A 72,089-nucleotide genomic window follows, 5' to 3' on the forward strand; every position below is an offset into this window, starting at 1 on the left:
TCTGTATTGCGTGTGTGGATCCATTCCAGGTAGATTGTACTCCAGTGCAGACTTTTGTGTTCTACACCTACAGCTAGCAAACTGTTTCTGCAGGATATCTGTAGATCAGTTGGCAATATGGGGTCAAACTGGGCAAGGGATAGTGGGTACTGTAGGTAATTGTGTCTTTGCTGCTTCTGCTACATGGTAGTGGTATTAGCAGAGATATGCAGACGTGTAGTGTTATACACTGTGATGTTTTATGTTCATAGGTTCTTAGGTAGGTACTAGGCTATCGGCCCTAGGGCCCATACAAGCCTAGACAAAAAATGTACCCTGGCTTTTGCCACCCAAGAAAATGATTTTCCTATGCCCCTGTTGAGCAGAGCCACAGAAGTGATCCCTGGGGTGAATTTCCCATTTCCCATCCAATCATCAAGATTTTTCTTGAAGAGTGCTAATGAGGAGCTCTGTTTGACATAGATAGGTAGTCTGTTCCAGAGTATGGGAAGTCTCTGGGACAGGAATCTATCCCTCCAGCATGTTCTGTTTATTGTGGTGACAAGGTTAAGGTCCCTAGAGTGTGTAGCTCAGAGGGATTGGGATTTATTTAAGTGGAGCATGTCCAACAGCTCTGGGTTTGACATAGCTTTGTATGTTAGGCAGAGATCGCCCCTGAGTAGGCGATATGCGATGGAGTAAAGCTGTAGGTTTTTGAGATGGTCTGCATAGGGCATCTGTTTGAGGCCTCATGTCCTCAAGTATTGTCAGGTAGACATTGTTGCTCACAGTGATGACCTGGGAACACAGGGTGACTGCAGCTGTGTCCAGTATTGTGGTCAAACGCCTACATATTCCTGCAAACTAATGCCATTCTGGAGGGGGAGCTGTAGACACTTGCTTCTGGGTCTGTGTAACCGGCTCAGCACCTTGGTACAGTGGTGGCAGAGGATCCCATACTTGTACATCCATCGATGTGTGTGTTACACTGAAGAAGAGTTTTGACTCAAAAGCTTTGTTTTGCTATTCATGCTGTCTGTATTCTGAGTCATTAAACTTTTGTCGAACTGTGGACTTGGATTATGTTGTTTTGTTTGTTAAAATTTCCCCACTTGTATACACCGGTGGTGTAGAGTATGTGGGAAAAAAAACAGAGGGAAAGGTGTTTGCATAGTTTATAGAAGTGTTCCGGGCTGGGCTGGGCTGGTCTGCTGCCTGTGTAATTGGCTGTTTGTGATACATTTCACCTGCCAGCTATGCTAGTTCTCTTTGATTACCTTCCTACTACTGTTTTCCCCTCCCATTGCCTTCCTGTTTAAGCCCGGGAGCACGCCACACAAACACAGTGCTCAAATGTGCACAGAGCTGCTATTTCCTGGTTTACTTTTTTTTTCCTTTAAACACACCTGCTTAGGCAATGTAGAGAGTGCTAAAGAGCTTCTGCTTAGCTCTGCTAGGCTAAGAGCAAACCCAAGCCACAGGCCTCCAATCCACTTACAGTATGCCTGACACACCCCCTATGATGTTGGCTAACCCCTAGGTTTGCACCAAGCTATTCCTGCACTTACACTGTTGGGTGCCTGCTAGCATTGAGGGGAAATCTGGGATTCAGTATCATTCCCCTCATTTGCATAGGATTGCCTGCTGATGCATAGTTACAGGTCCCACACTGAGCCTCCCCCCTTAGCAACTACTATTCACTGGCCATGTAGTCTTCTGTCTGCTATTGAGTATAATGGCAAAATAGTGATTTTGGTTAAAATACTTATTTCAGGTTATTTTCTTTTTATTTTTTGCCCGATCCCATTTGCGCACCACTGCCCTACGCTTAAGCAGCCGAAATAGGCAAAAAAAAAAAAATTTTTTTTAACTGTTTTCCATGCCAATGGCCATATAGTTGGTGATTGGCATGCTTTACACATTATATACACCTTTTATTTGGAGCTGTCATGGCTCCATTTTGTAGTTTGCAGAAATGTACAATTTCTGCAGATTACAGTAGTCCTGCGCAGCCGGTTTCCAGATTCCTGGATCGCAAATTCACCTAATTTGCATGTATTTCACCTGCAAATGGGGTAATTTTCATACTGGAGCTGCATCTGTGCAGGAATAGTGCAGGAGTGCTCGTGCACATCCCTGCAGCTTATTCCTGGATTGCACAGCGGACATATTGCCAGCTGGAGCTCCTGCACTGTTCCTGCACATCGTGCAGGGCTACAAGTAGGCAGGTTTCTTACAGATCAGAAAAAATGCACTTGTTTAGCACACACTGTAAACAGGTAAGTCGTTATTCGAGGTCACATTGTTTTATATTTGCTATTAAGTGTGTGTGAAGTAATATGATTCAGTATAATTTATTAACTTTTTGTGAATTAGTATGATTCAGTATTGTCTGCCATGGAAGTCTGTTAAAAAAACAAATTTGTACCAAACCCATTCATTGTGGAGCATCAAATTTTTAAGACTCAAATTGAGGAATACTACTCATACCCCCAGATTCACTAATCTTCCATGTAGGACTAGTCTAGTCCTGCTTGGAAGCGGACATTTAGGAGGAGGACAGCAGCACGCCATGCATATTAATAAAGATACACTGCCTGAACTCCTAATCCTACATGGAGCGTGTACAAGTACAGGGGGCATGTCTGAAAGCAGAGCTCTCAGAATAAACACACCTCTGCAAAGTAGAACAGCAGAAAGTGTAAATAAATGAGTGAGACCACTCATAGGTGCCCGCATATTCCCACCAACAGTCCCTCATGTGTACAACAGCAACAGGACATAAAAATAAAAAGAAGAAACCACTTTATTTTTTTTTAAAACTCCGAGTACAGCTAACCGTAGGTGCGTGGGTGTGTCCATCACTTAGCTACGGTTTAAGCAGCTTAAAAGGCTGAAGAGGATAACAAGGAAGATATATGTAAATGAAGTAACACAGCAATAGTGTAGTGGTCAGAGCATCCACCTAACAAGCAGGCACTCCCAGTTTGAGTCCCACTGCAGCACATACCATTTTCCATGTAAAATCTGTATATGAACATTTCTTTACATTTTTTTGCTGTATAACCTACTAAATAACATTTAAATGTGAACTGGAGTACTGCATTAAATGCACATGTGAAGTGTCAGTGTCATAATGAATAAGGCACTATTAAGCAGGTTTAAGCACAAATAAGCAGTAGTAAGCATATATAAGCACTAGTAAGCATGTTTAATTGTGTTCATGCAGCAGTAAGCATTGCCCACACAGATTAAGCAAAGTAGAAGCTAACTGAGTGTAAGAAACTGTAACCGGAGGTTAGCATTGCTTAGCTCCACTCAAACTCGTGCATACCCGCTTACAACTTCTTTAAAGTGCCTTAATCACTCTGTACCCAATGGCCCATGTTCTGCCCAACAACAAAATAAACAGCTTCTGCAAGTCTTGAACTCATGACCCTGTACACCAAAGTCACAGTAGTTAACCACTAAACCATCATAACAATACATATAAATGAGGTATCAGCAAACTAATCCTCACCACAGGAAAATCAAACCAAACATGTGAACTGAATCTATGTACAGTGTGATGTTGTATAATCTGCCACAGAACATAAATATGTGAACTGGATTACTGCAGTAAGCGTAGATCTGATGTTTTATTGTAATAAAGTCTAGAAGTCCCCAGGTCCCCATACAGTGCATGTACACATGAATCACGGATACCAGACACATATATAACATGTAATGAAGAATAAATCACTGCCAAATGGCAAATGTAGTGCTAATTAACTTTTAAGCAATGCTAACTGTAGCACAGCTCAACTTAGTAAGTGTAAGCAATGTGTAGGGGAGCCAATTCAATCTGCCTAGTGGTATACCTATTTAAGCAGTGCCAACCTTAGGTAAGCAGGTGTGCCCATAGCTTAGCCTTTTCCAAACCGGCCAGTCACAGGAAATTGTGGGAAATTGGCTGTATTTAAACCCCACAGGTGGGAATACTTCCCATAACTGGTTGTAGCTTCCTACTGCAGGCAGAATAGCTGATGTGGGTGAAGACACTCAATTTAGAGTGCAGCACTGGGGCATTCAGGAGTCAAAATTCATGGTATGACTCCTGGCAAAACACCATGAGCAGAGAATACTGCAGGGCCAGTACCAGGGCGCGCAGTGTAAAATGGATGCCTGGGACAGTCTTGCCTATGACCTCACCAGTGCCACAGGTATCCTCTGAACTGGTGAACAGGTCAGGCACCACCATGCTGACCTGAAGCGGCAGAGGGAAGATGTACTGGAACAGTGGATCCAGGAGTCTTGGCAGATGCCTAATGCCCCAGTACTGAGTAAGTATCCATTTTACTAAGTAGTTAATAATTGCCTAGCTTGTGTATACTATGGATAGGTATGGCTAAATATCACTGTATTTCTCTGACAGCTGCAGATGAGTGGGCTGCGAACCAGCAAACCCATGATGTTAGGTTGCAAAGGCTGTGTCGCAAGGCAGGTTAGTAATTATTCAGCATGTACTGTCATAACAAATAAATATAAGAGCCTTAGAAAGTGTCGTACCAGTACAAATAAATGTGTAATATTCTGTGAATAAAGGTATAACCCCTGGAGTGCTTCTGTTTACTCTTCTTTCATATGTTGTTGAACTGTTGCATACTATAAATAGTACTGTTGTATTAAGCAGTGTTACCCACACTGTGGTATGCAGATAAATTATGTATGAAGTTCTGTATAACAATGTTGGAAGTGCCAAGAAGTCAGTCATATTGTACAAGTGAGGGAGACTTACACAGAAAAACAGTAGAAAGCTTCACATCAATTCCCTGATAGCACAGTGTACTGTGATGTTAACTGCAACTTTTTTGTCACACACAGCAGAGGTTTGAATCCCGGGAGTGCTAATAAGTTGTATGCATAATCATACCCCACAGCTGTACAGATTTTGTTACAATGTTCAGATAGAAAGCTGTGTGCATAATTACACCCAACAACTATACAGAATGTGCTAGAAAGTTCAAATAGAAAGTTGTATGCATATTCATACCCCACAACTGTTCCAATCTGTCCAGCATGTCCAGATAAATAGCCCACATCACCAGCCTGATACCCTGTTCCCCTGAAAAATCAGTGTGATGATCCAAGAAATGTAGGCAGCTGTTAATAACATATAACTGATAGTCAGACGTGTACATACTCAGAGAATGTATATGAAAACAAACCTGTCATTCTAGCACCTCACCCAAAGTGTATGAGAGCAATTCTCAACATATGTTGCATTAACACCTACATCTTGTCTCGCCTGAATGTAAGACACAGGTCACGTATATAATAATCTATAAACGTACCAGTGTACAATATAAGGCCATTGGGTAGTGTAATAATACATGTAAGGGACAGATCACTACAGTGACTAAGAATGTTGTGAAAACTACAAGGATATATTAGTTGTTAATTGAACTCGCTCTCTCACCCCTACCATATGTGCAAAAATAACCCAATGACACACCTCAATCGGTATGTGTACACTCCAAAATTATGTTGGGACATATGTCCTAATGGTTTAGAAATATTCACATTTGTTTCTATGCATGTGCCAAGTTAAAATACCCCCATATTGTTGGCCTGTTACCATCAATGAAACATGCATGTTGTTGTAATGGCCACTGCTGTTCCATATATGCATGTGTTCTGCTTGCTCTGCAACTGTTTTAAATCTGGTGTTTTGGGTTAATGGGAATACCTATGCATGCTGTTATAACTAATCCCGAATGCTGTTGACTATTACTATATCTGTCATAAACCTGCTACACCATAGCTTGTATGGGAAGGCCGGTCCCAGTGGACCCACCTGTCCCACCTCAGCTGGCCATGGCACCAGGCACCAGCACATCTGGGGCCCAGCCTGGGACCTCCTCCTCCATTGGCCCTGCGCCACCTTTGGGTGGAACTGCCGCAGGGATGGGGATTGCCCCCCCGGGAGCGGATGCAGACACGAACATGTCACCCGTCGTCAGGTCCGGGCCGTGGTGCGTAGGTAGCTCCATATGGAGTTTCGAGACCGGCTACGCCAGCTTGAGGGACGAGTGGCGCAATAAGAGGGTGAGCCTGCCTCTCCTACACAGCCCCCAGCACAGCCACCTTTGGGGCCATGAAGGTGCAGTGGTGACTGCATATGGGTGGGGACTTCAGTCCCAACTGTTTCCATTTGGGGGCTCATGGGCTTGTGACTTCCCATCCAAGGTGCCCCCCCCCACATGTGTCATATACCACCTCTGTATGCTGTCTTGTCGGTCTTGTCTGTCATCCTACCCAACTTATCCTCCCTGAGCATACCTACTCTCCTTCCCCAACATCCCACTCTCACCTTAAAAAAAAAAAGGCAATCTGTTCCCCCAAAAAATCACGCCCCATACATAGCTGTCCATTTTGCACACATGTCCACTGGACACATGTAATCTGGTCTAATTGGCATCACAACATATTATTGTTGTCCTCACCCCTCTCCCATGGATTGGAGTGTTCAAATGTACCTCCAAATTCATTGCACATGCACAGCTGTTGCTGTAGAAGAAATGGGCAGCTATGGACCTTCCCTATACCCTTCCTGCACATCCCTAGCTGTCTTGCCTACTCTTTCTCTCTTTGTGCCCCTTTTTCACCACTTTCCTATCACCCCTTTTCCTTTTTTTTAAATAAATTAGCACAGTGGTAAGCGGGAGTAGGCACTTTAAGCAGCAGTAAGCGGGTTTCAGCCTGTTTGCGCAGAGGTAAAATATGCCTACACAGGTTAAGCAATTCAGAAGCTAACTGAGTGTAAGAAACTGTAACTGGCAGTTGGCAGTGCTTACCTCCGCACAACTCCACTTACAACTGCTTTACAGTGCCTTAATCATTCTGTATCCAATGAGCCGTGTTCTGCTTAGCAACAAAATAAACTGCCTCTGAAAGTCTCAAACCCAGGACCCAGCACACCATACACAAACTGATTTACCACTAAACTATGGCAGAGATACATAACCTTAATGTTTTCACAAACATATCATCCAACCGAGTCATTCAGCAGATCAGAGAATGCATTCCAACATGTAGATGTATGTGTGTGAGTAAATATATTAATGTCTAAACATGTCCAACATATTGATATATGTAGATGTATATATATAAATATATACATATATAAATATATATGAACATATAAACAGGCAAATGCCTACATCTACAGATATATTTGTCTACATCTACATGTCTAAATATATACGGCAGCTTATATATATATATATATATATATATATATATATATATATAGATATATATATATATGTCAGTATATATATATATATATATATATATATATATATATATATATATATATATATAGGTTCACTTTATAACATCGAAATACTGAAATGTCGAATTTCAGTATCTCGATGCTATAAAGTCGAATGTTAAAAATAGCGAACGTTTATAATCGCGAATTTGACGTATGTCTAAAATATGTCGAATTCGTGGTTATGAAGTTGCGCTATGTAATGTCCGGGTTTGTGTTTTGTTGGTGCACGGTGCCTTGTTTGGATGTAGGTGTTATGTCAGGTAAGTGAGTGTTTTGTAAGGGTTTTGAGTGGGAGTTAGAGTGTGTGAGGGATTGGAGAATGTGCGTGTGTGAGCTTTTGTGTTGTGTTTGTGCGATCTCGGAGTTAGTATATATAAGTAGGGAGAGTGTGGGGGGCGCAGCCCCCCCACATGGGGGGTGCAGGGGGGCTTGCCCCCCTGCTTATGTGTGTGTGAGTTGTGTATGTGTGTTGCTTTTTTGTTTATGTTGTGATGTGGGTGTTGTGTTGTATGTTTAGTGTAGTGTGTGCGGTGTTTTCGGTTATGTGGTTTTGCGATTTTTGTTTGTCGGTGTTTTGTGGATTCGGTTTTATAGTCTCGAGATACTGAAATTCGATATTTCAGCATTTTGAGGTTATAAAGTGAAGCCATATATATATATATATATATATATATATATATATATATATATATATATATATATATAGACATATATAGGTATATACAGACATACATCTGTAGATAACAATGGGGAAATAACAAAAACATATATGTCCTCATGCAACGTTAATGGGGTTGAGAGACCCCACACAATATACGTCTGGTACAAATAGGTATACCCCTCCCCCAGCCAAGCACGTCCCCCCTGTAATACACTACCAAGTGTTGCAGATCCCATAACCAGGCCCAGACATGACATGGCCACCCCTAGGATACATATACACAGGCACATATATGCAGATATAGGTATATATATACATATATATATATATATATATATATATATATATATATATATAGCTATACATATATATAGATATATATGTAAGTACACATACACACAACACACCACAGAGATATCTACAGTAAGATACATATGTAGTACGTGCACACAATATGGAGCAGCCAGTATTCCTACAGTCACCACCTTACCAACTGGAGACTGTATGAGCCACCCATACGGATGACATTCATAGCCTGCAACATATACCCACAGAGATAGCAAAGGGTATAACACCACACACAGGTGTGCATAAATTAATGTGAAAGCTTTAGTTGTGTACTATGACAGTTGCATATGCCATGTCATACAGCTGTTTAGACACTGACATCCATATGAACAGTGTAATGCAACTGTGAAACAGTTATACTAAGCCAGTAATCTGGAAAGGTTGACATATGTTGCTGTCCAGGCCTTGGCCTTCAAGTAGTACAATAGTAATGACAGACTGGGCCACAGCATACCAGACAATCAACAGTACACAATGCAGATGCATAGGTCAGCAGCCTCTATCTACACTCTGTACACAATCCCTAGGAGTACAGACCCCAGTTGACACAATGGGATGTATCTGTTACATAACAAGGCATAAATGATATCATCACAATCACACTGACAAAGAACATTCCATATGGCAGGAGGCAGTAAGCCTGCATTTACTCAGGGTGGATTGTATGGTAATGTACATCCAGATACCTTAAGGCAGCTTACCTCAGATACCCACACATGTTGTAACAGCATAGGTTAGTCATGGTGCACCCCCCTACACTCACTAATATGGGCCATATACCACTGTTACATACACTGGCCTCTGAAATGCATTAGGGCACACATGTATTGTGTAGGCGAAGCCCACACATATATGGCCCCGACCCCCCAGTATGTGTGGGGGACACAACAGCAGTGGAGTGATGGCAGTAATGACAGCATGACATACACACAGCCCACTACATAACAACCCCTGACAGCATGTCATATCTGCAAAGTCTGGTATGTAGGTGGAGGACAGAGGCTGGAACACAGGCACATATGTGTAGGACTGTTGTCATACAGTAAGCAAGATATGTATATCCGTATATATCTATATGGATATAATTATATATACATATATGTTCATCATATGTCCTGCACATGAAGTGGGGCCCTACCACAGCCCCAATAGTCCCAACCTCTCAGTGCAAGAGGATGTCACGTATGTATTGTCTTCACACAAATGGTGTGTGTGGGAGGCCACATCTGCTGTTAACATGTCCGCCATTGGCTACTGACAAACATCCTAAGGTCATCATAGTACAGTACCACTGCTAGCACAGTAATGCCCCTGTGGACAACAGCTGGAATATGGCCAATATATGTGGACAGTCTTACCCACTCTGGTCAGTCCAGGGGTATACACAGAACCCCTTCATGCAAGACATGCGGACCAGGCCTGTCAATGTGGATGTTAACAGCCATGCAGATGGGTATAACATGTAAATACTGGTATACATTTGCCCCCATAGATTATGCATTCATATACCCCTGTCTGTCCTGGCACATAACTGTTGGTACAGAGGTGCCACGGCCACATACAACCCACTAGTTAGTGACATACATCTGAACAGCATTCCACTGCTTTGTCTGACATACATGACTGTTATGGTGGCCCAGCAGCAGTACATCTGGCAAGTATCTGGACATGATATCTCACTGGATAAGTACAGTAAGCTGCTAGGCATGTAACAAAGCACAGTGCAGGCTACAGGCAAACTGACTCAAAACTGGGCTACATCTCCTATGTGGGAACACATATGTACCTGCATAGATAGCAGGCTCTACAGGCATGTCACATCACAGAGTAACAGACACCTGTGTGAAAGTGCATAACCACAACCAATGTGAACACAGCCACAGCCACATATGGTAAGCTAGCATACTATTACAGTATATGGACTATCTGAGCTACACCATCCTCATATGAGGCACTCACACAACAACTCTACATATACTGGGCCTCTAGACAGTGTGGTCAGATGCCTGTCTGTGGTATGGGATATGTGTGTGTTCACCCCTGCAAACATGTAAGCTGATAGGGTGACATACAGTAGAACAGCATGTAACATCAGATAGAACAGGACTAAGAACAATGACATCTACCACAGTCTCTACACAGGCCAATGTACATATTCACTATACACACTCTGTCAACAACTACCAGACTTACACATATCTCAGTACTGTACACACAACCACAGAATGCCCAGGTTATGTCCTCAAATATAACCCCTACTATACATAACATGTGTATCAGTCTGATATCGCACTGCCTTGTTATCAGATATGCTGTCAATGAATATGGTGTACAGAACATATGCACACCCTACTGCATGACATATGTACAAAGGTTGACAGGGTTGTGGCTGGAGGCACAAACACAGGGCCAATATTGACATGTCACTGTGATAACCTCATACATTTACTGTAATAACAGGGTTTGTTTCAACATATGTCCTATATGGATATGACGTCAGTAACTCTCCCGGCTGTCACCATCTATTGACTGCAATCCTTACATTACCTTCTGCAGTTGAGAGATTGGTGCTTTGTGGGTAACACAAGGAACACAAGGCACGACACACTGCCCAGTCTGCAGATGACCCTACAGATGGGGATTCCTCATAAACATAGCACTTACATTACATGTATTAAAACATGTAGGACAGCCATATCCATACACACCCTGTTAAACTAATAATACCCCAACTGCAGTATAGCAGCACTTTCAGTTTGTGGTCAAGACAGGCACATCCCCCTCCTGTGTGTTTGCCTGTTTCTACAGTGTTTGTTGTCAGAGGTAAGTCCCCAATCCATCTGTGATGCTGTTTACCAAACAACAGATCTAGTTCCTGCTCACAGTGAATGAAAAGGCCCAACAACAACATGATGTTCCTAGATATTGGAGTGTGTTTCCATGCAATCGGCTATGGGAATGTTACCACAGCTGTTCCACATGCAATCAGCTAGAGAAGGGCTGTAATTTGTTCAGAGGCCATCAGCTGATCATGAGCATCACTGACCATACACATGCCATTGCCTAAGCAAAGCAGGTGTAGGTCTCCACATCCACCAAAGAGGGAGTGAGAGAGGCAGACAGAGGCAAAGATAAGTCAGGGTGAGTTGGGAGAGTAAAAGGTAAGCATGCTTGTGTCACATACCTACCAGTCAAGGGTATCGAACCCCCTGACTGACTATGTACTGATACCACATCTGTTATCCCTGCATGGTGGATATTGTTATATATACTAGGGGCACCATATAAGAAATTTGCAAAACCTGCTCAACATTGAGTCCAGTTGTTACACACTCACAACCACTTCCACACAGGACACGGACAACAAACATTGACACATTAAGACACACACCTGTCATATTCAGGATTAGAACTCCTACCTTACTAGTTATTATACTACAGCACTATGCAATTATAGAACACACCACAGAGATTACTGGAATACTCTTTCCCCAAAGTTTTATTTCACAGTGAGTGACATCAGCAGGATTGCCAATGTAGGGCATTTGAATTGTATTGAGTGTGACTAACCTAAATTGCCCTAATTAGTCTGTATGCATTAACCGCTGTTCTGGCCAGAACAAAAATAACCCACCTTTGTAGGTCATGAACCCATGACCCTGTACACTACAGTTACAGTAGCTAACCACTAAGCCATCACAGCAGTACATGAGACTGAGGTTTCACCAATGTAATCCCACCATAGGCTAATCAAACTGAACATGTGAAAGGAATGTATATACAGTTGTCTGTAAAAGACCTCTCAAAAGCCAACTTCATGCTACTCAAGGCAGAAGTGACAATGTTTGTGACACCCATGGAGACAGGAGCTGACAGTTCAAATGATGAATCCTACACTAAGGCACTGTATGAGCACATCCACTTGTGCATGATTCCTGACATCCCACATAGAACCACGATGCTCTCCTCCCAAATAAGCAAGCCAGGCTGGTGGTCTCCTGCCATTAACAGAGTATACAACAGAAGATAGACAGTGCTGAAGAGAAAAGGATAATCCAATGATGCAAACAACTCCCTTACCAGCCCCAGTAGGAAGTTGAGATCCCTCATGAAATCCTCCAAAGCTGGTTATGTAACTAAAATTGCCACAGATTCCACAGACAACCACACAGCATTCTATAGTTATGTCCAGAATCTAACTGGCAATGTTCGGAAGTACTCTGAGCTACAACAGAATTGCATTACATACACTGCTCCCACTGATTTTGCCAGTATCCTGGCAGATTGATTTAGTGCCACATTCATCCCCCTCTTACCCCCAAAAGGGCCCATGTCAATACAAAAAGAGTTCCAATGCCCAATAATCATGGCCACACAGGTAGAAACTGCACTATCCACAGCTAAGAATACAGCATACATGGGACCAGATGACATCCTGGGCTGTGTGCTACATGAACTACAAAATGAAATGGCAACTGACCTAACTGTCATGTGTAATCATAACCTCACATTAGGCCTGGTGCCCATTGAGTGGTGCACAGCTGCAGTTATCCCACTCCACAAGGGGGATCCAACTTGGATCCAGGGAACTACCGCCACATCAGCCTGATGAGCCTGACCTGCATGGCCATGGAATGCATTATTATGGAAGTTTTGAATGCAGACATTGGCAACCCTCAAACACTGGACCCCAAACAGATCGGGCTCATTAAGGGACAGTCTTATCTCCTGAAACTGACTGACTGCTTTGACTCAGTCTGCATAGCTGTTGAGGAGGGTAAGGTGGTCTACAAAGCCTATGTGGACCCCGCCAAGCCCTTCAACGCCGTCCCCCAGTCTGGAAACATAGAATAACATACTAATCTAGTCATACATCCCTATGCCACTCGATGGTTTGCTACATGGCTTACTGACAGAACCCAAACTGTAGATGTAACTGACTCCAAATCCAGCTACAGACAAGTGACAAGTGGAGTACCTCAGGGTTCAGTCCTGGGACCACTGTTGTTTGGCATCTACATCTCTGAAGTATAGGCCAACAGTACAGGACTCTGGCTAACAAAGGTAACAGATGACTGCAAAATGGGAGTCATTGTGAGCCTGACTGTACTGCATGATATGTTACTGATACCAGCCTGACATCATACAGGTGAGATGGAGTACTGTGAACATCTTGTGCCCTTGCCGTGTAAGATCCTGGTTATGGGATCTACAACAGTTGGTAGTGTATTGCGGGGCAGACGTGTTTGGCTGTAGGGGGGAATACCTATTCGTGCATGATATATGTTGTTTGTGCCTGTCAACCCCATTAATGGTGCATGTGGACATATATGTTTCTGCTATGTTCCCACTTTATATACAGATGTATGTCTGTATATACCAATATAGATATATATATCTGCTTACATATATGTATATATATATCTGTATCTATATATAGGCTGTTGGTCCAGATGATGTACCGGTGGAAGCATGGAGGTGTTTAGGTGAAATGGCAGTTGAGTTTTTAACTAGATTGTTTAATGAAATCTTGGAAAGTGAGAGGATGCCTAATGAATGGAGAAAAAGTGTTTTGGTACCGATTTTTAAGAATAAGGGTGATGTGCAGAGCTGTAGCAACTACAGAGGGATTAAATTGATCAGTCACAGCATGAAGTTATGGGAAAGAGTAGTGGAAGCTAGGTTAAGAAGGGAGGTGATGATTAGTGATCAGTAGTATGGTTTTATGCCAGGAAAAAGCACTACAGATGCAATGTATGCTCTGAGAGTGTTGATGGAGAAGTACAGAGAAGGTCAGAAGGAGTTGCATTGTGTCTTTGTGGACTTAGAGAAAGCATATGACAGGATACCTAGAGAGGAGTTGTGGTATTGAATGAGAAAGTCGAGAGTGTCAGAGAAGTATGTAAGAGTGGTACAGGATATAACGAGGGTAGTGTGACAGTGGTGAGGTCTGCGGTGAAAGTGACGGATGCGTTTAAGGTGGAGGTGGGATTACATCAAGGATCAGCTCTGAGCCCTTTCTTATTTGCAATGGTGATGGACAAGTTGACATACGAGTCCCCGTGGACTATGATGTTTGCAGATGCCATTGTGATCTGTAGTGAGAGTAGGGAACAGGTGGAGGAGACCCTAGAGAGGTGGATATATGCTCTAGAGAGAAGAGGAATGAAGGTCAGCAGGACTAACACAGAATATATGTGTGTGAATGAGAAGGAGGATAGAAGAATGGTGAAGATGCAGGGAGTAGAGGTGGCAAAGGTGGATGAGTTTAAATACTTGGGATCAACAGTTCAGAGTAATGGGGAGTGTGGAAGAGAGGTGAAGAAGAGAGTACAGGCAGGATGGAGTGGGTGGAGAAGAGTGTCAGGAGAAATTTGTGACAGACGAGTACCAGTAAGGGTGAAAGGGAAGGTCTACAAGAGGGTAGTGAGACCAGCTATGTTATATGGGTTGGAGACAGTGGCGTTCACAAAAAGGCAGGAGTCAGAGCTTGACATGGCAGAGTTGAAGATGTTAAGATTTGCAATGGGTGTAACTAGGATGGCCAGGATTACGAATAATTATATTAGAGGGTCAGCCCAGGTTGGAAGGTTTGGAGACAAAGCCAGAGAGGCAAGATTACGTTGGTTTGGAAATGTGCTGAGGAGGGATGCAGAGTATATTGGGAAAAAGATGTTAAGGATGAAGCTGCCAGGTAACAGGAAAAGAGGAAGGCCTTAGATAGGGTTTATGGATGTGGTGAGAGAGGACATACAGGTGATTGGTGTGACAGACCAAGATGCAGAGGACAGGAAGAAATGGAAACAGTTGATCCATTGTGGTGACCCCTAACGGGAGCAGCCAAAAGAAGAAGATATAAATACATATCTATATATATATATATATATATATATTGCTGTATATATGTACACATATGGATGTTGGCATATATATCTGTAGATGTAGGCATATGCATGCATACATGTTCATATATATGTATATATGTGTATCTATATACATATATATCTATATATATCAATATGTTGTATCTGTTTAGACATTAATATATTTTCACACACACATACATTTACATGTTGCACTACATTCGCTGTACTGTTGAATGACTGGGCTGGATGATATGTTTGTGATTACAGCAGGGTTATGTATATCTGAGATGGCTTAGAAGTAAATCACTTTGGCTATAGTGTGCATGGTCCTGGGTTCGAGGCTAGCAGAGGTTGTTTATTTTGTTGCAAGCAGAACAAGGGCCGATGGATACAGAGTGATTAAGGCACTTTAAAGCAGTTGTAAGCAGGTTTGTGTGATTTTGTGCAGAGGTAAGCACTGTTAACCTCTGGTTGCAGTTTCTTATACTCATTTAGCTTCTAAATTGCTTAACCTGTGTAGGCATTGCTTAGCTCCGTGCAAACCCGCACAAACCTGCTTACAACTGCTTTAAAGTGCCTTAATCACTCAATATCCAACGGGCCATGTTCTGCCCAGCAACAAAATAAACAGCTCTTGCAAGATTCAAATCTAGGACCCTGCACACCATAGACAAAGTGATTTACCACTATGCCATGACAGATACAAAGAAATGTGATGTTCTCAGAAACATATCATCCAGTCCAGTCATGCAACAGTACAGAGAATGTATACCAACATCTAGATGTATGTGTGTTTAAATATATTAATATCTAAACAGATACAACATATCTAGATATGTATATGTGTATATATATATATATATATATATATATATATATATATATATATATTTATAAAACTATATACAGATATATCAATATATATGCACATATATACATGCATATGCCTAAATCGACACATATATGTGTCTACACCTATATGTCTACATATACACAGCGTGTTGCATATGTGTACACAGATATATATCTATGTAGGTAGATACAGACATAGGTATATATAGGTATATATGGCCATACATCTGTAGATAGCAATGGGAGATTAACAGATACACGTATGTCGACATGCACCATTAATGGGGTTGGAAGGACCCACATCCTATATGTCCCGTACGAATAGGCATCCCCTCCAAAGTCAAACACATCTGCCCTGCAATACACTACCAAGTACAGTCTGTCTCCCATAGGAAATGTAATATGTGGAAGCCATCAACATCTCCAGGATGCAGATACACAGACACAGATATGCAGACACATATAAATATATATATATATATATATATATAGATCCCTATCACAACACCGACACCAAAAGACGGAAAACGCACAAAACCGACAACTCACAAAACCGAACACCATAACACCGACACCCAAAACACCGACACACAAAACGTGAACTACACATTACACACAACTATACATGCACTAACCGTAACCCAAACCCTAACCCTAAAGTCCGACACTACCGCACACTTACCCTACCCGCACCCTAACACTAACTCACTTAACCCGCCACTAAACCTAAAGTCCGTCACTATTGTACACTTACCCTACCCGCACCCTAACCCTAACTCACTTAACCCGCCACTAAACCTAAAGCCCGTCACTATCACACACTTACCTTACCCGCACCCTATGTCCGACACTACCGCACACTCACCTTTCCCACACCCTAACCCTAAATCCCTCACTATCTCACACTTACCTGTCCGCTCCCTAATGCTAAATCCCTCACTATCGCACACTTAACGAGTCACGCTCACACGTTGCCCATGTCGGTGTTTCGGCTGTCGGGATTTCACCTTGTCGATCATCTGTCTCGTCAGTCTTCTGGAGTTGGTCTTCTGAGCATCGGTGTTTTGGCGTGTCGAACAAGTCAAGGGGAACAATATATATATATATATATATATATATATATATATATATATATATATATATATATATATATATATTATATATATATATATATATATATATGTATATATTATATCTATACATATATATATATATATATATATATATATATATATATATATATATTATATATATAGATATACATGTGACTACACATACACACTGTTGTTGTCCAGGCCAAGCCCTTCAAATTGTACTTTAAAATCTAGATGTGTGTGTGTGTGTGTGTGTGTGTGTGTGTGTGTGTGTGTGTGTGTGTGTGTGTGTGTGTGTGGTCCATTCCCGTCATGGTATTAGAAAGCTAAAAGACTTGGAGAAATTATAAATGGAGATATATGTTCAGTAAAATACATATGTAGAAGGTGCACACAATATGGAACAGCCACTTTGCTTACAGTTAACACCTGAACAACTGGACACTGTATGGGCCACCCATACAAATGTCAGTAGTTGCCTGCAACATATACCCAAAGAGAGGTCATAGGAATGACACCACACACAGGTTTGCAGAAATGGAAAACCTTTAATTGTGTACTATTACAGTTCTATACGCAATGTCATATAGCTGTTCAGACACTGACAACCATATCAACAGAGTACTGCAACTGCGAAAGAGTTACAGTAATACCATAGTCTGGAAAGGTTCACAACTGTTGCTGTACAGGCCAAGCCTTTCAAATTGTACAATAGTGAGGACAGGCTGGGCCACAGGATACCAAACAATCAACAGTATGTACTGCAGGTGTATAGTTCAGCAGCCTCTATCTACACTCTGTACAAACTCAGTAGGTGGTAAAGACGTTATGTGATCAAATGGGTTGTAACTGTTACATAACAAGGCATAACTGACACCATCACGAGCACACCAACAAACAAAACAGTCTATACAGCAGGAGGCAGTAGGCTTGCATTACCCCAATTCATGTAAGTAATGTAAATATAAGTGAAGTATATGGTACTGTACATCCAGATACCTTATGGTGGCACACCCCTGATACTCCCACATTTTGTAACAGGCTAGGTCATTTATGGTGCTCCCCACCAGACTCAATAATACAGGGCCATATACCACTGTTGCATACACTGGCCTCTGGAGTGCATAAGGGCACACATGCATTGTGTAGGTGAAGCCCATACATATATGGCCCCAGCCCCACTGTATGTGTGGGGGATACAACAGCAGTGGACTGATGGCAGCAATAGCAGTGTGGTATACTTACAGCCCACTACAGAACAGCCCCCGACAGCATGACATGTGCAAAGCTTGGTATGTAGGTGGAGGACAGTGGCTGGAACACGGGCACATATGTGGAAAACTGTTGCCATACACTAAGCAAGTTGCTGGTGTTACAGGATAGTCTGCAACATACCCTTAGTCATGAAATTAAGGTTAGAAACAGAAATGAATGTAGACATGTACTTATAGCACTCACCACACACTGCCAGTGTAATATCTAACAAAGGACCTGTGTGGTGGACGGACAACACATGATAGACATACCTCTGTCCAACAAGAGGATAGACCCACAGTAGTGAGCTCTGTAGACAGACTGCATTCCAAAGTAAACTAGTATGCACACATACACACCCTGTAACACCAGTACTATACAAAGCATAACACAACTCTACTCACAGTCTGTCTGTAGTTCCTAAACCTCCTACAAATATGTGGCTGCCCTAAGTGTGCAGGTTCTCCTGTAAGAGGTATTGCTACCTGCTGTCTGTAACACTGATGCCCACACACAGGAAGGATGTCCATCACACAGGAAATGTAAAGAGACCACGCCCACAAGATGTAGGGATTTATAGTGGGTGGTTGCCATGACAGTGGTAATTGGAAGTAGTACACGTGTAATCATACATATATGGCTATCTGGATAAGTATATGTACATATATTTCCACCATATGTCCTGGACATGGAGTGTAGCCCTACCCCAGCCCCTATAGGCCCAAAGTCATAGTGCAAGGGGATGCCAGTTATGTATAGCAGGTATATTAGTACACTATTGTTATTGTCATTGGGATTGTCTTCACAGACATGTTATGTGTGGAAGGTCACATCTGCTTATAATGTGTGTGCCATTGGCTACTGACAGACATCCTAAGAAAAGCATTGTAAAGTACCGCTGCTAGCATGTAATGCCCATGTGGACTCCAGCAGAGATATTGGCCAATATATGTGGAAATTCAGACGCATACTGTACAGTCCAGATGTATACACATATGCCCTTACTGCAAAACATGTGTACCATGCCTGACAATATGGATGTAGACAGCCATGTAGATGGGTATAACACATAATGACTGTTATACATTTGCCACCAGAGGTTATGCATTCACACACTCCTGTCTGGCCTAACACATAATGACTGCTGGTACAGGGGTGCCATGGCTACATACTACCCACTAGATATTAACATACATCTGCACAGCATCCCACTGCTCTGTCTGACATACATGACTTTTAAGGGAGGCACACTACAGCAGTACGCAGTTATGGGACATGCCACAGAGATTACCATGCTACTGCTTTCCCAAGGGTGTATTTCACATTAGATAACCTCAGCAGGCTTGTCATAGTAGGGCTATAGGGAGGGCAGTGTGTGCATGGGCCAGAACCCATTCATCTAGGGGTAGACACACCACATGTGGGCATGCACGGGGTCATATGTCACAGGTACGTGTATACAGCTACTACATGACCACTTCTTTGTATAGTCATGTTGCACAGCTGGCACGTGCACCACATAGTCTGTAATGCTGACAGATACTGGTGGCTATTATTTGCAGTGGGTAACATCTGCACCTCATGTGTTTGGGGCCCTTTGGCTGTGTGCTGGGTGGGACAGGGCTGGATGGCTCCTTGTCACAGTCAACCTCTTCCACACATCTATGTCCATCTGCATTTGGCTTATTATAGTGTGTTGTCCTTACATATATGTCTGTATTCATATCGACTATGTGTGCAAGGCAGGAGTGGTGCATACTGACATGTGTCTGCACTAAGAACTGTGACTGCCAGATATGTCTGGTCCACTGGTGTTTGCAGACATGGCCTTCATTTGTTTAAGTGTGTGAGAATGCCCAGTATGACCTTTCAGTATGTTGTTGACTGACATTGCCTTCATTTCTCTGTGTGTGAGCATGCCCAGTATGGCCGTCTGTACTGCATGTGTGGATCAAGTCCAGGTAGTTTGTACTGCAGTGCTGATCTTTGTGTTGTACACCAACAGGTAGCATGATGTGTCTGCAGGATATCCATCGGTCAATTGGCATTGACTGTTGCTACATTTCTGCATTGCAGGGGGGGTGGAGCTGACTGTTTCTACATTTCTACACAGGTTTGGGGGGGCCACACCTGACTGTTACAATATTTGTATGTAGGATGGGGGAGCACACCTGACTATTTCTACATTTCTACACAGGAGAGGGGGGGCATACCTGACTGTTACTATAAGTCTACACAGGATGTGGGGACACACCCGACACTTGTACACATTTGCTAGGACTGTACTGGTATTTTGGGTACTCAGTTTCAGTCTGTAGTCTTACATATCATGCTGGCTAGAGGTATACCAGTGTACTACAGATCTTAGCTTTTAATTACCTACATCTGAGTTTCTGACTTCCTAGACTTCACAACTGACATCTAGCTGCCTGGCCTGCTGTAGTCTGTCTGTGTAGGCCTGGAAGGGGATTACCCATAGGCCTCATTCAAAGGCCATAGTACAGCATTTGTTTGTGTTTGTCTATACCTGTCCTGCTGGCTGTGACTGTTGTTGGATATGTGACCCCCCCCTGACTGGCATGTGTGAGTCACTTACCTTGTGGGTGTCCCAGTATTGAAGGTGGTGCTGCAGAGCTGCCTATGTCGGATGCACACAGTACACTCCCTATACATGGTTGAGCACAGGTAGTGTCATCTTTGGCATACCTTTTACTGTGTGCGAGTCAGAGAGAGGTGTCATTCCCTGGGTCCCTACAATGTCAGTACATGTGCTATGCATTGCCTCTTTGCCAAGGTCAAGTCATACGGTCATGCCTCCTTCTGCCTACTGGGGCATGCTCAGGTTGTTCCTCCTCCGAGTCCCTCTGTGCCTGTGTAGGCCTTGGCAATGGTGGGGGGCTGTGTGGCCCTGCCTCATGCTGTTCCTGCTGTAGCTGTTTCCGCAGGATCATATTGTGTAGCATGGCACATACAAGGACAATTTGGGTACATGTAGTTGGTAAGTACTGCAAGGCTCCGCCAGAAGTGTCCAGGCACCAGAACCGTGACTTCAGCATCTCAAACACACCCTCTATTATGATTCTTGTTTGTGCGTGTGCCTCATTATGGAGTTCTTGTTTGGGCGTGTGTGCATTTCTGATGGATGTCATCAGCCACGGCTCCAGTGAGCAACCAGCATCCCCCACTAGGTGACCATGTGGGATGTCCCCATTGGCAAATCTCTGGTACAGCTACGTCAGATGCCAGATGTGGGAATCGTGAAAGCTTCCAGGGCAGCCAGCACACACATTCATTATTATGCCCTGGGCATCGCACACGACCTGGCAGTTGATGGAGGGGAAGCCCTTGTGGTTGATGTAGACCCTGCCCCACTCACTGGGTGGTGCTTTGATGCATATATGCATGCAATCTATTGCACCCACTACCTCAGGGTATTCTGCTATTTGGTGGAAGAGACACATATTGCTGGGCAACACCTCACGGGTGTTGGGGATATATATGTGCTCACTGCATGTGCTGACATGGCATCCAGCAACTGGTGGAGTACCCTGGATGCTGATGCCTGTGAAATCCCCATCATATTCCCAGTTAGCCATTGGAAGGTACCTGTAGCTAGTATTCTTAGGCCTACACATACCTTGGTATCCACTGGGATGGGTTCCCCTCTATTAGTTCTTTGTGTGAGGCGTGGCTGGCACAGCTCAACAATTTGCTGTAGGAGGTCCATGTCCACCCTATAGCACTCCACTATCTCCAGCTCATGTAGCCCTTGGTAGGTTACCCTGGGTCTGTACACTCTTCTCCGTCTCCTCGCTGTGGGTTGGTTGGCGGCATTCACATCCTCACCACCCTCAGCCTCTTGCACATGCTGGTTTATGATAGCAAAAGCAGCCCCTGACATTTTTTGTTTTGCTTTCGTTTTGTAAAATTTCTCTGTTTGTATACACCGGTGGTGCAGAGTTTTTGGGAAAAAACAAGGGGGAAAGGTGTTTGCATAGTTTATAATGGTGTGCTGGGCTGGGCTGGTCTGCTGCCTGTGTAATTGGCTGATTCTGATACATTTCACCTGCCAGCTAAGCTAGTTCTCCTTGGTTACCTTCCTACTGCTGTTTTCCCTTTCCATTGCCTTCCTGTTTAAGACTGGGGGCAGGCCGCACAAACAGAGTGCTCAAATGTGCACAGAGCTTCTATTTCCTGGTTTACTTTTTTTTTTCTTTAAAACCCAATGCGTGGCATGCACACTCACTTAGGCTTTGTAAAGAGTGCTAGGCAGGTTTAGACACACACCCTAGGAGCAATCTCGAGCCACAAGGCTCCAATCCGCTTACAGTATGCCTGACAACCCCCCTCATGATGTCACCTACATTCTAGTCTTCCACCCAGCTATTCATACTCTTACACTGTTGGAACCTGCCTCACATCCTGGGGAAAACTGTGATTCACTATCCTTCCCCTCATTTGCATAGGATTGCCTGCTAATGCATAGTACATGTCTCACACTGGGCCTCCCCACTTAGCAACCATTACTCACTGGCCAGGTTGTCTTCTGCCTGCCATTGACTTGCATGGCAGAATACTGATTTTAGTTAGAATGCTTATTTTAGGTTTATTTTATTACTTTCTCCCAATCCCATTATGCTTAAACAGCCGAGATCGGCAAAAAAAAAAAATGAAAGTTGATTGTTTTTATTTTTTAAACAGTTTGCAATGCTAATGGCCTTATACTTGGCCAATGGCATGCTTTCTCAATGATATGCAGCCTTTATTTGGAGCTGTCATAGCAAAGCCACGGTGGTGCAGTAAGAGGATTCTCCCGTTCGATTCTCGGCTGGAGTGCCTTCTGTGTGGAGTCTGCATGTCCTCCCCGTGGTCGAGTGGCGTTCGAAAGATATGCGTAAATGGGTGTGCCTTTGTTGACGGTTGGGTATCGAGCTGGCACTGTAAAAATCTTCTGCCAATCATTAGCAGACCGGAGTGCTGCTGTGGTGACTGCTAACTGAGAAAAGCCAAAAGAACATTTGGAGCTGTCATTGCTCCGTTTTGGATTTTGCAGAAATGTTCTCAGTTACTAACCCAGTACATTTCTGCAGATAGCACTAGTCTTTCACAGACTACTGCTAGCTTCCTGGATTGCAAAATTACCTAATTTGCATGAATTTCTCCTGCAAATGATGTGATTTGCATACCAGGGCTTAGTCCCTGCATGATTAGGGCAGGAGCTGTCGTGCACGCCCCTGGATGCTGTTCATGGATCGCATGGCAGACATGTTGCCTGTCAAAGCTCCTGCACTAATCATGCACGGTGCAGGGCATAGAGAATGCGGGAGATAGTATGGTACAGTTAAGAAGTATGAACACTGTTCGTTAAGGGGTGATATTAAACACAACCCAAACAGCCGATTTCTTGTATTTTTCATTTCTAAATGCACAATCTTTTCTTAGGCGGGGATACAACATTCTTAACATCCAGATTTAGATAAACTGAACATTTTTTCAGGGAAAACTATAACTAATTCAACCTCCAAATAACGTCCTTAACAAAACACAAGTACATAAAATGACAAAAAGGAAAATAAATATAAAACTGTATGGCACTGGTATAGTTTTGCTTTTTAGCAGCAGTAACCTCACTGAAGCAGTCGATCCCTTACAGCACAAACCCAGGTAGAGTACGGCAATATTTCCACGCCACCTTAAAAGTTACTGCACTAACTGACCCCTGTCATGAATGCCGCGCATGATCCATACGTCACGCATGTGATAAAAACTGCCGGCACAGGAACAGTACTGTCAAAGAGGAAAAGATGATAGGAAATAGGCTGTAGTGCTCTTTTGACTATTTCTACGATCGGTATTGTATTTGCTACTCTTTACCAGTAAACACAAGTAACTCTGTCAAAACAAGTCCTGAGGACGTTATTTTACTAGCAACATTTTAAATAGGTAAGCAAAGAAGAAAATGTAGTAAAATAGTGACGTGAATCGAATCTCAACTGTTGAAAGTGATTCTTGAACAATGATCATTTTAAATTGGCAGTTCTGTTTTCATTATCCTAAAAATACTGTGATGTAGTTGGTGATTGTTTAAGAACTGCACAAAAATAGTGTTTGTTAATCTGAACAAACGTCGTGCATTTTACGGCGAGTTACAGCACCCACAGCTGTAAGGAGCCCTAGTAACGAAGAATGCGGGTGACCGGTTTGCGTGGTTTTATATGTATGTTAGAGGTGCCTGTATTTGAAACGGGAAAAACTATTGAGGAGAATCATAATCTCTAAAATGAGCCAACATCGAGCCCACTATCCACATTTGCCCAGTAAAGCCACGCATTGCGTGCTTAGGTTTGAGTTCTGCTCATGTGGAACAAGTTTACCTTCTGACTCTTATGTATATATTAATATGTGTGAAATAGCGTTAGTAATAAGGTTGATTTTAAACTGGTGAATGAAGCGGAGACAAACAAGTGTTCGTTCCCTACATTTGCACAAAGGGCTGACGCTTCAGCTAGTGACCGTTCAGTTGATGCAGATTGTATTGATATCTGGTTGACAGCAGTATAACGTCACGCTACCAGAAAAGTTATTAATTAGTTCAAATCAGTTGTGTATGTATTTATCTACTTTTTATTTGTCCAATTAGGTGGAAGTCTCTCTAACATCCAACTAAAATGAGCAAAGACGCTGAAGTGGACATGAAAGATGTGGAATTGGATGTGATAGATCCTGAGAAGCAGCCGATGAATACTGCATTAGACAACACAGAAAAGAATGGCTGTGTGAAGGTCAAAGTGCCAGATGATCAGGAAATTAAGTTCACCGGCCTCTCTAAAGAGGAGCTGCTAAAGGTGGCAAATACTCCGTGCTGGGTCCGAACCCGCTGGGCACTACTAATTCTTTTCTGGTTAGGCTGGATTGGCATGTTGGCGGGTGCTATTGTTATAATTGTACAGGCGCCAAGGTGCAAGCCACTGCCTAGCCTGAAATGGTGGCAGAAAGGTGCTATCTACCAGATAGGTGCAGTGGAGTCCTTTGACAATACCAAAGGAGATGGAACTGGTGATATTGCAGGTAATGGAATTCAAATGCTGCATATTTTGAGTGTTCTCTAAATCCACATTTTTTATATCAAAACTAATGTAATGTCTTGCGGGTGTCCTGTGAAGCTAAACTCAAAATACTTCTTTCTTCATCTGCTTGTGTTTGAGATAATTCTGCACGTCAGCAAAAATGGAAATTATGATTGGTCCTTCCTGTCTTTGGAAGGGCGCATGCACATGGTTCTGGTGTCTTGTAACGTCTGGCTTTGTTTCATCAGCTTTATTGCATCAGACTGTTTTGTAGAAGGTCAGTTATGGGTGATGACAAACCTCCTGCTGGCAGAATGTAGCAGCTCTTAAGGGGGTATTTTGGAGGCAGTACTTGCTGAATGCAGAATAATTTCATGTTTTTGTATGAAGGTTGCCTTTTGATATTAAGCATTATGTTTTATTCTAACTTTTGAGCACTTCTTCATTTTCTGTGCCTTGTTTTGTAGCTTAACTTCATTGCCTCCCTAGTGTACCACCAGTTTATTACTTTAAGAATTGTTCCCGTAAAATATATGTATTTGAGCATGTATAGGTGGCACTATGCGTGCTTAGATATTTTGAGTGTACAGTATTTCTCTTTTGGTTGGGGGCAGTCACTGTAGTCTCAAGAACGGCCTGTCACAGTTTTACATTTTAGATAAATGAGTTTTACTAGACCATTTTCTATGTTTCATTTTGCATAATGTATGATTACATAAAACAGCATGTGTGGTTGTTACGTAGCTTGTTTAGGCCCATTTTAGTTAATTGCGGGAAAGTCCTCTCTACATTTATTTTTCTCTTGTTTTGCAGTGAATGCTGAATGTCTCGTCATATTTAAACACGAGCAATGTATTTGTTGAGGCTGCTAAACGGATGTGAATAAACATGTTAAAAGCATTTTTGTGAATTTATATTTGTGAGTAGTCCGCTATTCTGCCACAGATTCTGCTGGGGTGTGTGTGTGTGTGTGTGTGTGTGTGTGTGTGTGTGTGTGTGTGTGTGTGTGTGTGTGTGTGTGTGTGTGTGTGTGTGTGTGTGTGTGTGTGTGTGTGTGTTGGGAGGAATGCTGTGGGGTAACGTTTACTGCCACCACCAGTCTTGTCAGTGTCTTTACTTTTATATAGTTTTGGTTATAATTATTACTGACAATTGTCATAGGTTTGTCTTAAATGTGCTCACAAACTTAATTCTCAAACATGTAAATTGTATTAAAATAACAGTATTGGAACAAGTAGAGATTATCCTGTTATGAAAACATGGTTAAATACAAGTCTTAAATGGGATTATTGTAAAAGCAAAATGTCTTGTGTTTGAAGTTATTTACTGGGTTTGCTTTTGTGTTATAGGAATAAAAGCACGCATTGATTACCTGAGTTCATTGAAAGTGAAAGGAATAGTGATCGGACCAATTCATCAGAACTCTGCTGACCTGGTTAATGATACCAATCTGGAAGTGATTGATAAAAAATTTGGTAATGAGGAAGACTTCTTAAATCTCTTGGATGCAGCAAAGAAAAAAGGTAAGTTACCTGTCTGTTAACAGAGCTTTGCATTTTAAGATTTCTTTTCATTAACCCCACAGCAGCATTTCACAAGTGCTACTTGACCACATCTGATGTGGGGTGGGGGTGCATGTAAGTAGCGAGAAAACATTGATGTCTTTTGTTCAAAAGTCTCCCACAGTATTCATTAATGGCTTCTTTCCCCAGTAACAGAAGGCTGAGCTTCATAAAAAATCTATCCGGTTCAGATCTGGAACTTGTGTGTGTGGGTGGAAGTCATTCAAGTGAAAGAGGTTTCTTTGCACTGAGGTGTATCCATGGACTGAAGTCCCCTTTTAGAAAGTGGGTCACCTGCATTTTCAGAGGTACATTGTTAAAATTCATGTGGAAGTCTGGCACAATTAATGTGCGGGCTGGTACATAGTCTTAAAAGTTTTTTTAATTTTTATTCTATTTATAAGAGCATTTGGGGCATGAAAATCCAAGAAGGGGCAAATGGCCAGCCACTCCACTTGAATCTATAATGTACATTAAGCTCATCGTAAGCTTATGTATTCGGTGCCACATTGAAACTTTTTGTTTTCACTACCCAGGCAATGAAAGTGGGGTGATTAGTCCCCCCCCCCCACACACACACACACACACACACACACTTTTTATTGTGTGCATCTCTAAACTGTTTGCTTTCCTTGCAATCCTACAGTTGCTTTTGGGACATAATTGCGTAAGAGTTTGCCTATGACCAAGTTTCCCCCAAACAGATTTTAGGGTTTTTTAACCAAAAACCCAAAGCATAATTGTGACACTTTTTTGTATTTAAAATATGCATCTTGTATTAAAACTGCCACTTATCTGTGAAGCTTTTTTCCCTTTGGCATACCCACCAGTTCCGAAGGCTATGCAGCAATCATGATATGCCAAGAAAACTTTCATTACCATAATTACTTTTAGCCTTGTTTACATTCAACATCCAGCTGTTGTGCAATACTGTTTGGTAATCCCTAAATACTCCAGTATGATGCCATATCCAGGGGTGGGTTTTTAATTTGGGACTGGGGTATTGAAGCAGACTGGCAGAGGCACTGCTACCCCAGTCCTGATATTTGATGTGTCCACTTAGAATGTTAATTCCACTTCATATACCTGTCTAGTATGTCATGTGCAGGCATTTGAAGATTACAAATGATTTTAGAGCAGCACGTGTTAGATGTTGAGAGAACTGAAGCACCTGCTGAAACCTTTCATACAAAGTAAGGCTATATAGATTCGGCACAGAAGGCACTCCAACCAAGAGTCACCAAACAAAATTGGGCAGTGCTGCCTACAGCACCACTGTGGAGATAGTCCCAAGTTAAAAATGAGACTACCTTCTGTTGGTGGGAAAATTGTGATTGCAAAGTCTGCAGACAAATGTGGAAAGAGTCATGCAAGAAGCCATCAGTAGTGAGTTTCACATTACCTCTACTCCAGTTCTCTTATTAGTGATTTCATAATGGCTCCTTCCTTATTGAAGTGAAGGGACTTGCAATGCAACATCCTAAAATGCTGAAGAAAAAAGCAGAAGAGCAAATACTTAACTTTCAAGAACAGTAATTTTTTACAGGGGACAAGCCTCCCTGCACCGTGGGGTGGGGGCAGACTTGTATATACCATCTTTGAGATTACCATGCATCAGAGGAAAGGAAATAGAGAATTGACAATGTCTGACTTTGGATTTGAGGTTGGCATAATGGTTAAGGTGTTTACCTTACAGACACAAGGTGCAAGGTTTGATTCTCACAGTGGGGGTAATTGGCTAGGCTTTGACCCAGTAGTCGGGGACTGGGACACACACAGCCTTTATCATGCGTCTGCAGTGGTGAGGAAATCATATGTTGCGCAACTTCTAGACAAGGGTATGGCATCTAAGTCCAAGAAAGTCATTGTTCCACTGTATTCAGCATTCATCAGATCTATCATTTAGTACAGTGCCCCCCTTACCAGGCATATCCAACAGTGGAATGTCCACAGAGGGTCATCACTGAAAGAATAAGTAATATGTCCTATGCCAACCACCTCATGGCCCTATCCCTGTATTCTGTCTCCTACAGGCTTTTGAGGGTAGATCTATGCCTGCCATACATTGCATTGTCAGACCCCACTTTGATGGACCTCCTGCATATCCACAAAACAAACAGTACCATACCAGAATTACCCATTCTAAAGACTTAAAAAAAAAAAACCTTGCCTGTGATATAAATAGGACCTGGAGAGATGGTATGTGTCCCAGAGATTACCCCGTCTATGAACAGGCTCCCCATCCATGTGAATCGGAGTTCTCTGTAATCCAGTTGAAGTGCAACTTGGACAACTGGATGGGAAACTGGAAATTCATCCCTGGTTTGGCATCTGTCTCTGATGCAAATAGGTAACCTGTAAATGGTTCATCTCCACAGCTTATATCAGAACTTGTCAGAGATTTGGGATGCATGGCTAGGATTAAAAAGGCCCTTGTTAACCTAGTAAACCCCTATGAACTTGTAATTCAGGATTTTAGGATTATTCAGTCTCCACCTCTTATCAGCAAGTAGTTGCAGTGTTACCCTCTCTTGTAGCATGGTGGTGGTTTCATCTGGGTCTTGTATATGCATAATTATGGCAGATTGTACAGGGTACCTATGGTTTCTATAGGGTTCCACAATAAAAATAGTTGAAAAACTTGATGATGCCAGATCCACTTCACAGGTGGGAGTACCTCATAGAGCACTTTTAATTTCATATTTGTGAATAATCTGTCTTTTCAAATGCTTGAATGCTTTTTTGTGAAGTGCAATCTGTAAATGTTTAACTTGTCCATTCAGCAATGTTGATTAAAATTGATAAATGATGGAAGATATAAATCTTCAACTTTCCAAGTGCATACCTCTGGTTAGATTTGGCCAAGTAGATTTGGGTTACAGTAGTACACATGTCTTGCATTGAGTAGATGTGTTAATATGGAACCTTGGTCTATTAAGTCTAATATGTAAAATGCATTTGTACTGACAGTCTTCTGCTTTTTGACTTGTAGGCATTCATGTGGTTCTTGACTTGACTCCTAACTACAATGGCCAGAATAACTCGTTGTTTGATGCAGACATAGCTAAGGTAAAGTAGTGGATGATGAAGTTTGACCAGGGTTTTGACTCCTGTAGTCTGGATTAAGCCTAGATTGTATTTTGTGTTTTCTCTCCTGTCTGTTCCATTATCCATTCAACAATGTGTTGGGTTTTATTACATTCTTTCTGTTTTGACTGTTCTGTAATATTTATAAGCTTATCTGAATTCTTAGTTTTCTGCGTGCTTAGTTTATTTTATTGGCTAGAGTTGACAGACCTGTGCATATTTAACAAAATGTTTGTATATGTACAAATCTAGACTTGTAAAACTCCATGTAAGTGACTGACTTTGACTTTGCTTGCTTTGCTTATCTTTCAGAAAGGAATGGAGTACTGGCTGAATAAAGGAGTTTCTGGAATCAGGTTTGGCAATGTGGATACAATACTGCAGGTACTTTTTTTTTTTTTTTCATATAAAAATGGTGTATTATCACTGGCCACATTATTGTATATGCATGTTAATGTTTAAACAAGATAGTTTGTGCAAGGACTAATTTAGTTTGGCCCAGGAATAACTGAGCCGAGCAAGCACTTCTAGAAATCATGTATATTAATCTAAAAATTATAGAAACAACAAGTTAACAAAGGTCTTAACTGGGTCCCTGGTCCATTTGCAGTAGAGTTTTAGATGATATTGATACTAAGAGTGACATAATACTGTCTATATATTTAGTAAAGAAGTATGCATACAGTGGTAGTGGCATGGATTCATGTTTGTATATCCTGATAAGCATATGCTTGTTTCTGACCTAGTTACACAGCATATGGCATTTGTATGCAGTATCTTTGTTTTCCTCATGTCATGCAGGCACAGGTAGTGCATACAAGTGTCATATGCAATGTAACTCAGAAATGAGACTGACTTGTATGTCAAACGAAACCCATATGCTGTGATTTCTGGAATATTCCTCTAGTTAAGATTTTAACTTGACTTCTAGTGATTTACCACTTATGGTCCTCTCTCCAGTGTGAAAACCCAGTACATGTCTTAAAACTTTCAAAACTGCAATTTAAAGAGGGACTTCCAAATTTCACCACTGCACTTTTTTTGTGTGGGAGTGGGGCAAGCATCCACTGCACCCATACAACTTGTACAGATTCCGAGATCACTGTAATTTTGAACTAAGGGAATACTGTGTACTGCAGTTTTGGACTTTATGTATAAAACACACCTCTGTTTGGGGGGTTAAAAATAAAGTACAATAAGCTGGTTGCGTAAGTGTGCACTCCCTTAAACCAATATTTTGATGCACTTTTTGATTAATTACAGCATTGTCTTCTTGGGTAGGAGTCTTGGCATGGCATGTCTTGACTTGACAATATCTGCCCACTCTTCCTTGCAAAAGTGCTCCAATTCTGTTAGATTGCGAAGGCATTTCTTGTGCACAGCCCTCTTCAGGTCACCCCACAGATTTTCTATTGGATTTAGGTTTGGGCTCTGGCTGGGCCATTCCAAAACTTTAATTTTCTTCTAGCGAAGCCATTCGTTTGTCGATTTCAATGTATGCTTGGGGTCATTATGTTGAAAGGTGAAATTCCTCTTCATCAGCTTTCTAGCAGACACCTGAAGGTTTTGAGCCAAAAGTGACTGATATTTGAAACTGTTCATAATTCCCTCCACCTTGACTAAAGCCCCAGTTCCAGCTGAAGAAAAGCAACCCCAAAGCATAATACTGCCACCACCAGCCTTCACCAATGGGGATGGTGGTCTTTTGGATGTGAAGTGTGTGGTTTTTTTGCACCAAACTTACCTTTTGGAATTGTGGCCAAAAAGTTCAACCTTTGTCTCATCAGACCATAACACGTTTTCCGACCTGCTTTTGGGAGACTGATGTATTGTTTTACAAATTTTAGCTGAGCCTGGATGTTTTTCTGTGTAAGAAAATGCTTCTGTCTTTCAACCCTACCCCATAGTCCAGACATATGGAGAATACGGGAGATTGTTGTCACATGTACACAACCAGTACTTACTAGAAATTCCTGCAGCTCCTTCATTGTTGCTGTAGGCCTCTTGGCAGCCTCCCTGACCAGTTTTTGTCTTGTTTAATCAGTTTTGGAGGGACGTCCAGTTCTTTGCAATGTCACTGTTGTCCCATATTTTCTCCACTTTTTGATTGTCTTCACTGTGTTCCATGGCATATCCAATGCTGTGGAAATTTTTTGTACCCTTCTGACTGATACCTTTCAACAATGAGATCCCTTTGCTTCCTAAGCTCACTACGAACCATGGCTTTTGCTGTAGCATGCAACTGAGTAAATGTCAGGAAAATCCTACGAGGAAAGCTGTTTGGGGTTAATCAGTCTCTTTAATTGGCAGGTGTGTACCCTAGAAGACTGAATGCTGTAATTAAATCAAAAGGTGCTTCAACGAAGTATTAGTGCAACCATTTTTTTTTCCCTTTTTTTTTTTTTTTTTTCCTAACAGATTTGTTTGGTTTTCAATTGAATTGTACAGGTTCTAGGTCACATTAAAGGTGGGAAAAGTTTTGAAATGATTTATTGTGATCTTATTTTTTTTATATTGCAAAAACCTGGCATTTTAACAGGGGTGTGCACACTATTGTGTGTGTGTGTGTGTGTGTGTGTGTGTGTGTGTGTGTGTGTGTGTGTGTGTGTGTGTAGTGTGTGTGTGTGTGTGTAATGTGTTGTATATATTATATAATATATAAAATGCCTGTGTAATATATAAAGTTAAATTCTAGGCAGTCTAACCAGGCTTTTAAGATGAAAGTCGGTAACTGAAATATATGTTTCTCTCTCCCTTTTGAGTGGTATATATGAGATCAGTGTCTGAGGTGTAGTGGCAAAGAACATTTTTGCATGCAGTAGTGTGATCATGCTTAAAGTAGCATAGTAGGATTATGCCTTTGAGGAAGAATTAAGTGTACCTTTATTGTAGAGGACTACACCTGTGCCCCCAACCCCCAGCAGTTTTATTGTATGGGTCCCAGTTTAGGTAGATGTTAAAAGGAGGTACTACTGATTGGGTCTATGGTTAATAGTCTAACAGCATGTTCATGAAATGGCTGTTCACCAAATACTAATTGTTGAAACCTAATGGAATCGCCATATCGTCATAAAGATTTTCATCGAGCAATGATAGTTGACCACCATAAAGAAAGTGTTTAGTACATACCTGTAAGGAAACCTGCCCTTTCCTCACTGTAGTGCAACCTCTGAGTTGGCATGTATATAATTAGTGGGGATAATGTTCCTCTTAAGGGGGCCTGCGCCCCCCTCACATCCCCTGCTAATTATGTATTCCAACTCCGAAGTCTCACATCAGTGGGGAAAGGGCAGGTCTCCTTATAGCGAAGTTACCGGTAAGTACTTAGTTGACCACCATAAAAGGAAGCTGTTACCATCATCTTTCATTGAAAATTGTTATGATATAGCCATTCAATTAAGAGTTTCAACAGCTGGTATTCTGCAAACAGCGTTTCGATGAATGTGCTGTTTGACCATTAACCATATACTCGTACTCTTTAAGGTTGCTGTGGCTGTCAGTAAATTGGTGTAATGTGAGCTTTTTCTGATCTGGATTTAATGTTCCTTAATTTGTCAAGCTTACCCTTGAGGTTCCATTTGTGGATGTTTTCAGATGTGCACAGAGAAATTGGCCATTGGGTATCCGATAAACCCAGGGAACTGTTAGTTGATACTTGGATCAGACTAATATTGCTAAGAAGTAGGTGTGCGGATCAGACTAATATTGCTAAGAAGTAGGGGTGCAAGTGTCTTATGGCATTGTAAATATGGTGAATTATGCTAGAACATTGGATTGGTTCTGTGACTGACTTTTTTTTCCCAACTTACTGTCTTTATTGTATAGAACCCAGATGTTGTAGAAGAATGGAAAAATATAACCAACAACTACAGCAGTGAGGGTAAAGAAAGGTAAGCCTAAAATGTGTTATGTTTGATCCCTTTTAATGCGTAATGCTTTGGACTGTGCCCATACCAAATATCCAATTTGCATCTTTATGCTGAACATAGCCATTCTTTGGGTGGACCTCCTAGTGTCTCCGATAGCAAGCCCCTTATCTTTGGATTGGGAGTGGGATCTTTGAGGTCTGCTAGATTTGCCTCAAGCCTTCATCCAGTGGTGGTCTGCCTAATTTTCTAACTAAGGTGGTGTGTGGTCTAGTAACTTTTTTTTTTTTTTTTTTTTTTATATATAAATAGCATGTGTTTCTGCATGATTTCTTACTATATTTTTACGTTTAAATTTTTATGTATATTTTCATCACGTGCACACTGCAGAGTTCTAATTCCTGTCCCATGAACAGAAAAACGAAAACTATCAGGCAGACTGTGCTTGCCTTTGAGTCACTCTGGCAGCACAACAGGATGAGGCTATGAGCTGTTTTAATAAGGTGCTTCCTGTAGTCCGATTCCTTTAACCCTGCTTTGCCTGTAGTGCTTCTCGGAAAAGGTTACTCAACTAGACAGTGCTCTAGGACATTTGACCATGTGCCTAGTAACAATTTATGAATCAAGACTGCCATTCTTGTTTTCTAAATGGCTGCATTCTTAAGTGATTCATACAGTTTAGTAGAAACAGTTTCATGCTTATTTTTTTCCTAAATGTTAATCCTTGTTTTTCTTCCAGGGTTCTTATACTACATGTGAAGAATATGGTTACCAATAATACAGCTCTTTTGATGGACGATGTGCTAAGTACTCTTGGGAAGGAGCCTGCTGCTGCCGAAGTAATTACAATGTTGAGTCGGCATATTGAAATTGCTGGTGACCAGTGGCTGGGCTGGATGGTGAGTAATCTGGCTTTAACATTGCATCTGATCTAGCACTACATGGATGCTTAAAAGGGTGTGTTTAGATGTGAATTTTCTGCTAGCTTAAATGAACTTTAGAGATGTTTCTTATTGTGGAATTGTTATAAAACAAGCCAAGCCTGGTCCCCCCCCCCCCCCTGCTTTTTTTTGTGCTTGGGTGTCTTGCATGCCTGCATAGTGGCATATAGCATGGTGAAATGTCTCATGTTTTTGCAGGTTGGAGGTCGTGAACTTGGCCATATGGCAAGTATGGTAAAAAACAGATTGTATCGACTGTACCAGATAATGTTGTTCACTCTGCCTGGAACTCCGTTTACAAACTATGGAGATGAAATCGGATTGGAGGATACACAAGAGAAGGTATTGCTACTTTTTACTTGTGACCCATTTTCTGCTATGCCACCAGGTGTAATGTAACTGCAAAAGATAAGTCACATTTTACACTACACGAAGACACTGTAGAGACCTTTAGGATGGGGGTAGTGGTGTAGACTGAAGTGGGTTAAGATGTCTTTAATTTGTAAACGTTTTTTAGTACTCGTACTGTACAACCATGATCTAAAGGGGGGGAGGTCACAATATGTCGTGTGCAGAGACAGTTTCTGGCTGTATGTTAAAGGTAATACTATTCTTTCTCAACCAGGTTAATAAACTAACTTTGTAGCATCCTTATGTAACTACAGAGCATAGCGGGGTATGTCCTCTTTAGAATGCTCAGACTTGCTACAGTACCAGTGTATAGTCTTACCTGGATAAAAAAAACAAATGAACTACATAAAGCCAGAAAACTCTCTAGAAGGTTCAACTAGACTAATGCATTTTCAAAAAAACTAAACTAGTAAACAAGTCGGGTAGCAGCAAAACCAATGCAGACCAGTAAAAGCCAAAAAGATTTAATAAGATTAAGCGCTTTTCATTTGCTCTGTCAGCAAACTTCTTCAGACAACAAAGGTAATCACATTGTGAGTATATATACATTTTGCTCTGGGTTAATTAGTTGATTAATCAATTAACTTAGAGCCATCCACTGACAATAGTAAAATACTTATGCAAAAATACTAAACAGCATTCACAACCAAATAGTGGTAGTAATAAATCTAAGAATAAAGGGAAATTCCAATAATACTAATAATTATGGTAATAGTTGATATAAAAAATGGTAGATATAAGAAACTATATATCTATATTATTTATATATACTAAATAACACATCGATATGTGTCCTTCTTGTGTATAGAACATTTCTCATATACAAGTAAAACCATACTAGAGTAGATTTCAGTGTGAACATTCAATATAAATAAATCAAACATATATCAACAATTCACTTTACAGCTTCTCCTATCTAAAATATGTTTATATCTAATTCATGTTAAAACCAAATGTATATAAAAATGAATAATTTAATTTAGAATAATCTGGCATTCTATATTAATACATTTTCCTAAATTCATCTTTTTAGACTTGCTTTAACACACTGCTCAAACTAGAGGTCTCATTTATACCTGGTAGATTATATGCATTAAGTCTAATCTGCCAGAATAGTTCCAGCTCTTCGAGTTGCAATGGTGCAGGACCACCTCTAACATCGAGCTCTGGCTGGTCTATAACTGAACTGATGTCCAGAAATTTCTGCCACATGTTTAGCTAGGGCATTGTCTTGTTTGTTCCTGCTAATGGCATATGAGTGTTCATACATACGGTCACGGAGTCTCTTCTCCGTCTTACCGATGTAAAATGCCTGGCATCCCTGGCATTTAGCCAGGTACACTACCATTCTAGTGTTGCAATTTACCCTACACTTCAGTCTATATTGAACATTATTTATTTCAAATCTGTTGGATTCAGTTACTAATTTGCAAAAATTGCAATTTTGGCAGTTGTACATACCAGTTATTTTTGGTTGTTTTTTCCGGCGTTGTTCATATAATACCTTCAAATTCCTACCCTTCCTAAATATAGTGCCCGGGTATTCACCCAATTTGTTTAATATACTAGGGTTACTTGCAAAGTTTTTTCGTAGTATCCCTATACAGTGGTAACTGAATGTATTATAGGTTGTAATGAACTTTGTTTCTGGTGAGTCAGGTGTGGCAAGGACACTCAATTCTGTTACTACAGAATTTCCCATATTTTCTGATGTGATCTCTTGCATGGTAACTATCTTTTTCATTGACCAAATAGGTTTATACATTCCTTTAGTACGTTTGTCACTCACTTCTAAGATCAGTCCTGAAATTAGCTCCAAAGGGTAGCCTCTCTGTGTGAACATCATTCCCAAGAGTTTGCATTCCTCTTGGAAATCCTGCTCAGTAGAAACTATACGAGCTGCTCGTACTAACTGACCTTTAATTACTGAACGTTTTTGGTAAAAAGGGTGGCAGCTGGTAAAGTGTAAAAACGTGTTCAAATAGGTTTCCTTCCTGTGTATTTTTGCCTGGTAACATTTCAAAGCAAGGTTTTTTGATAGGATAGCTTACTTGGACATTAATTTATCAGTATCAAAGGTGGAAGTGAAACGGAAGAAATCAGTTGAGGTGTTAAAAATATTTAATACTGTTTCACTCGACTTTAGGTTACCGTTAAGCAGAATAAAGATATCATCTAGATACCGTGTGTAAAAGACTAATTTGTTTTTAATACTGTCATTTTTGAACACATACTCTGACTCCCAATGGGCCATCACTAAGTTAGCAATGCTAGCTCCACAAGGGGAGCCCATTGCCACACCTATTTTCTGAAGAAAGAAGGTGTCTCCAAACATAAAGAAATTGTTATATAAAACAATTTCCAAGAGCTCTTTCACAAGTGAAATTTCATCTATTGTAGCCTTATTCTTAACCATAACTCGAGTTACCCACTCTATACCAGTATCTTGAGGTATACTGGTGTAGAGGTCTTTAACATCTACAGTAAGGAAGTTGTAGTTAGGGTTGAAGTCCAAACCATTTAACTTCTCTAAAAATGACCAGGAATCCTTACAAATTTGTGACTCAAGTTTAACAAATTTTTGTAAAATTGAGTCAATTACCTTGGCACATGGGTAAGTGGGTGACCCACGTCCATCGACAAGAGGTCTCATAGGTGAATTACCCAAATCTTGTATTTTAGGAATTCCAAAAAGGTAGGGGTACCTTGGAAAATTGTGTAGACATATAATTGAATATATTTTGTTCAATTCGCCCCTCTATGAACATGTCTAATATACTAACCTTTATTACCGAATATGCATGATTGGTCTCCGAGCGGGAACTTACTTCATAGGCGGGGTCATCTAACAGGTCTACCATTCTGTTGTAGTAATCCATGTTATCAAAAATTACCAGTCCCCCTCCTTTATCAGGCTTACAGACTCTAATATCATGTAATTTAATAAACTCCAAAAATCCCTTCTCTTTCTGTAAAATAGGATCTTTAGTGTGGATTTTACCTCTGTTTAACGTTAAAGCGAATATCTAGTTCACATATTTGTTCAAACACAGAAATAAGTGGATGAAGGGGTGGGTTAAAAGTACTAGGAATTCTAAATTGGTCATCTTGAACTGTAGTTACATTAGACCCCATCATCAAGTTAAAGTTCAATTTCCTCATGAAAGTTTTTAAATCTATAATTCTCACCAAGTCACAATTTTGTTTAAGGACATATGTGTTACCTTTGGAAAAGAAATCCACCATGTCCGAACCTATATCAGTAGAAGAAAAATTGTACACTTAGTCATTTGTCCTATTGGTAATAATTCTAGGTTTACTTCTCATAGGCACTAGGTCAGATGGACCTGAATGGAGACTAGAAAAAACACTTCCTACATCTTCAGAAGGTGAAAAGTCACAAGACTCATTGACCAAAGGGATCATGTGTTGCACTAAGTTGTCATGTAATTCATTAGTGCCATAAGATAAGACATTAAATTCAAGTCTGTTTCTCTCCTAACTCTCTCGTTTTCCTCTGATTCTTGTTGTACCATTGTTTGGGTCTCGTCCCCGTCCGGTTCCCCTCGGAAAATTCAAGTTTTTTGAATTACGCTGATTGTTGATGTTGGCCAGTCTTTCACTTCTCCTGACTTCCGTATAACCTTATCTTTCAGTTTGGTTAACATCTTCATTTACTTGTACCATAGTATTAGGCAACTGATTAGTGTAATGAAACACAGTTGGCTGGTTATTGTAACCAGGGATAGAACTACCTTCAGAAACAGTTTTCCATACTTGGGCTATAGGAGGAAGTGGATACGCTTTACCTTCCTTATACGCTGTAGTGTCTCATTCTAATTTTTTAGTTTTGTTATTAAGTTTCACCAGGTACTGGTCAATACTGGTAAAAATACGACTATATTCATATTTGTACCTGGTGAAATCATTGTCAAGTTTTATCTTGGCGTCTAATTCTGCCACTTGTTTGTTAAGGTCCTCCACCCATATAGAATAGTGCTTAACTATGCATTCAATCAACTCAAAACCTTGACAATCAAAATGCACCAAAAGTTCTTGATGAAAGGCTGAATCCACACCAAACCAGTGGGAAATTGGTGGTGCCTTAGGCACTATTCTACATTTTAAACATTCTTTGAAGTAGGAAATTTCCAACTGCAGTTTTTTAACCTTCACTAATAGGTTATAAAAAACTTTAAGATGTGAAACAATATCAAAAGCAGGATTGTTATTACCTCCTTCTCCACCAGACTGTCACTCCATGACAGGAGAGGTCATATTAAATGAAAATCTCTCCGCTAACCAAGTTGAGAGATCAGGAAACACTGAATAATTCCCTTGCTGAATGCCCAAATTTGCACTCAGTGCTGTGTTGTTGTTCCCTTGCTGAGTCCCCATGTTGGCGCTCGATGGTGTAGGAACACGTTGATTAAAAGTTAGCGATACATTCGCTTGATTGCCTAAGAGGTTTGAAATGTAGAATAGTGCCTAAAGGTTTAAGGCACCACCAATTTCCCACTGGTTTGGTGCCTGATTCAGCCTTTCATCAAGAACTTTTGGTGCTTTTTGATCGTCAAGGTTTTGAGTTGATTGAATGCATAGTTAAGCACTATTCTATATGGGTGGAGGACCTTAACAAACAAGTGGCAGAATTAGACGCTAAGATAAAACTTGACAATGATTTCACCAGGTACAAACATGAATATAGTCGTATTTTTACCAGTATTGACCCGTACCTGGTGAAACTTAAAAATAACAAAACTAAAAAATTAGAACAAGACACTACAGCGTATAAGGAAGGTAAAGCGTATCCACTTCCTCCTATAGCCCAAGTATGGAAAACTGTTTCTGAAGGTGGTTCTATCCCTGGTTACAATAACCAGCCAACTGTGTTTCATTACACTAATCAGTTGCCTAATACTATGGTACAAGTAAATGAAGATGTTAACCAAACTGAAAGACAAGGTTATACGGAAGTCAGGAGAAGTGAAAGACTGGCTAACATCAACAATCGGCGTAATTCAAACAACTTGAATTTTTCCGAGGGGAACCGGACGGGGACGAGACCCAAACAATGGTACAACAAGAATCGGAGGAAAACGAGAGTTAGGAGAGAAACAAGACTTGAATTTAATGTCTTATGGCACTAATGAATTACATGACAACTTAGTGCAACACATGATCCCTTTGGTCAATGAGTCTTGTGACTTTTCACCTTCTGAAGATGTAGGAAGTGTTTTTTCTAGTCTCCATTCAGGTCCATCTGACCTAGTGCCTATGAGAAGTAAACCTATAATTATTACCAATAGGACAAATGACTTTAAAGTGTACAATTTTTCTTCTACTGATATAGGTTTGGACATGGTGGATTTCTTTTCCAAAGGTAACACTTGTGTCCCTAAACAAAATTGTGACTTGGTGAGAACAATTATAGATTTAAAAACTTTCATGAGGAAATTGAACTTTAACTTGATGATGGGGGTCTAATGTAACTACAGTTCAAGATGACCAATTTAGAATTCCTAGTACTTTTAACCCACCCCTTCATCCACTTATTTCTGTGTTTGAACAAATGTGTGAACTAGATATTCGCTTTAACGTTAAACATAGAGGTAAAATCCACACTAAAGATCCTGTTTTACAGAAAGAGAAGGGATTTTTGGAGTTTATTAAATTACATGATAGAGTCTGTAAACCTGATAAAGGAGGGGGACTGGTAATTTTTGATAACATGGATTACTACAACAGAAAGGTAGACCTGTTAGATGACCCCGCCTATGAAGTTAGTTCCCGCTCGGAGACCAGTCATGCATATTCGGTAATAAAGGTTAGTATATTAGACATGTTCATAGAGGGGCAAATTGAACAAAATATATTCAATTATATGTCTACACAATTTCCAAGGTACCCCTACCTTTTTGGAATTCCCAAAATACATCCTATGAGACCTCTTGTCGATGGACGTGGGTCACCCACTTACCCATGTGCCAAGGTAATTGACTCTATTTTACAAAAATTTGTTAAACTTGAGTCACAAATTTGTAAGGATTCCCGGTCATTTTTAGAGAAGTTAAATGGTTTGGACTTCAACCCTAACTACAACTTCCTTACCGTAGATGTTAAAGACCTCTACACTAGTATACCTCAAGATACTGGTATAGAGTGGGTAACTCGAGTTATGGTTAAGAATAAAGCTACAATAGATGAAATTTCACTTGTGAAAGAGCTCAATTGTTTTATATAACAATTTCTTTATGTTTGGAGACAACTTCTTTCTTCAGAAAATAGGTGTGGCAATGGGCTCCCCTTGTGGAGCTAGCATTGCTAACTTAGTGATGGCCCATTGGGAGTTTGAGTATGTGTTCAAAAATGACAGTATTAAAAACAAATTAGTCTTTTACACACTGTATCTAGATGATATCTTTATTCTGCTCTAGATGATATCTTTATTCTGCTTAACGGTAACCTAAAGTCGAGTGAAACGGTATTAAATATTTTTAACACCTCAACTGATTTCTCCCATTTCACTTCCACCTTTGATACTGATAGGATAGCTTACTTGGACATAAATTTATCAAAAAACCTTGCTTTGAAATGTTACCAGGCAAAAATACACAGGAAGGAAACCTATTCGAACACGTTTTTACACTTTACCAGCTGCCACCCTTTTTACCAAAAACGTTCAGTAATTAAAGGTCAGTTAGTACGAGCAGCTCATATAGTTTCTACGGAGCAGGATTTCCAAGAGGAATGCAAACTCTTGGGAATGATGTTCACACAGAGAGGCTACCCTTTGGAGCTAATTTCAGGACTGATCTTAGAAGTGAGTGACAAACGAACTAAAGGAACGTATAAACCTATTTTGTCTGAAAAAGATAGTTACCATGCAAGAGATCACATCAGAAAATATGGGAAATTCTGTAGTAACAGAATTGAGTGTCCTTGCCACACCTGACTCACCAGAAACAAAGTTCATTACAACCTATAATACATTCAGTTACCACTGTATAGGGATACTACGAAAAAACTGGGTTATTTTTGCAAGTAACCCTAGTATATTAAACAAATTGGGTGAATACCCGGGCACTATATTTAGGAAGGGTAGGAATTTGAAGGTATTATATGAACAACGCCGGAAAAAACAACCAAAAATAACTGGTATGTACAAATGCCAAAATTGCAATTTTTGCAAATTAGTAACTGAATCCAACAGATTTGAAATAAATAATGTTCAATATAGACTGAAGTGTAGGACCAATTGCAACACTAGAATGGTAGTGTACCTGGCTAAATGCCAGGGATGCCAGGCATTTTACATCGGTAAGACAGAGGAGACTCCGTGACCGTATGTATGAACACTCGTATGCCATTAGCAGGAACAAACAAGACAATGCCCTAGCTAAACATGTGGCAGAATTTTCTGGACATCAGTTCAGATTTTTAGTTATAGACTAGCCAGAGCTCGATGTTAGAGGTGGTCCTGCACCATTGCAACTCGAAGAGCTAGAATTATTCTGACAGATTAGACTTAATGCATAGACTTAATGCATATAATCTACCAGGTATAAATGAGACCTGTAGTTTGAGCAGTGTGTTAAAGCTTAAAAGTCTAAAAAGATGAATTTAAGAAAATGTATTAATATAGAATGTCAGATTATTCTAATTAATTATTCATTTTTGTATACATTTGGTTTTAACATGAATTGGATATAAACATATTTTAGATAGGAGAAGCTGTAAAGTGAATTGTTGATATAGATTTGATTTATTTATATTGAATGTTCACACTGAAATCTACTCTAGTATGGTTTTACTTGTATATGAGAAATGTTCTATACACAAGAAGGACACATATCGATATGTGTTATTTAGTATATATAAATAATATATATAGATATATAGTTTTTCTTATATCTACCATTTTTTATATCAACTATTACCATAACTATTAGTATTATTGGAATTTCCCTTTATTCTTAGATTTATTACTACCACTATTTGGTTGTGAATGCTGTTTAGTATTTTTGCATAAGTATTTTACTATTGTCAGTAGATGGCTCTGTAATTGGAGAAGTTGGTTGCCTCTGTAAGTTAATAACCCAGAGCAAAATGTATGCAAAATGTATATATACTCGCAATGTGATTACCTTTGTTGTCTGAAGAAGTTTGCTGACAGAGCAAACGAAAAGCGCTTAATCTTATTAAATCTTTTTGGCTTTTACTGGTCTGCATTGGTTTTGCTGCTACCCGACTTTTAGACTAATGCATTTTGTTGGACCCAGTGAGCAGACTACTTTTTAGGATAGTTTATGTACGTATACTGTCAGACACTCGCCATGTTTAGTAAAGATACAAACATGGAGGGAATCAGTGTTATACACTGAGAGCAAAATCCACTGTTCTGCTTGTTCCTAGGGATTACGGATTCAGAAACACTATACATATGTATATGAATCCAATTTTGTTTCGATGCTGTATGCAGAGGCAAAAAACCATCAGCCGTTCTGATTTCCAGGCAGTAGGGGTAGCACCAGTGATGGTTGGGCAGCAGAAGGCCCCACATGGGGTAGGGTATGTATTTAGTAGGCTATTTGGATGTTACTGCAAAGGGATTTAATGTCCAGTACAAGGAGGGACAAATGAAAGCCATGAAGTCTCAGTGGGTCACAGTGGTGACTCTTCAGTACATGGATAGTGGCTGAGAAGCTTAGTGTATGAAGATACAGCATTGTGCACAATCTCAGTACATTGAGAACTGTGTAAAGTGTATGGTAGAAGGTGGAGGACAAAATGGTAAACCTGGCCAAATCTTTGTCTAGCTGTATTTATTATAGAAGTGTTCAGACATTTGGGGGCTGTAAAATGGTGTTCATTTTTTATTAGCTTTGTAGAAGAGAATAACCTACAGTGTTGCAGGTCAGAATGTAGTCCTGAAATCTCTAGGGACACAAATGTGCATTTGACAGGGATCCCTGCAGTATTATATACTCCCATTTTCCCTTCAGTGTGTCCATCGGCATCTTCAGCTGGAGTGCCTTTTTTCAGTGCTGTACTTCCTGACTCTAAGGCATAGTTATGCTGCTTACAGACTCTGGCATTGTAATCGCTTGTTGTAGCGTGCTACTCCAAGGGAAACTTGTTTTTGATTTCAGCCCTCTATATATTGGGTGCGCTTCATTATCAGTGCACGACGTGGTCTAACTGTCTAGCACGTGATGGTTACTTAAAGCTCCTAACTCTGCCTGTCTTAAGTTCTAAACCTAAAACTCAGTAAATAAGAGTACCCCCATAAAGACCATTTGAAGTATTGCACTCCCCTTAGGGTTGCTTTGAGTTTTTAACTGTCATTCATCAGTTTTAAATGTCTGTTTCAACTTGTCCAGAAATGTTGAAATGTTGTAAAATGTAAGGCACTGATTTATTTAAATTTTCTAATTCTGTATCTGTTTGTTTTTTCTAAGGTAGTATTACTGTGAATATGCTCTGTCCACTTCTGAAAAAGCTAGTTTTAACAATGGGTAATGTGGAAACATGAGTTCATTATTATCCCTTCTTTTAGGATTCAAAGGCTAAGTTTCCTGTAATGCCATGGAAATACCAGCAAAGCATGGAAGCTGGACCAAGATTTACAAACAAAACTGTTGAGGTTGGTATTCATTTTCTAGTCATATTAACTTGTGATTGGGTTTTCTTGTCTGTATTCCCTTTCTTCCTTCATCTACCCTGTTTTACAATTAAAGTGTGGGTAGAAGCATCAAATTTAATTAAACAATGTAATATTTATAAAAAGGCATGTAGTGGTAACGTCTTGAGCTCTGGTCTGCATTGGTGTTATGTACAGTTTCGTTAATCCCACTGTACTGATGTCATATATTCTAATGCCTTTTATTACTTTAGAGGAGTTAGTCTGGCTAAACTATTCCTGTTTCTCCCAGCACTGGAGAAAATTGCATTAAGATTACATTTATATTTCCCTTTTAATGCTGAGTGAAAAATGCCGACTGTGCAACACATGTCCATGGTGTTCATGTGGTGTTTTTGTAAGTGTGTATAATACTGAACTGGACCTTGAGGTTTTGTCTCTCTCTATAGAAATCTGCTTGTGCAACATAAATTTGTGAAGCATTTGTATTATGGGTTTAATAAATACTGTTAATTTATTACATTTGTTTCAATTAGGATCAGGAAAAGGATACAGATTCTCTTCTCAACCTGTACAAAGCCCTGAGTGACCTTAAAGTCAAAGAGCGTTCTCTACAGCATGGTGACTTCCATATTATAAACAGCAATAGTAACATCTTTGCATACCTCAGAGACTGGGACCAGAATGAGCGATTCTTAGCAGTTTTGAACTTTGCAGACACAAAGACCACTGCTGATCTCGATCGTGGCAGGTTACCCCTCAAGGCAAAAGTTGTTCTTTCTTCAGACCCCAAACGTCCAAAGGGGGAAATTGTCTTGCAGAATATAGAGCTGGATCCTTCTGAAGGTCTTCTGCTAAGTTTCCCTTATGTTTCTTGAATCTCTTTTAGGGTGCTTCAAATCAAAGGGCAGATTTTTTTAATTTATTTTCTGTTTTTGGGGGGGGGGGGCAGTCATACCACTTAAGATATTTTTATTGCATGCATATTGGTGCATTCCATTTTATAAATATGGCAACATGGCTTTTGAAGTAGCCATAAGTATCAGCAGCTGTACAGCTTGCCACTTAATTCATTCCATTGTTAAACATTCCATAATGGTTAACTATAATGTAAAGAGTGGTGCATGAAGCATGACGCTTCAGTCATGTTTCCATGGCATTCAGTCACATGTGAAGAGTAAAGGTCTTTTCTTTGTTAATACTGTAAACTGGGAGAGTTGGCAGTTTAACCATTTACCTCCCTGTTCCAGATGTCTGAAATGCCTTTTTCAGAAATGATTTTAATATCCTTCTCAAGACGCATAAACACATTCTTGTTTATATATATTTGTTGAATTCTGTCTAAAATTTGCTTACAAAATAGGAAGGGTACCAAGTTGTCAGTGATTTTTCATGGTTTGTAAGTTACCAGTAGCATGACCGTTACTCAGTTCAGGACTTTTTCTGTTTGGGATATATATATATAGCATCACTGTGCTCCTTTTCTAGAGAATGTACCATTTTATCCCTTAAAGCTTGTGTTAAGTATGCACAGTTTTAAAATGGATTTTTGATGTGTGATAACACTGATATTTGAGGTTCCACAAATTTAAAACGTACCAGTGTTAACCAGTGTGTCTTGGTTCCCGTCATTGCATAAAGTTTCCTGATTCCCAGTATTGGAATAAAACCATAAACCACTATGTCCAAGTTAAAATGTGTGCAGTGTCTGATTCCTTTAATGTTTTTCAGATGACTTTTTGTACAGCAATGAAGATGGAGTGGAGTTTGATCTATGCAGTTGCAAGCTGTAGAACAGTGACGGATAATGTGATTTCAGGAAGTGTTGAAATGAGATGCATAATCTTTGGAGTTCATGAACATGTGCTGCACAGGGTGTAGTGGGTAGGTGCTGTTGACTAACATAAATGCCTACATGAGATTTATATTACTGAACATAATGTCTCCATTTCCACAAAAAAGGACACAACTTTAAATATCAAACTTTCTAACACAACCTTTGACAATAAACTTAACATTTTCTTTGTAATTAACACGTTTCCACAATTTCTATCCCAGACACAGACCCCCCCCCCCCCCACCCAATTCTTGTACCTTTACCATACTGATTGTTTAAGAGCACATAGTAGTACTGGCTATTTTAAGGTAGCATTTTTTTAACCCCTTTTAGTATAGGAAGACAAACATTATTGCCAGGGTTTACTTTGATAATTTACAGTTTCTCATTCCCATGAGAAACGTGCAGCACAAAATTTATATCTGCTTTACACAGATTGCCCAAGCCTGTAGGTTGTCATAAGTCTTCCTCCCATCCCCATCTGTCATTCAGATAGTTCCTCATGTTTGGGAGGGACAAGTCAAGAAGGAAAAAGTGACCCCTGTAAATTAGACTGAAGGTCCATCCTCTCCCTTTTTGGTGGGTATTAGTCAAGAGGGAAAAAGTGACCCCTGTAAATTAGACTGAAGGTCCATCCTCTCCCTTTTTGGTGGGTATTTGTACTGCTTTTAAGTGTCAAGTGCCCCTGCCATTTTTTGCTGGTGGTGCTGCGGTAGCATTGTCGCCTCACAGTAAGACGCTGTCCGGTTCGATTCTTAGCTAGAGCGTCTTCTGCGTGGAGACATGCGTGAATGGGCGTACCTTCGTTGAAGGTTGTGCTTCAGGTGGTAACTCTGCACATAAAAATCTCAACTACCAATCATTAGCAGACCGGAGTTCCGCTGTGGCGATCCCTAACCAGGAAAAGCTGAAAGACACAACTCACAACAACTCCTCCAGGGGTTCAGCAAGCCCGCCTGAGTAAGGGACTGCATGAATTGAGACTCATTGTTCTAGAGGTTTTCCAGGTTCAGAGAGTAAACCTAATCAGTGGACATACTACTGCTGTCCATACCAAGCATCTTTGTCTAGCAGGTATCCAGCAGAGGTTATACCCAAGATCTGAAACCCCGCATTTGACTTCTAGTCAAACAGTATGGCTTCAATGGTTAACTTGCACATATTTGTAAAGTATATGGAAGTTATCTGTTTCTGGAGTTTGTCACCAGCATGTTGTGTCTGAACAGCACAAGAGGAATGCTGTCACACATGAATTAATGTAGCTATTGAGACACGCAACATATCTGGGATATTCTTTGGGGCACTTCATATTTTCCTATTCCATAACCCTGGACTATGTATTTTATTCCAGTTTGCTAATATTATGACTAAGCAATCTTTTCAGGCTTGATAGTTGTTGCTGAAGCACCTACCAAGAGGAGAAAATGCTGAGAGAAGAAAGGAGCCACTATTTTCTTGTGAATTATTTCTTAGAAAAACTGCATTGCCGCCTACATTTCGGCGTTTTCTTGATTGAAAAAGTTGATATCTGTGTTAGAAACAGTATTTAGAACATACCTAGAGCCTGTTTATTACACTTTTTGTGTTGCACTTAATTTAAAATAGTTTTTTCTTAAAATTGCATTTTTACCTGCCTTTGACCTAGCACACATGTGTTGGGGTCATTTATTGCACTGTTCTGATGTCTGCTATCCTAAAACAAACAAATCTTGCTATTTCCCACTTTCTATAATTTAAAAGAAAGTTCAGTTAGAGTTGCTGTTCTGAACTGTTTGTAAGTTTCTTGGAGGCCAGTGCTTGCTTGGGCTAAAGGGAAGTCTGTGTGTTCACCAGTGGCAGTGGTTAACACTGAGCAGCCTGCCTGTCCCTGTAGGAGTGGTTACTGCCTAGAACCATTTTGGTTCAATTCCAAACTCATTGAGCTCTCTCTTAAAACCCTGCAACTCTTTTTGCGCAGTCTTGCGCACAGAGCAGTGTTGGGCAGTGCCGCTTAAACAGGTTTAAACTATTCCCGGCTCCACAAAGTCTGCTCTTCACTTTTTCCCCTTAGAACTGCTCTAAATCTCAAAATAAGCACTCGTATAAGTAATCTCATAGGTAAACACTAATAAACTTAAGCACTACACCCTCTTATACTCCTTTTAGTACTTGCTCCCTATTAGTTCTTTCTGATCAGTCAAGAAGTAGTTCCCTATATTCAGGCATGTCCAAAGGTCAGTTTCGGGTTTACTCTCCAGTCCAGCTGGTGAATCTGGGAATCTTGAGGCAATGTTACAACTGCCTTATGTATACAGACCACCCTCTCCTCCTCCCAACAAGCTCAAATATATGCAAGAGATGCAACTATATAGCCAAGCTGGAGGCTGAGCTCTCTCAACCAAGTACTGGCACAGCCAGTCAGGAGGAGAAGGTAACCACACACACACACACACACACACACACACACACACACACACACACACACACACACACACACACACACCCACACATACATACCACAAATCCAGTCTCGCATAGACCTATCGCATCAGCAAATGCATAAACACACAAAAAGATACTCGGCGGCTCTAAATAAAAATCTGCCTAAGCAGCAGACACCTCCAAAGCAAACATCCAAGCAACCCCTACCACAAAACAATACCCACGTAGCACATAGCAAGTCAGTGTGCCACACAGTCGCAGCCCTTAAGGCTAAACAACACACCTAATACACTTGTAATAGGTGACTCTATTGTCAGACACACTGACGTCCCACTCACCAGACTGAACAAGGAGAAGGTCACTGTAAGCTGCCTGTCTGGTGCCAGGATCCGCCACATAACAAAAGCACTCGGGTCACTCCAAAGCAAGTACAAATATGACTCCGTCATTGTCCATGCTGGTGTGAATGACCTAAGACGTACCTCCCTGGACTACAAGAAAAGAGACGTAGAGGAGCTCTCTGATCATGTAGCCCAGGCTGGTATGACCCTGACCTTTAGCATCTTGCCCTCACCAAGAATGATGCCACAGTATAAAGACAAAATGATCAATTTTAACAATTGGCTAAAGTATTGGTGTCATTCAAAGGGGATCCAGTGTCTGTCAGCCTGGGATGACTTCGCTAGGGACGGCTTGCACCTGTCACCGATGGGTTTTCGAATACTGGGAAAGGCTCTTGCCTCCCCCATAGTGCCTTTTTTAGGCAAGGCTCAAAAGACAAACCCACCTCCATAGACAACACAAAGAAAAAAAAAACTAAGGGTAATGCTGCTCAATGCCAGAAGTCTAAACCTCAAGATGCACGCACTCAAACTCTCTCCTCAGTATGGAGAAGATCGATCTCTGTGCAGTAACAGAAACCTGGTTCTAGGCTCCCGAGAGCACCCCAGCACTAACAAGCTATACTTCATACCATGCTTTTCAGCCCAAAAACTTGGACCGAGCCACAAAAGGAGGGGTAGTATCCATATTTATCAAAGATACCCACACCTCCAGGTTAGTGGCACTGCTTGAAGCATCAGAGACCATCCATGTACAACTAACAGTGGGCAAAACTGCCTTTCAGTTTGTAGCCTGCTACAGACCACCCTCCCAAATACAGGAACCCCACTTGGCTTTCCTGAGAACACTGGAGAATATGAAGGTCTCTCAAAACACCATTATATTGGGTGACTTCAACTACCCAAACATTGATTGGGAAAACTACTTGAGCCCAAACACCCTTGCCCAACGGTTCCTAGAATTTATAAACTCAAATGCTATGGAACAATTGGTCACCACTCCCACAAGAGGGGAAAACATTGGATCTGATCATCACCAACATGGGGTCTCTATGTTCCACACCAGAGGTATACCCCTCATTGGTAAGATCAGACCATACTAATCTCACTGGACATCCACATTCCGTCCCCAGCCAAGGAAACCACGGTGAAGAACTTCTTCTCAAAAGCAAACTTCACACTTCTCAAAACTGAGGTGGAATGCTTCAAAGCCCCTGGGCCAGTGGAAAATATGGCCCAAAATGCAGAATCCTTTACAAAAGCATTCTGTGGACACCTACAGGAATGCATGGAGCATGCTATCCCAAATAAAACCAAGACTCACTCCTCCAAAGGCAGGAGACCTGTCTGGTGGACCCCAGCCATAAATAAGCTATACAACAGAAGGAGAAAGCTACTACATGATAGAGCAAAATCCCAAGAAGGGAAGGCGTCTGATCAGTACTAGCAAACTATGATCCCTCAAAAGCATCTAAGGCTAGCTTTGAAAGAAAAATTGCACAAGACACTAAAGATGATCACAAGGCCGCCTTTAGTTATGTCAGGAACCTGGGAGGCAACTCCCAGATATGCTCTGAGTTGGTGCAAAATGACAAAAAATACACTGAACCCACAGACATTACCAGCATCCTGGCAGAAAGGTTCAGTGCAAACTCCCCCCCCCCCTTACCCCCCAAAAGAGCAAATGTCTCTCCCAACAGAGTGTAGCCTTCCTGACATCACAGATGCACAGGTGAGAGCTGCCCTCTCCAAAGCAAAAAAAACATAGCATCAATGAGACCAGACTGTGTCCCGGGCTGCATCTTACAGGAGCTCAAAGAACAACTAAACCCTCGTATAAAGTCACTGTTCAATCTCCGCCTTACTACAGGATATGTACCCAAGGAATGGTGTACAGCAACAGTGGTCCTGCTCCACAAAGGTGGTGCCACAACAGACCCCGGAAGCTATCACCCTATAAGCCTGGTCTGCAAAGCTATGGAGCGTATCATCATGGAAATCATAAACAGACATTGGAAACCTCCAGACACTGGATCCTACCCAATTCGGCTTCATTAAGGGCAGATCTTGCCTCTTTTGACTTTGAAACAGTTACCAAAGCCATAGATGAAGGGAAGGTAGTCCACACAGCCTACCTGGACCTCGCAAAAGCCTTCGACACACTACCCCACTTGGGCATCATAAATAAGCTCACCAGCTTAAATATCAACCCCTATGTCACAAGATGGGTTGCAAACTGGCTCAGGGATAGAACCCACATGGTCAGAATAGCAGGTGCCATGTCAGACTCTAAACCAGTTACAAGTGGTGTCCCACAAGGCTCAGTCCTGGGACCTCTTGTTCGGTATATATTTCTCCGAGGTACAGGCTAATACGGGTGGACTATGGCTGACCAAGTTCACAGATGACTGCAAACTGGGTGCCATAATCGACTCTCTGGCTGACACAAGCATCCCCCAAAAGGGTCTTACAGAGATGGAAAACTAGTGCCAGAGCCATGGCCTAAAGCTAAGTGCCAAAAAGTGCATAGTCATCCCCTTTGGGAAAAACAGTGCCCACAAATTACCACATAGGTGGTAATCCATTAAGTACGGAAGAAGTAATTAGGGACTTGGGGACCCAAGTAGATAACAATCTCTCCTTTGACAATCACATTGCCAAAGTGGTTAGAAAGACCTTCTATATAGCCCACCTTATCACGAAAGGGTTCACATCTAGATCAAGAGGGGTCATTGTGCCCCTCTACTCATCACTTATTAGGCCCATAATTGAATACAGTGCCCAGTTTGGGATGTACCTTACCCGACACCTGCAGCAACTGGAAAGACCCCGAAAGTACCTCACCAAGAGGATCAAGGGACTCAAAACAGATGCCTTATGCAGTTCAGCTAAAGAAACTCCAGCTCTACTCAGTTGCGTACCGCCTACTCAGAGGCGATCTGGGTCTGACATATAAAGCCATGTCCAACCCAGAATTAATGGACATGCTTCACCTCAGTAAAGCCAAATCCCTTAGAGCTACACGCTCCAGGGAATTGAACCTCTGCACAGAAATAAATAGGACATGCTGGAGGGACAGATTCATATCCCAGAGGCTCCCCTCACTCTAACAAAATCCCAATCCATGTTAGGCAGAGCTCCTCACTGGCCCTCTTCAAGAGAAATCTTGACGAGTGGATGGGAGATTGTAAGTTTACCCCTGGGATCTCTTCTGTGTCCCTGCTTGACATAGGTACAGTAAACTAACCTTAAAAGGGCTACCTTCTGTGACTGAGGCACAGTCAACTAATCTAAAAGGGTGGAGAAAGCCAAACGCACTCTGGCTAGGCTTATAAATGCCCTAGGGCAGATAGCCTAGTATCAACCTATGAGCCTATGAATTTTGCTCTGGGTGGCATCCTAATCCGTTTAGAAGTAGGTTTTTCTCATTCCCCTCTAATACTCTGCTTGACCAGTTTTTCATACACCCAAATTCTTTGCCTTACAGTCCTGTAGTTTACAGATTTGCAACGCCTCCCACAACTGTAAATTTTAATCACTACCAAACGTCATTGTTTTTTGATAATGTATCCCTAAACATAACTGACAGCATTCTTCAATCACTGTTGTAGCCTAAACTATATAGGTCCTGTTGCTTGCCACCAGCCAGCTTTTTGAAGCTTAAAGATCACATCCAAAGGCATGAAACCACTTGTTTGTATAAAAAGTCTTCTTGTGCATCTTTATGCCTGCAAACAATTATTTATTCCAAAAGTAATGGTAGCTTTGCACGGTTTTGTAAATAAAATTATTTTAAAAATTGTTGCTTCCAAATGCAGAAGATTAAGCATACAAAAGCATATTTACAGCATTAATAATTAGGGGTTGGCAGGAAGTGCTTATGTCACCTTTGGTATCCAGCCTTCATTGTGCTGGGTTAGCATGGGTAAGTAATTGTGTATTAGTTATGCAATTTGAATTAACAGTTTGGCAAAAAAACTAATGAACTGTTAATTGAGATTTCTTTGGATCTAGTGGAGATTCCTTTTGAAATTGGATGGGCCAGGTAAAAGGCTTTCCAAACTACTGTGGAGAAATGATGGTCAAATGATGATGAATTGTCAGCAAGAGTAAACAGTTTCTGGAGGGGTGCAGATCCTCTACTGTTAAGTGAAACTTTCATTTACCAAAATGAACTAGGCTACATTTTTTACATTTGAGACTATTGTCCTTACACAGATTAACATGGTCTAAGCTGTGTTGGAACAATTGTGAGTCAGGTGAAGATCAAACACTCCATTTAGTCATCTGTAGACTTAGCCAAAGGCCAGAACTGCTGACCTGAAGGTCTGAGAAATAATGCCAAATAGGGCCCAAAACTGAATCCTGTGGTAGACGCCTGGTTACTGTTTTGCTTTCAGAAGTGGCACCTGTCTGTCAGTTGGCTATCCATCACATGATAAAGATTTTTCAACAAATAATTTATTTCCAACATTTTCTTGTCCAATTGTAATTCACTGTTAATGACCTTTGGCCTGTTCTGTTGCTAGAGTTTTACTATTATTGTGGAATGTAAACTTTCAGTTGTAAATCACTGAGTACTCTTAGACTGTACAGTAGTATGTAGACATGTTTTACTGCAGAATGCTGCATAAAGCTGTATGACTTCTTAGTTTTGTATATGTATATGCTAGAATGTTTGCCTTTTGTTACTGGAGCTTTTCCCTGGGCCTCCACTACTGTTTCTTTTAGGTCCAGTGGACTGCGGTGCTTTTTTCAAAGGGTCTGGATATTTGATCAGAAGCACTACTTGGGCTTATGTACATACCTTTACTATTACAAGTCGGATGTCTCTTCTAAGGTGAGAGCCACCATACATGGGGGGTTTTTTTTGAAGGCTGTTCTGTGTCTTCCTCCTACCATCCTCTCCAGTAGCTGTTGTGCTCTGCCATCTCTAAAGAACACTCCAAAAGTGATAGAGGGACATAGTACAGTTGTGTAAGATCTTACCATAACGGTAGATGTCTTACTTCTCACTGTTCTTCCCCTCCTGGATGTACATTGGTAACTTTTTTCTCTTGGTTTGTTCTGGCTCTTCTGGGACAATTCTGTTATGAGTAATAGGCACTCTATCTCCGTAATGTACCTTATGCCTTGGATGTACATATATGCATACAAATGTTTCAAGCATGGGCATTAAAGCCTTTCTAGCTTGCCAAAACACTTCCCATAATAAATGTCCAGGCTGTTCTTAAAAATATCTAAACTAGTACTTGCTTTAATGTAATTTGGTAGTCTCTTCCAAGCATCAGCTACTCTGTCAGAGAACCAGTTAGTACACTTTTCATTCCTACAGAATCTTCTACATAGGTTATCTGACGATTCTCTAGCACTTTTGGATAACTCCAAACATTCCCAGAAGTAGTTGTCCCTAAATGCCCTATATACCTGAATAAGATTTCTTCTTAAATATGTGTATGAGACACACTACAAGTTTAGATATTTTAGTCTTTCATAATAAGTTAGATTTTCACATCCATGGATGCCCTTAGTATATTTCTGCTGTACTCTCCAGTTTATTCATGCTTTGTTTTCCTATAGGGTTTCCATATTGTTGTTCCATACTCAAGTTTGGGTCTAATGTAACTAACAAACAATGACTTCACTAGGTTTGATTTCCTAAACTTTGTAAATCTTTTTATACAACCTATAGTTCTATATTGGTTGATATGATTAGAAAAACTCGTAGCTGAATCTACTCGTATACCCAGGTCCATAAATGAGTCTACAGTTTCAATCACTGTGTACTGTATTAAATATTCACCTTTCCGTTTGTCTCCTAAATCTCATATGCTTAGTGTTTGATGTATTTATCAACATATTCTCCTGTGCCCAAATGGTCAATTTAGTCAAATTATTTTGCAGACATGCCTTTTCTGTAACACTTGTAATCAGTTTACCCAATTTCAGGTCATCAGCATATAGACTGTAGAACACCTCAGATGAAAAAGTAAGGTCTGAAAGATGCAATCTAAACAAGTAAGGGCCTAGTACAGAGCCCTGTGGGACACCTTGACTGTAACCAAGGATTTCACTTGTCCACTTAATGTGTGATACTTGCCATGTCCTATTTGTAAGTCATGCAGCTATCTAGCTTAACAGTACTTCAATACTTAGTTGTACTAATTTATTAATCAGTGTTTTGTGCCTGAACCTGTTAAATCTATATAAATCACATCACAGCACAATTTTTCATTCATAGCTGTTATTATATTGTTATAGAACATCATGTTACAGGTGGTAATAGATCTATTTTCAACATATGCATGCTGATGTATGGTTTCAAGTCCCAACCTATCCAGTTCTGACCGTAACGTATCCAGTATTACCTTCTCCATTATTTTTCCACAACATGAAAGTAGATGTAAGGGTCTATATGATTCTGGGTTTGTCCTATTCCCCTTTCCCTTAAAGACAGGTTTAATAAGTGCATGTTTCCAATTTTGAGGAATCTCCCCATATTTACACGACCTAGTGAATAATAGATGTAATGGCAGTGTAAGTTCTTGCTTGTGTTCTCAGGTCATTGTTACTTATTCCGTCTCCTCCCTGCGCTTTGTTTGGATCCATTTTGCTCAGTTCTTTTTCAATATAATTTAATTTGATTCCAGTATCTGGGGTTACCTGGATGTCACTAGGACAACTTACCACCCCTTTTGTGGAACCAAACTGTTTTGCATAAGATTTTGTAAATGTATCTATAATCTGTTAGTGAGAATAAATTTTAGAATCTGCACACAGTTTATCAATTTGTATGTCTTTATTCCTTCCACATCTTGTGTATCTATAAAAAGGTTTCTTATTATGCTCAATATCTTTATATAAATTTTCTTCAAAATGTTCTTGATCTTGTCTAACACTATATGCTTAAATCTGTTTGTCCAGCTCATTTATTTCAGTTTTCAAAGTTGTAGTTCGACCTCTCTTCCATTTCTTGTTTGTCTCACTTTAATCTGGTATCTTGTTCTTATGGAAATATAGCCCCCTGATGTTGTGTGCCTAGATCCTGATGTTAGTCTTTTTTTTTTTACTTTTTGCACTTCATCTTTCAAAACTTTCCACATTCTGTCTGCAGTTTTTTCACTGAACACCTCACTGCAGTTAGTTTTTATATAGTAACTGTTTTGCTTCCCTATATAATCTGTAATTAACCTTCTGTGCATTGGCTTAGATTTCAGTTTGGCAGAATTATCTAGCAACTAATTAACCTTTATGACCCCATGATCACTGCACATCAATGGTGGTAAAATGTGACTTGGTTACAGTAATTTCTTTGGGAACACAAACAATATCTAGTATATTCGTCCCCTGGTAGGTTTTTACGATCTGAAGCATTTGTTGGTCCTGAATATACTCTGTGAATAATTTCTTTACTAACGTTGTTGAATCCATATTATTCCAGTCTGTTTCTGGTAAATTTAAATCCCCAGCTAATCTTTCCTCATGTGTTTCATGTAAGAAATGTATGAATTCCTCTAGGTTATCTGCACTTGACTTTCGTGGTCTGTACACTCCAACGATTGTTATATGTTCCAGGGTTGTCTTTATTGTCAGTTACACAGTCTATAGTATTGGTGTTTATCATTGAACATGTAATCACAAGTCTCATAGCTATCTTTAATCCCTATCATAACACCTCCACCTGATTTATTTTGTTAGAATGTCTGTTACAGTAAAACATTTACACCCTGATAGAACTGGTTTCCAGTCATTGTTCTTTAGCCATGTTTCACAAACTATAACAACATCAGTCTTGTGGGAATGTAGCAAATTTTGTAATTAAAAAAACTTTATTAATGCTCCTAGCATTAACAAGGAGCGGCCTTGGTCAGCTGGTGCCCTAGGCAAAAGGGCTCTATGGCGCCCCCCACCACAGCATCTGGTGCCCCCATCCTAGTATACTTACACCAAATAAATACTGGACAAGCGCCCCTACTAGAGCAGCGCCCTAGGCGGCCGCCTAGTTGGCCTATGCCTAAGGTCGGCCATGTGTCAGAGATGCATCAAATGTTGCTATCTGTGAACTGTTACATTTCTGACCTGGCAAAAATCCTGGCTAGTGTTTGTCAAATATTGCAAAATATCTGCTGCAAAAATTCTCCTCCCTGATCTAGACAAATGCACACCATCCTGTCTGAACATGTGTGCCCAAAAGAAGGCTTGGATGCTCTACACATTTTTTTTTTAAACCGGACATTTTTTGTCCTAACACCAGTACAAACTATACTATCTAGGAGGGCTGTCAAGGTCCTGACTAACAGTCAGAGAATATTTGTTGGTGACATCATTTGTTTCAGCATGAATAAAAACAGATCCATACTTCCTTATATTAAGACGTTCCAAGGCTTGTTTCACATATTCTATTTTTTTCTCCTGGCAAGCATAACACTAGTCTATGTTCATTATCATCTCTGCAAATATAAGTATCAGTTCCTCTAATAACAATCTCAAATTACAAGAATATCTTTGCTGGCCATCTCTGATGAATTTTCAGCTTCTAATACAGTCATTTCTGCTCTGCCAATGGTTACGAAGGATAGATCTTGATCACTATTAGTCTTATTAATTCCACTGTTTTCATTGCGTATTAAATTCTCATCTAGCTGGCATTGTAATTCCACAGCTTGAGCCATGTAGTCAACATCTGTCTCTTTTTTTTTTTCTTGCAGTAATGTTCTTCAATCCTTCCACGTTCAGTTTTGATTTCTTCCTTTTCACCTGCCCCTTGCCTCTTTTTTTTTTTTTCTTCTTCTACCCTTTCCGTTGGAAAGGTGATGCCTTTTGCTGTAGACTGAGGGTTTTCTGATCATACCCTGTCACCAGTGTGTTACATGAAGCAGAATCCTTTTTACTACCTATTCTTTCCTTCACAGTTATTAGTCAGTTTCTTTTTCTTGCTATTTGTTGAACGTCTGACTTTCTTTCTTCCGGTTTCCTTCTAAACAAACCGGGTCCTCAGATTGCTGAATACTTGCATCCACTATTCCATAGTTCTCAGGGGACTCATGTTTCATAGGAGTTTTTGCAGAAAATAGATGCATCTTTTCCTAAATTTGTTCTGTGCTCAACATTATTTAGTTCATCAGTCCAGTCATTAATATATGATACAACAGTTCTCCAAGCCATGCCAATTGCACATGTGCAATCATCATCAAGTCGAGATTTGCTTCTAACAATGGTAAGCAAATCATCCAACTTTTGACACTAGGAACAAAGATCACCAGTTACCTGTAAATATGCATAGCATTTATTAAGATACTTGTGCATTAGCAAATCGTTAATTGCATACTTATTTAAGGAATCCATATTCAGCTTTAATTGAATAAAATATTGCAAAGTAAAAAAATTACACAGCCAGTAGCAAAGAATTCAAAGGAACTTAAATCAACTTCTATGACAAAAATTATACCAGCAATATCCAACTAAGTAATAAAATACAATAAAGTTGCTCTGACCATACAAGTTCTACCAGCCAGACAGAAGTTATAATTTCTTTACATTGCACGCTCACTATAGCTTGCAGTTGCACCTCCTTTTAACAGTAAAAATAAATAAAACTTCTCTTGCCAGTCAACTCCACAATAAATCATAAACCAAGACAGGATTTTGATATGCTCAGAATTTTCCTCTCTGCAGTCCATGTAAATTTATAGCTGACTAGGCCTCTTGTGGTGGCTAGAGCTTGCCTGTCCAAAAATTATCCCTTTCTCACAACCAAACGTGAAACTAAAGGTAAAACAACAAAATATGAATCAAAATGCTTGTTAATAAGCAGTCTCTTCCTACCTACAATACAAACAGTTAAAAATAGTGATAACAAATGCAATATAAATTCCAATAAAACTGTTTTTTTTATCAGTCAACTCCACAACAAATCACAAACCAAGACAGGATTGTTTATATGCTCATGTCTGATGTATTGTACCTGGAAGGAGATGATGCTTTGGTATGCTGGCCAGACATTTGGCTATTCTCAGCAGTATATCCCATCTGTAAAGAATACTGAAAAAGTAAGAATTAGTATAACAACTGTTAAGATCTTTCTATAGGGAAGAGAAGGAGACTAATGTAGGTGAACTGGATTTGAATAATAGATCTTTGCATTAATGAGTCAGCCAAGAGCTGTAAAGAAAGTCATGAATGCTGGCTCCCCATTCCTCTGGGAAAACTCTCAGTTTTGTCTTGAGAATGCCTGAAGTGCTTTCAGTCAGAGTTGCTTCAGACAGGGACTGAACTCTGGGGGAAGGGGGTATGAGCCAGGAACTACACCTGCCAAGAAGTGAAGTGCATGCAGGCTACAGAAGAATTGAGACTGTGGAAGCATCTCCTCATATTAGTCTGGTATTGTAGGCATCCAAGCTCCTCTCCAGACCATAAATGGAGTGGAAGAGGAAAAATGAAAGGCAAAAAAAAAAAAGCGACAATATGCTTTTTTTATGGTTACGTAACATAAAAAAATTACAGTGGATATGTGAATACTCGCAAATAAATCTAGTTTAAGACTAGAGGGTTGTGGGAAAGGAAAAAGTGTACTACAGTTTGTTTAGTAGCTACTGGTGCATGGATTGTGCATTGTTTACAGTTATATGTCATGTGTTTACGTGGAATGATAAAGATGGAGTGGGTTAACTTTTTTATCTTGCTTTTCCCTGGACTTCTCAAACATCAGGCCCTATTGCAATGAGATGTGCACCCATTCATTCTCCTGTGCTTCCTGTCAGTTGTGGAGCTAAGAAACATTTCAAGGGAGCTATCATCCAGGCAGCCATGAGGCTACTTTTTTTTTTTTTGCCCCAGCCCATATCTACTTCATCCATCCCCTGCTATAGATGTGATCTTATGCTGGTGGGCTGGCTTCATCCCCACAAACAGGGGCCATTTATGTTTTATAATATACCTAACTTGTCCTGAGGTAAAGGAACTGCACAGCATTACCCTCCTGTCAGTCCCTATTCCCCAGGGTGTAGGCTAAAGGATGTATTTATACTTGTGCCTAACTCTTCCCCAGGTGGTGATGTGGAGACTTGCATCCTTGCAAAGCATACTTGTACCTTTATGTCTGCATGTTGTGCTCTGTCATTATGAAGGTGCAGTACATTAAACATATATCTGGTATTTCAAAAAGATATTATTCAAGTACTTGAAGGCTCAGAAGGTGTTCTAAACATAATTGATCATCTCATAGTGGAGGTCAGACACAGGAACAACATGGCAAGTGACTAATACAGCAGTCAAGTAGCATGAGACAGACTCATTTTAAATCAAAAATAGGAAATGTAACAACAGAGTGACTAGTCTATAAAGTGTGTGGATCGTGTTTTAATGTCACTGGGGGCTGAAACCAGGACCAGAAAAAATCCAAGCATTTTAAGATGCTAAAGCCAGAAGAAAGTGAGGCATTGCAGAAGTTTCTGGAAATGATGAAGTCTGATCTTACAGTTTGTACCTGAAACATTTGTCTATAAGAATGTTGTTGGAGCACAATGCAGCTTGGGAATGGCGCTACAAATAAAAGAGCTTTGGGATGCTTAAACATAATTACAGATGTTCCAACATTAAAGTGCTGTTATGTGAACAATCCAGTTGAGTTGCAAATAGATGCCAGTCAGGATGGTATAGCAGCTGTGATCTTCCAAGACTGAAGTTCAGTTATGTATAGGTCAAGATGAATTGCAAATGTGTAAAAGAGAAAGTTAATGTAGAAAAAATGTTAACAGTAGTTTATAGAAGTGAGAAATTCCACAAATGTGTTAATGGTGGAAAGGTTCAAGTGAAAATAAACCATGAACCTTTATAAACAATATTCAAAATGTTGTGAAAAACCCCTCCAAGATTACAGAGCATATTTACTTAACTTACCTTAAAGTGAAATCAAACCAAGCAATGAACTATGCACATATGGTGCAGAGAAATCTAAAGAACAGCTAGAAAAAAGTAGATATTCTTTAAGTAATTCGAAAGTTACCAATGACTGGAGAAAAAGAAACAAGTTCAGAGATGTACTAATAATTTTGAACTGCAATCACTGAAAATTACAATGAACAAGATAGCCTGAAAAATATTTGGTAAGGAATACAGTTCATTATTATTTTTTTTCAAAGCAATAATCATTAGAGTTAATGTTCAAAACTGGTTGGCAAAATAACAGTTCTTAATAGTTGAGAAAACAAATGAGACGAACGATCCACCTTTGGGATTAGTAGTTTTATTTTAATTTTCATTTAGCTTTTTTTTTCTGACTGGATTTAGTCATAGGCCATTTTCAGTTGAGGCATGGGGGGGGGGGGGTAAACAAACATTAAGTTATATACATTAACAATTTCACGGACATTTGCTAATTAGATTACATTCATGTGAAATAAAGGAGGCTTTTACAGTAGGAAAATATTTGTGCAGTAGTAGATGTTGAACAGTTGAGCATTTGAAGAGGTGTATTGGTGGGTTTGTCAAACAGATAATAGAGCATGTGATTAGTGCTTAGAAAGTCAAAGAAAAGGAAGTGAGGAAAAGAACTAGGTAGGGCAGAAAATGGTAATATCATGGTTAAGAGGTAGGGTAGCAGCTTCATATATAATTGTGTATGTATAATGGTGAGGGTGGGTAGTGTCACAAAACTATATATGTGACTGAGGGATGCTAGAATAACTATTCAGGTATTGGTGAAGAGTAGGTGTAGGACATAGGATTCTGAATGAAGACAATCTGTTTGACCTTATGACAAGCCAAAGATAACCATGGCATTTATCCTGATGATATACATTGTCATCAAAGAACAAACAATATAATAACAATACCCCGTGATTCAGAAAGGCTTACTGTGCTGCAGAAGCCTTAACTCGCATTATTTTCACACCATAACCCTTTCTGCTTCAGAGACTGGTTTCCTGCTATGGTTTTCCCTTTGCAAGGTTTAGGGCAGAGAATGGTCTCACTGGAGAAGCCATAAGTGAATGCAGCAGGCTGGAGGAGTGGCTAATGCTAATTGCCCACACACTCTCTCCCAAAAGTGGTCACAGTTCCAAAAAGAATTGCTCTGCTAAGTAAATTTTTAACCATTTGACTGCATTCTCTCATTAACTGCTCTCAGAGTAGTTGCATTACAGGTAAGTGCAGCAGAGCCATGGAAGAGTGTCTGTGTGTGCCCATTTGTGTATGTGTGCGAATATGTGGGTGCATGTCTGTTGAGGTATAATGTCACTGAATGAATGTGTGAGTCTGGGTGGTGGCACTACAATATTTGTAATGCCAACTCTATGTCTGTGTTCATGCTTGTGTGTGTGTTGATGCGTACATGGTGGGTGTGTGAAATGAGTGTTTCCATGAGTGTGAGCTAGTGTGGGGGACCTTGTTTGTGGATGATTGGGTTTGTGTGTGGGGGCAGTGCATATTATTTCATGATGTGTATCTTAGTAGGGAGACCACTACCACTGTCAGGTGTGACAGTGCAGTGTTTGATTCAGAGACGTGGTAATCAGCCAATAATGAGGTGTTTTTCTGTGCGGCTTTACTCTGCCTATGTTCAGAGATTCTCTCCATCATCCTAATTTGCAAACACACATTGGTCAGTTAGTATGGTCAGAGAAAGACTCTCTCTGAATCCTAGCCATAAATGTTTGTGACAAAAACTCGACTCAGAACAAGCAGCAATCAGTTTTGCCATCTGCAGTGCATACCACACCAACCAACCTAAGGAAGATATGCTAGCATATCCAGATCATCCATGCTAGTAGACTAGGTACAGATTTTCCAGTTTAAATATGTAATTTATCCAAGCCCCTCTGTAGCTCATGAAGAAGAGGGTAAGCTGTATAGAAGGAATCATGAAGAGGATAAGCTGTATAGAAGGAATCATTGGAATTCTTACAAGGCATATACACCTAAGTCCTTGAAGATTCAGGAAAAAGATTGACCAGATGTGCCACAGCAAGTTATTTTACAAGAAAATAGAGACTATAAAAAATGTGATAGTTAAGAGCTTCAGAAAGAAACTCCTGAAGTCATATCTTCCAGTGAAACTGTTCATGAAGAAGTGACTCAAAAAGACCAGATGTTCATTGTAAATAGTACTGTCAAATACTCCAGATATAATCGACCATTGAGGAGGTCAGACAGAGATAGGGCTTAGGGTGTTTTAAAGCAGTTTATCAACTGCCTTATGCCTACCAACTTTTCACTTTTAGTAATTGATAGCACAATTTGAGAGATGTAAATATATAAGGATAACTGAGACTAACTTCTCACATCAGCCCACTGTCTGTAAGCACCATACCTCCACAACAACACATCAATCACAGCACACTATTAAGACCATAATTTATGCTGAGTCTGTGAAGAAAAAATGATCAGTTCCTCCAAGAGCACAGTCTAAATATCACAGCTTCAAGCATGCAAGGCAGCACCTACTCCTTTCTCCAATCACATATGTGGATCAGAAAGCAGACTTAAGTCTATAAGGCCCACTAAGTCTGCTTACACAACGGAAAATGTTTTAGTCATAGGTGACTCTGTAGTTAGGCATTCAGACTCTGTTCTACCCAGACTGGACAAGAACAGAGTGACTGTAAGCTGCTTGTCCAGTACCAGGATATGCAATTTCATAAGGTCCCTTAAAACAGATAAATATGACTCAGGCTTAGTGGTGGCCCATGTGGGAGTGAGTCAACTGAGGTACTTCATAAACAAGAATGTGCAGAGATGCATGATGGAATTTGCTGTGCATGTTTTAGAGGCAGAAAAGAGACTGACCTCAAATAGTATCTTGCCTTCTCCAAGAATGATGACTAGATACAAAGACAAAATAATCAACTTAACAAAGTAGTTGGTCCCATAAGGGAATCCAGTCTGTGTCTGCCCTGGATGAGATGGCAGAGAAGACTTTTTTGTTTTTCAAGGGATGGTTTATGCTTCTCATACCAGGGCTTCTACATATCGGCTAAAGCCTTTGCTCATAGCTTTCAACCTCTTGGCACAAAAAATCTGGACAAAGTCAAATATATTGGGGGGACAAAGCCCCAAAAATAGGGACAATTTTTAAATATTGCTCTTATAAACTTAGAAAGTTGCTAAGATGAAAGCTCATGTGTTACCATGCATAATCTGAAGGAAATATATAGTGAATTCAGTTCTTACTGATTTGCCACAAAAATGCTGAAAACCACACATTTTATGAGGAAGAGACCAAAAATATGAGGCAAAAATCTGGACATTCTGTGAAAATCTGGACAGTTGAGAGGTATGCTTTGATATCCCCATATTGCCTTTTTTAAAGAAATTTCTCCTACTGGACATTCCTACACAGCAAACTCAAACTCAGATTCACAGAACATCATGGTGGCATTGCTTAGTGCTAGGATTCTAATTACAGAGATACAAATACTTTAGGCCCTCCTGTAACATTGTAAGTATTGTTTTTGTACTCTTCCTCTGTAGTGTAAAATGATTTTTTTCTAGTATAGCTTTCTAATCAATTTCCCAGGGCTGAGCCTGAAAACAGTCCACCTGGGTCATCGCTCTACCCTGGTCAACAAATGGTAAAAAAAAAAAAATCTCAAACACATTAATGTCTGTGGTTATTGAGACATGGCTTAAGTGCAATGACAGCACTCCCTCTTTTCCATGGTTGAGCATCTATCACACCTTTAGGCCCTTGCAGATTTGGGGAAGAGTATCTGTATTTGTCAAAAACAGCATCAACTCATATCAGATTACCCATGACCCTAACCTGAAACTCATGGAAGTCCAAGGCACCCTTAACAAATGCAACTATTGCTTTTTTTTTTTGCTATATATGGATCCTCATCAATGTGCCCCAGTGATCATGGAATTACCTTAATATTGTTAAGGGCTTAAATAGCACACCAAATACCTTCTTCTTGGGGGACTTTGATCAGCATTGATTGGCACACTTACACCTCTAAATATGGATATAGTCAGCATATCCCGGACTTTGTGAATACCAACGCACTTGAGCAAATTGTAAAACTACACACTAAAGGCTCCAGTTTTGTCTTGCTAAGAATTGACAGTGCCCCATCCACTGATCCAGTTTCCTTTTGAACAGTGTCATAGAAGTACTCATGTTTCATATGAATAGGTAGTCTATTCCAGATGCATTAGCTACTGGGAGATGTCTGTCCCTCCAGCATGTCCTATTTAAGTCACGAGCCATATTTAGGTCCCTGAAACAGGTGGCCCTAATACTGTTTGATTTATGGATATGCAGCAAGTTCATTATGTTTGGGTCTAAGATTGCTCTGTAAGCCAGGCATAAGTCTCTCCTAAGAAGTCTGTATGATACAGAGTAAACTGACAGGGACTTTACTCAGTCTGTGCATGGCACATGCTGGAGTCCCTTGATCTTCTTAGTTATAACCTCTGAGGTCTCTCCAGTTGCTGTAAGTGCTTTGTATGATATATGCTTAACTGGGTGTTATACTCAATTATGGGCTGGATTAGGGCCAAGTATAGTGGGGTTATAACCTCTTTTACTCTCAAGGCAATGCCTGTACTAATCAAGTGTGTTACATAGAAATCCTTTGTTACTACAGTAGAGACATGGTGGTCGAAGTTAAGGTCGTAGTCAACTTGTGACTGCAAGTCCCTTACCACTTCGTGGATACTTAGAGTATTGTTGTTGATTTGATAGCATGAAAGAACATTGCTTGCACCAAAGGGAATGATGATGCATTTTTTTGCATTCAGATTGAGTCCATCAATAAGACACCAGTCATTGGTCTGCATAAGACCCTCCTGGAGTATATTGACATCATTTGGGGATTCAATAATTGCACCTAGTTTGCAGTCATCTGCAAACTTGGTCAACCACAGCCCCTTAGTTTTGACCAGAACCTCTGAGAAGTATATAACAAACAGCAGGAGACCCAGCACTGACCCCTATGACACCCTGCTGGTAATAGATCTGCTAGTTGATCTGGAGTCACCCACTTTGACAGTATGTGTCTGGTTTGTGAGCTAGTTGGCACCCCATCTTACAATGAAGGGGTTTACATTCAGTTTGCTAAGTTTATTGGTAATACCCGAGTATGGGATTGTGTCGAAAGCCTTTGCCAAGTCGAGGTATGCTTTGTTTAGAGATTTGCCCTCGTCAGTGATCCTGGTCACATTTAAAAAAAATCCACCAGATTTAACAGGCAGGATCTATCCTTAATGAAGCCAAATTGGGTAGGATCCATGGATTGGAGGGTCTTTACCCTAATCCCCTCTGTTGGGAGTGTCACTGAGAGATGCTGTCTCCTACAGGATTGGCCATCCTATATGCTTATCCCCCAACTCCCTTAATCCCCGAATTTCTACAGAAAGCATCCCAGTTGAAGAGCAATGCCATCCCCATTGCCCCTTACTGCCCTCGACAAGTTTGGTTTATCTTCCTTTGGCCTCATCTAGTTTCCCACCTTAGATTCTGCAACCAGTTCCAGACCTTCTGTCTCACCCAACAGACATAATTCACTAGGACATTTTATGCCTAAAGTTGACCACATGGTTTTTCCAATTCTATGGATAGCTAGACAACCCAAGCTCTCTTCCCCAGTATGACACATCCTTTTGTCTTCCCACAAAGCTTCCACTAGATAAATTTAGAAGAGCAATGGAAATGGTTTGTTTTGGGGTGCAGCAACAAGACATCGATCCTTTTTCAGCACCAGTACCTAAAATTCTTGAATTCCTGGCTTCACTTTTTAATGATGGAGCTAGTCCCTCCATGGTTAAAGTTCAGCTAGCTGCCATTTCCAATTTCCATATTGGAATTAATAATTCCATGTTGGCTTCTTCACGTCTTTGTAAGGCATTTATAAAGGGAACCTTTCTACTCAAACCACCCTTTAAAGATCCTACTCCACTGTGAGATCTGAATTTAATGCTACAGGCCTTGACTCAAAAAAATTTGAACTGGCTGCAAAAAATAAGTTATGTCTTACCATAATGTTTCATCTGTGTTGTAGATCTTTATTCATTCGTTACTGATAGGACTTCGGTTCCTTCTGTGTAACTGACATGGCCGTTTCCAAGCTCGTGCCAGCCAAAAACTCTCAGCTAAGGCCTACCCATAATGCCCCTCTCATAGTCTCTTCAGATCGAGTTTGCCCATCCCTGTATTATAGAGATAGTAAGAGAGACAGTCAGAAGCTCTGTCTGAGAAAATACCTTAACCAAGGAGCTCCTAAAGTCCACCAGGAATCCAGGCAGGGGGAAGGAGGGCGGGAAGTAATGAATGAATAAAGATCTACAGCACAGATGGAACGTTATGGTAAGGCATAACTTCTTTATCTGATGTTGTAAATCTTTATTCATTCCTTATTGATAGGACGGAGTCCCCAGCTACGTGAGTCCTAGGTGGCCCTACAGAAGGCTATTCCTGAGCACCATAGAACCAAAAGATGCTTGTCCCCTGGAGGCCAAATCCAATTTGTAATGAGTGGTAAAGGTATGAGGTCGTGCCCAAGTGGCTGCTGCACAGATATCATCCATAGAGGCTCTGGAATGAAAACCCACAGAAGTAGTCATCGATCTAGTAGAATGAGCCTTTACTCTGGAAGATAAGGATAGCTTATTCTGATGGTATATGAAGGTAATGAAATTTCTAAGCCAGAAGGAGAGAGTCACTTTGGAGACAGGTTTACCCAATCTGGGTTCTGCAAAGGCCACAAACAATTGATCCATCTTCTTGAAAGATTTAGTTTTATCCAAATAAAAATGAATCTGCCTATGAACATCAAGGGTGTGCAAAGGATACTCCTCTCTGTTAGAATGCTGAGGGAAGAAAACCATCAGGTCAGTAAATAGGTTAATTGAAAATCCAGAAATGACCCTGAACTGAAAGTGATTGGCTCCCAGCCGGAATTGGGGAAATCTCTGGGAGCGCTGATCCATCTTTATGAGGCAATACACATCCTGGAGATCTATAGAGCACATCCAGTTGTCCTTCCCTAGAAAAGGGAGAATGGACTGTACCGTGACCATCCGGAATTTTTGGGGTTTCATAAATTTGTTGAATAGGCTGAGATCCAGGATTGGTCTCCAATCCCCTGTCTTTTCTGGCACTAAAAAGAACCTTGAGTAAAACCTGGATCCACCTTGGTCTGGTGGGACTGGCTGGATGACTCTTTTCCTTAGCAGCTTTTCTATTTCTAAGGCTGCTACCTCCCTCTGATTGGGTGGCACATCGGGGATTCATTTAACGAGTCTGGGAGTTAAGTCGAATGGGATATGGTAGCCTCTGGATATTATTCTGTGTACCCAAACATCATTAGTAATAACTTGTTAGGCTGGTAGGTGCAGAGAAAAATGACCCCTGACTGCTTCCAGAGAAAAGCAATCAGGTCACTGCTCAGGAGTGCTGATAGGGTCAGCTGGAGAAGGAATATTTAGCGCCCTGGTTACACGGACCCTCTCTGCCCTGAAAGGGGTGTCTTCCAGATGAGTTGTCCCCTCTGCCCCGGGGGGATTGTTCACCACGAGTGGCACGAAAAGATCCTTGGGACTTTTTGAACCACAATTTCCCTCCCCTCTGGTTCCTGGAATAGGACCTCTGGGGGGTGGAAAAACTTAGACCCACAGCAGACAATGTCTTTCCATCTTTCTCACTTCATGCTAGTGTGCCTCGAACTTTGGCACCAAAAAGTGCAGATTCGTCGACAGGCGCATTGATGAAAGAAGATTTAAAGGGGTCTGCAAAAATCACACAAATGCATTCGAGCATGATGTCTCATGACAATGCTGGATGCGGCAGCTTGAGCTGCCCCCTTGGTGGTGTGAGATATCAAACACATCAAGGAATTCAAGATAGATTCTAGGGTAGCTAGCTGTGAGCTGACAGTGTCATGCACCTCATCAGGCAGTACCCCGCCAAAGAGGTAGACATTTCAGAAATTAGGTCTCTTTGTAGGCGAATGAAGTGTGCCAGATAGTTCAGCGATCAAATGGCAAAGGTTGCTGAAGTGTAGGTCTGCTTCCCCAGTCTGTCCATGGCCTGAGACTCCCTGTTTGGGGGATGGACAGTGGAACTATCTTCTGCCAGTTCCCTCTTGGTGGCCGACCCTCTCCATCACCTGAATAGCAGGCCCGCCCGAGGAGGGATTGGAGCCCAGAACCAAGAAGGACAACCTCGGAACCAGGGTCACACCTCGCCCTGAGGAGCCCGCCTCCAGGTTAGGAGTTTTGAGAGGACTGGAAGCTGTTGGAGCCGTGGACATAGACAGTGCCAGCGAAAAAATAGGCGCCGGACTAGTTACCACAGTGCCGACAGCCCAAACACTGCTCCGAGAGTGCACTGGTTCCAATGGACTTGATGCACCAAGGGAGGTAAGTGCCAACAGGGGAAACTCCACAGTCGGAGCAGAGACAGTATGCCCTGGGGTAATCATCAGTACTGAGATCTCCGGAGCCTGGGTAGAGGCCGGAGGAGGATATACTGGTGAGTATGCTGTGAAGGGTTCAGTGCCAAAGGGAACAGAAGGTCTAGCCAGGGTGGGCAATCCCCTAACTGCCAAAAGCTGGTCCACAACCCACACTACATCTTGTTCAGAAAGTCTCCTGGTTGATCTATAGGATGCTGTTGAAGGAGAGTCTGGTCTTTCCAGAAAAGGGCTAAACTGGTGCATCTAAAAAGGGTCATAAGTTGGAGAGTGTCTGGTTCTTGGGAGGTGTTCAACCTCAGGAACTGAGGTCATAGTCGAGGGATGGTGCCGAAGCCAGTATGGTCGTCAAAGCCGGTGTCAGGACCAAGTACGGCACCGAAGATGATGGTGCTGATGCTGGAACCATAATAGGAGTCAACATCAGAGATGGCACTGTGTATATGGTCTATTTAGACCTAGCAAAGGCCTTCAACACCATTTCTCACTCAAGCATCATTGATAAATTTACCCAACTGAACGTAAACCAGTATATAGTTGAGTGAGCTGCTAACTGGCTAACCAATAGAACACACACAGTTAAAGTAGGGGACTCTTCATCCACCTCCAGACCAGTAACCAGTGAAGTACCACTGGACACAGAGCTGGGACCCTATTGTTTGGAATTTACTTTTCAGAAGTACAGGCCAAAACAAAGTGAGTGTGGCTAACAAAGTTTGCAGATGACTGCAAACTGGGAGTGATCATTGAATCCCCTAGTGACATTGTCACCCTTCAAGAAGGTCTTACTCAAACCAGCAATTGGTGCCAAAGCCATAGGCTCAAGCTAAATGCTAAAAAGTGCATCATCATCCCCTTTGGCAAGAGAAATGTCCCTGCAAAATACCACATTAACAACAACAACATCTTAAATACTCAATCCGTGGTAAGACATCTGGGCACATAAGTTGACAGTAATCTGTCCTTCAACCATCATGTTTCCACAGTGGTAAGGAAAGCCTTCTACATTGCTTATCTCATAACTGAGGGAATTGCCTACAGAAAAAAAGAGGTTATAACCCCCCCTTGTACTTCTCCCTTATTAGACTAATTATAGAATACAGTGCGCCCTTTGGTATGTACCTTGCCAGGCACCTCCAACAATTGGAGACACCTCAGAGGTACCTTACAAAGAAAATTCAAGGTGTCCAACACCTGTCCTATGCTGATAGATTAAAATCCCTGTTGCTTTCCTCCATGTCCTACAGAATACTCGGGGGGTGGGGAGGGGTGACTGCCTAGCCTATAAGGCATCCGAGGACCCTGCCATGACAGAAATGTTACACATAGGCAAGACAAATGGTACTTGCTGCACCCGCTCTAGTGATCTCAACATGAGAAGCAATATTAACAGAACTTGATGGAGAGACAGGTTCATCTCCCAGAGGCTCCCCCTGTTCTGGAATAAGCTTCCAATCTTAGTAAAACAGAGCCCTTCACTGACCTCTTCAAGTATAATCTGGGTAACTGAATGGGGAATCACAAATTCACCCTTGGGGTTTTACCTGCGTCCCTTCTGGACAGGGGAAGCAGGTGTTGAGTCAGGTCTACTAACAGCACTATTAAAAGAGGAAAAACAAAAAACTTGGCTAGGCTTGTAAGGGCTTCAGGGCCATTATTTATTTACTGGGAAAATCCGACTTGGGACAAGTCCAATTTTCAGCAGAGGCCCAGGGAGAAATGCTCCAGATGCATGTCTTTGTAATGTAGGAGGAAACCAGAGCACCTGGAGGAAACCGACATGAGTACAGGGAGGGCATGCACACTCTGCACAGAAGGCACCCCAGACAAGAATGAAATGGAGAACCTCTTGTTGTGAGGTGACAACTCAACGATTGTACCATTGCACCATCCATTAGCCTAGTAAACTCCTATGATCCTACAGCCTTATGACAACACAGATGGAAAGTTATGGTGAGTACATAACTTCTTTATCTGATGCCAGTTTCATATCTTGTTTGCTGCCATTGTGTTCACTTTTGGCCCATCTACACAGTTTATGCCTGATACCTGGAGAACAGCTAGTGTGACTCCCATATACAAGGATAACCCCTCTACAGACCTAGGAAATTATAGGCTCACCTGCCACTC

General features: G+C 40.8%; 1 protein-coding gene and 1 long non-coding RNA gene across 2 annotated transcripts; both read left to right on the plus strand.

Moving 5' to 3' along the window:
- Positions 1-24,155: 24,155 nt before the first annotated feature.
- SLC3A2 (solute carrier family 3 member 2) lies at positions 24,156-46,645 on the plus strand. Its single transcript, XM_044075808.1, has 10 exons — positions 24,156-24,315; positions 25,013-25,440; positions 26,789-26,962; positions 29,994-30,070; positions 30,401-30,472; positions 33,914-33,978; positions 34,694-34,853; positions 35,094-35,237; positions 44,866-44,952; positions 45,486-46,645. Exons 2-10 carry the CDS (start codon positions 25,041-25,043, stop codon positions 45,825-45,827), a joined length of 1,521 nt encoding a protein of 506 aa, XP_043931743.1. The 5' UTR covers positions 24,156-24,315; positions 25,013-25,040; the 3' UTR covers positions 45,828-46,645.
- On the plus strand, positions 25,836-26,359 carry LOC122805582. The gene is made up of 2 exons (XR_006365387.1): positions 25,836-26,144; positions 26,253-26,359. It is a non-coding gene; the product is annotated as an uncharacterized LOC122805582 (long non-coding RNA).
- Positions 46,646-72,089: the final 25,444 nt, after the last annotated feature.

Source organism: Protopterus annectens, chromosome 6.part1 (genome assembly GCF_019279795.1).
Source record: "Protopterus annectens isolate FY-2018-M chromosome 6.part1, PAN1.0, whole genome shotgun sequence".
In the NCBI taxonomy this organism is placed as follows: Eukaryota; Metazoa; Chordata; order Ceratodontiformes; family Protopteridae; genus Protopterus; species Protopterus annectens.

Excerpts from the sequence above, each read along its gene's own strand:
- SLC3A2 (XM_044075808.1), top strand. The coding sequence starts at position 25,041 with ATGAGCAAAGACGCTGAAGTGGACATGAAAGATGTGGAATTGGATGTG. Across the intron at positions 30,473-33,913 it reads ATGTGGATACAATACTGCAG|AACCCAGATGTTGTAGAAGA; the intron begins GTACTTTTTTTT and ends TTTATTGTATAG. Across the intron at positions 33,979-34,693 it reads AGCAGTGAGGGTAAAGAAAG|GGTTCTTATACTACATGTGA; the intron begins GTAAGCCTAAAA and ends TTTTTCTTCCAG.